The sequence below is a fragment of the Bos indicus genome, chromosome 13, assembly GCF_029378745.1.
Source record: "Bos indicus isolate NIAB-ARS_2022 breed Sahiwal x Tharparkar chromosome 13, NIAB-ARS_B.indTharparkar_mat_pri_1.0, whole genome shotgun sequence".
Lineage (NCBI taxonomy): Eukaryota > Metazoa > Chordata > Mammalia > Artiodactyla > Bovidae > Bos > Bos indicus.
The window spans coordinates 67,289,825-67,353,171 of record NC_091772.1 but is presented as its reverse complement, the minus strand read 5'-3'; the positions used below and the strand labels follow the sequence as shown (position 1 = coordinate 67,353,171).

The 63,347-nt window shown below is 46.5% G+C and overlaps 1 protein-coding gene and 3 non-coding genes across 8 annotated transcripts; 3 read left to right on the top strand and 1 right to left on the bottom strand.

The window, feature by feature from the left end:
• The first annotated feature begins 9,737 nt into the window (after positions 1 to 9,737).
• Positions 9,738 to 9,871, top strand: LOC139186716 (small nucleolar RNA SNORA71). The gene has a single exon (XR_011570384.1). It is a non-coding gene; the product is annotated as a small nucleolar RNA SNORA71 (small nucleolar RNA).
• A 1,003-nt stretch (positions 9,872 to 10,874) lies between these two features.
• LOC139186713 (small nucleolar RNA SNORA71) lies at positions 10,875 to 11,007 on the top strand. Its single transcript, XR_011570381.1, has one exon. It is a non-coding gene; the product is annotated as a small nucleolar RNA SNORA71 (small nucleolar RNA).
• A 1,568-nt stretch (positions 11,008 to 12,575) lies between these two features.
• On the top strand, positions 12,576 to 12,707 carry LOC139186717 (small nucleolar RNA SNORA71). Its single transcript, XR_011570385.1, has one exon. It is a non-coding gene; the product is annotated as a small nucleolar RNA SNORA71 (small nucleolar RNA).
• Positions 12,708 to 16,424: 3,717 nt separating this feature from the next.
• LOC109567440 (lipopolysaccharide-binding protein-like) lies at positions 16,425 to 44,135 on the bottom strand. 5 transcript variants are annotated; one of them, XM_019972409.2, is made up of 15 exons: positions 43,918 to 44,135; positions 43,105 to 43,219; positions 40,004 to 40,132; positions 39,025 to 39,180; positions 36,142 to 36,205; positions 32,900 to 32,963; positions 31,729 to 31,820; positions 28,741 to 28,917; positions 25,818 to 26,027; positions 24,470 to 24,652; positions 21,555 to 21,622; positions 20,095 to 20,140; positions 19,130 to 19,193; positions 17,853 to 17,929; positions 16,425 to 16,969 (listed from the first exon to the last, which is right to left on the bottom strand). In XM_019972409.2, exons 1-15 carry the CDS (start codon positions 44,039 to 44,041, stop codon positions 16,931 to 16,933), a joined length of 1,608 nt encoding a protein of 535 aa, XP_019827968.2. In that variant the 5' UTR covers positions 44,042 to 44,135; the 3' UTR covers positions 16,425 to 16,930. The 5 variants fall into 5 exon arrangements, with proteins under 5 accessions (XP_019827968.2, XP_070657758.1, XP_070657757.1 ...); XM_070801657.1 differs by lacking the exon at positions 19,130 to 19,193; XM_070801656.1 differs by lacking the exons at positions 16,425 to 16,969; positions 19,130 to 19,193 and having other exon boundaries at positions 17,750 to 17,929.
• Between the last annotated feature and the right edge of the window lie 19,212 nt (positions 44,136 to 63,347).

Genomic DNA, 63,347 nt, shown 5'->3' with positions numbered 1-63,347 from the left:
CAACGAAGACTACCACCTAAACAATTCCCCAAACAACTGTTAAGTTAATGATTTTTTCCCATAAAAGCACTGGAAAAGCCATGCCCCTTTTCAAATGCTGCTTTTTTGCTATTTGTATAATGACTGGGACTTCCCTGGTGGCTCAGACAATAAAGCGTCTGCCTGCAATGCAGGAGACCCAGGTTCAATCCCTGGGTCGGGAAGATCCCCTGGAGAAGGAAATGGCACCCCACTCCAGTCCTCTTGCCTGGAAAATCTCATGGACAGAGGAACCTGGTAGGCTATACAGTCCATGGGGTCACAAAGAGTCGGACACAACTGAGCGACTTCACTTTCACTTCTTTCGCTTAATGACCGGGAGGTATAGGGATGAATGAAAGAAACGCTTTGTGTCTGCCTCGTTCCAAGCTTATGGTCTAATAATCCACCAGTATCAAATTAGCTCTGTCCCACAGATGCAAGCGTGGTTTTCTTTTGGGAAGTCTAGTAATTCATCACAGTGACGTCAAAGTGTGGTCGATATCACAGAGTCAGGAAGAAGGTAAGATATGATGGGTTGAGTTATGACCCCTCAAAAGGTGTTATGTTGAAGTTGTTTAACACCTGGTACCTGGCAGTGTGACCTGCCGTGGAAACAGTCTTTACAGATGTAATTAAGAGGTAAGTTAAAATGAGGTCATGTTGCAAGAGGGAGGACCATTAATCCAATACGACCGGTGTCCTTACAAGTAAGGAGAAAGGTACTCCAGGAGAATGCAGTGTGACTCCCAAGGTTGATGGGCACCACCAGAAGCTAGGGAGAGGCAAGCAAGAGTCTTGCCCAAAGTTCCAGAGGGAACATGGCCCTGCCTTCACGTTGATTCTGGACTTCTAACCTCCAGAATAGTGAGAGAGCACATTTCTGTTTTAAGCCACCCAGTTTGTGGCACTCTCTTATGGCAGCCCTGGGGAATAAATTTAATACACATAAAAATTTTTTTCTCTTCTACATCTTACCTGTGTTAGCAAGCTACTTAATCTTTCTGAGTCTCAGTTTCTCAACTCTAAAATAGATCGAATATGCAAAATGGAGCAGCTACTGTGTGAAAAAAAATTTTTTTTGGCTGCACCATGCAGCCTGCAGATTGTTAGTTCCTTGACCAGGGATTGAACTCAGACCACAGCAGTGAAAGCGCTGAATCCTAATCACTAGGCTACCAGGGAACTCTCTGGTACAGCCGCTAGGGCAAAGAGTATGGTGGTTGCTCAAAATATTAAAAATGGAATTGCTGTAGGATCCAACGATTTCACTTACGGATATATCCTCGAAACAACTGAAAGCAGGCTCTTTAAGGGATGTTTGTCCACCCACGTGCATGGCAATATATTCACTCTAGCCAGAAAGTAGAAGCCACTCAGATGTCCATTGATGGATGAATGGATAAATATGATGTGGTCTATCACACAATGGAATATTATTCAGCCCTCAAAAGGAAGGAAATTCTAACAAATGCTACAACATATATGAACCTTAATGATATTATGCTAAGTGAAATAAACCAGTTATAAAAGGACAAATACTGAATGATTCCAGGCTTCCCTGGTGGCTCAGTGGTAAAGAATCCATCTGCCAATGGCGGAGACGCAAGAGATGTGGGTTTGATACCTGGTCTGGGAAGATCCCCTGCAGAAGGAAATGGCAACCCACTCCAGTATTCTTGCCTCGGAAATCCCATGGACAGAGGAACCTGATGGGGTACAGTCCATGGGGTCCCAAAGAGTTGGCCATGACTTAGCAACTAAAGAACAACAACTGGATGATTCTACTTATGCAAGTCTCCTTGATTAGTCAAATTCCGAATCAGAAAGCAGGATGGTGGTTGCCAGGGGCTGGGGAAAGTGGAGTTACTATTGGATGGCTGTAAGTTTCAGTTTGAAAGATGAGAAGAGTTCTGGGGATTGACTGCATAATGATGTGAATGTACTGGACACTACTGAGCTGAATACTTAAAAATGGCTAAGATAAATTTTGTGTTATGCTTATTTTACAATTCAAAAATTTAAGAGACTTCCCTGGTGGTCCAGAGGTTAAGAATCTGCTTTACAAGGCAGGGGACACAGGTTCGATTCCTGGTCAGGGAACTAAGATCCCACATGCCTTGGAGCAACTAAGCCATCGACCCACAGCTGGAGTCAGTGCCCCGCAAAGAAAGATCCCACATGATGCAATGAGGATCCCGTGTGCCGCAGCTGAGACTCAACGCAGCCAGATAAATATATAAATATTTTTTAAAAATTAAAATAGGTAAAATAATGCATTGAAATATGTTAGTACCATAAGTGCTTTTTTCAGTAGTTGATATCTTACATTAAATAGTAAACTAGTAATACATTTTAGCTATTACCATGGTTATCATAATTTGATTAAAAATTAACATTCATTCATAACTATAAACATTCTTAGAATTCTAAAAATAGAATATACATCATAAAACATTGTGCTTAGTCACTTCAGTCATATCTGACTCTTTTCGACACAGTGGAGTGTAACCCGCCAGGCTCCTCTGTCCGTGGGATTCTCCAGGCAAGAATACTGGAATGGGTAGCCATACCCTCCTCCAGAGGATTTTCCTGACCCACAGATCAAACTCTCATCTCTTATGTCTCCTGCATTGGTAGGCGGATTCTTTACCACAGAGCCACCAGGGAAACCGTCAGTCAATATCATACATAATGGTGAAATCATAGAAGAATTATTCTATTTTTATCCTAGAAGTTCCAGAAAAATAGTCAGGGATGTCTGCTGCCCTTGGCCAGGACGACCCAAGGTCATAAAAGTAAAGAATTGGGGACTTCCTTTGTGATCCAGAGGCTAAGATTCTGCGCTCCCAGTGCAGGGGGCCCAGGTTCCATCCCTGGTCAGGAAACTAGATGCCCCACACCACAACTAAGAGTTCACACAACATAGCGAAGACAGAAGGTCCTGTATGCTGCAACTAAGACTCAGCACAGCCAAATAAGCACAGGCATAAATAAATAAATATTTTAAAAGAGTAAAGAATTGATATCGTCAACTAGCATGGTGAGAGAGAATGAGCCAAAGTCAAATATTGTTATCCTGGTTGCTCAAGTATTCAGGCAAGATAGTTGATGATTCTCAAGTCAGGAAGGTTTAAGTTAGTAAGCCACAAACATCTCAGTTATTTAGTTAGCAAAGGAGGCCCAAAACTGTTGTTCAGGGAAACAAGTTAAATAGCTAAGACCATCCAGAGTCATTAGTCAAGAAGGTTGTGTTCAAGGACTGTCCACCGTCAAATGAAGGAAAGTCCAATGTCACCAGCCAAAGTTATCAGTCTTTCTCTTGGACTCTGGTCCCCCAGGGCCCAGCCTGTCAGTTTCTGAAGGGAGAAAGCCATCTCTTCTCCTGTTTGCTCCCATGGCAGAGGCCTGAGCTATATAAACCCTCAGTGAGCTCACACTGACCCCCTCTCCAGCATCAGTGGCCTTCAGCCCAGGACAAAAATGAACCAGAAGCAAGTCTAGTAACAGAGAGGTTTGGGAGTCAGAGAACCCACCTAGGGGACCCAGGGAAGTGGGGGTACTGAGACCTCGGTGGGAACTGACCCTGGTGGAGAGACCCTCTGTCTCATCTCAGTCTGTCCGAGCATCCAGTGAGGGTTTGGGGCTGCTGGAGACCCCCAAACAGGCCCAGCCCTGGGCCACAGGACAGCAGAGGCCCTGGGCGGCTGGACTGGCCAAGGCTACCACTGGGCCTCAGTCCCAGCCTGCAGAAGCCCAAGCCTATTCCTCCTGAAAGACGTAGTAACAGAGCATCAGTAAGATGATGATGAGGAAGAGGAACAGAAAAATAAAAACTTCCAGTATGTTGTTCATTCTTAGTGTGGGGTTGGAGCCTGGAGCTCCTGCAGGGCTCACCAGGCCAGCTGCTGACTTCCGGCCTAGACCCTGGGCATCACTTCCTTGGTACAATCTGTTTAGTCAGCTGAGACCTCATCTCCCCACCCCAGTGCCCCCCCAAGTCCAGGCAGCAGGAATCTCTCAGCCACTGTGAGGTCACAAACTCCAAGATGGCAGAATGTTGGCCTCCCAGTCACAGCCCTATCCTTTATAAATGCGATCAGTATTTTGAAAGTGAGACTTTTCGTATGTCATCGTAAAACATATATATTATATATATATTTTGCCTCTCTCTTTAAACTTCCTAAATGGAAATATCTTTTCCCTATCCTTGGAAAAATATCAGGCAGTCCTCATAACTTCTCTGATCCTTCTTAGGTAATAAGTATTGTGTTACTAAAAATAGCAAACATGATTTCTATTCCATTAATTTAAATGTTCATCTCATATATTCATCATGCCTTCAGTGACTGTTGATAGTTAAGACTTCTCTGCTCTCCACCGTCTGGGACCAAGCATAGGGTGGGCTGCTGTCTGCTAGGAGGGAATGGGAACCTTCTCCCTTTACTTGCCCAGATGTGTTTCTAGTCACCAGTTTCTGCTCAGTCCCCCTACCCCCCCACTCCCAGTACCTCCAGGATCAGGTGAAATGAAGAGTGAGATGGGGGAACATCTCTCCCCAGGCTGGACCTGAAATTGAGGCTGTGCATTCTCCCTCAGCCCCTGTTTCAGGGGTTCTTCAGCGAGCCCCCTCCTGGTGCCCTTTGAGTGAACCCCACGTGATGTGAACAGGCCCTCTTCTTGGGGGCCCCCTCCCCCTAGCAGGCTCTGTCTAAAGTAGAACGTCTTGGGCAGCAGGTAGCCAGTCCTAGTCCAGATCCTACACCTGCTAAAGGAGACAATGTACCCTTGACTGAGGAAGGGGTTGGGCACGGGTCACCTGGGCTTTCCAACGCTAGGTGACATTAATCAAGCTCCGGGGTGTTCTTGCTGGAGCTCCCAGGTATGAAGTTCACCAGAGCAAAAGGAACTTCCTCCTACTCTTCCTCTTGGGGGCAAAGGAGGAGGGAGTGTTTTAAGACATAGAGCCCATAATTCCCTCTTTTTCATGCCTAACATTGTACTTTAAAACATACATATATATATTTGTTTATGGCTGTGCTGGGCCTTCACTGCTTTGCACAGGCTTTCTCTCGTTGCAGAGAGCGGGGGCTACTCTCCAGTTGCGGTGCGTGGGCCTCTCCTTGTGGTGGTTTCCCTTGTCGCAGAGCACGGCTCTAGGGCATGTGGCTTCAGTAGTTGCTGTGCGCAGGATCAGTAGTTCTGATGCATGGGCTTAGTGGCTCGGCAGCACGTGGGATCTTCCCAGACCAGGGATCGAACCGGTCGCCCCTGCATTGCAAGGCAGATTCTTAACCACTGGACCACCAGGGAAGCCCCACTATACTGTTAATACCCTCGGATTAGAAGAGAGGCATGAGTCACAAGCAACCATTTTCCAGTTATTTCTTCCTAAATTCGACATCTAATCCAATACCCTCTTTGGAAGGCAGCTGCCATTTTATCAGGTGGAACCTTCAAAAATTACAACTGTGACTTGTTGTTGTTCAGCTATTCTTTTCTGTATTTTGGTGCCTCCTTGGTACCTCGGCTGAAATATCTATTTTAATATCTTGTTACACTAACAACAAGCATCAACCACACCTTTTAGATGGCCAGCCTCCTCTAGAGACTGGGGATGCAGAAATGAACCCGCCCAGATTCCCTCCCTGGCATCACGGGCACAAAGATGCAGATTATCTAGGCTGGAATCATGGCTCTGACCTTTCCCAGCCTTCTGAAAGCAGCTTTCCTTTACTCTCCAGTTTAGAACTATGAGGCTCCTCATCTGAGTGGTGCAGGAGACCCAGCCCCTCTCAGGCGGTCCCAGGCTCGTGGGTGGGGCCTGCAGAAGGGACTTGCTGTCAGTCTCCCACTTGCTGTTTCTCTCCTCTGGCTCCAAAGGGCTGATCCAAGCCAGATGGCCTGAGACCTGGGCTGATGGACACAGCAGCCACCAGGCACATGTGGCCACAGAGCACTGAAAATATCGCCAGTCCCAGTTGCAATGTGCTGTCAGCATAAAACATGCACTGATTCCGAAGACTATGTACAAAGGAAAAGAAATAGTAAATATTCTATTAATAATTTAAAAATATTGATTACATATTGAAATAATATTTTGATTATCTTGTATTAACTAAAATATATTATTAAAATTAATTTCACCTTTTAGGTACTTTAGAATTTTTTATTTATTTTTATTGAAGTATAGTTGAGTTACAATGTTGTGTTAGTTTTTGGTGTACAGCAAAGTGACTCTCTCTGTATATATATTCTTTTTAAATTATTTATTTATTTATTTATTTATTCGGGCTTTCTCTAGTTTTGGTGAGCAGGGGCTACTCTCTAGCGGTGGTGCACCGGCTTCTCATTGCGGTGACCTCTCTCCTTGTGAAGCATGACTCTTAGAGCACTTGGGCTTCAGCAGTTCCAGCACATGGGCTCAGTAGTTGTGGCACACGGGCTTAGTTGCCCCACCGTATGTGGTATCTTCCTGGACCAGGAATCAAACCTGTGTCCTCTGCATTGGCAAGTGGATTCTTAACCACTGGGCCACCAGAGAAGGGCCCTATATTCTTTTTCATACTCTTTTCCACGATGGTTTATCACTGGACATTGAATATAGTTCCCTGTGCTGTACAGCAGGACCTTGTAGTTTGTCCATTCTACACGTTTGGTACCTTTTTTTTTTTTAACCTTGGTGCTGGTTTAATCGCTAAGTCGTGTCCAACTCTTGCAACCCCATGGACTGTAGCCTGCCAGGCTCCTCTGTCCATGGGATTCTCCAGGCAAGGATACTGGAGTGGGTTGCCATTTCCTTCTCCAGGGGATCCTCCGGACCCAGGAATCGAACCCAGGTTTCCTGCATTGTAGTCGGATTCTTTACCAACTGAGCTATGAGAGAAGCACCTCCCCCTTTTTAATCTTTTCTTTTTTTTATTAAGTTTTATTGGAGTATATAGTTGCTTAACCTTTTTAATGTGGCTCCTGGGAAATTTAAAATTACACATTCAGCCAGCATTGTATTTCTACTGGATAGCGCTGCCTTTAGACCCTTCAAATATGGTGCACTCTCTCTGCCTCATAAATAATCCCATGGTGTCCTAAATAATCCATGGTGTCCTCACAGTGACAGAAACTCTGGACTTTTTCAAAAATACTTACGTAGAGCAACTACCACGCTTGGCCATCTGCTCTGCGCTGTGTCCTCGACGTGCACTGTTTCATTTAATCCTCACAGCAACGCTATGAGGAGGGGAGCTCTGATTCTGCACATTTTCCAGAAAGGAAAACGAAGGCTGGACAAAGTTAGGTCATGGCCACACGGAGAGTAAGGGCAAGAGCAGGAGGCAGGAGGACACCAGCGCTGTGTTCTCACCCGGCTCCTTTGACTCATGTCCTACCAGCCACAGCATCCCCCTCCCCCTCCCCCTCAGGAGACCCCCAGGGTTCTCATGTCTTAGAACTGCACCAGCTCCTCCCAGCTACAGAAGATGGAGTGTTTTCACCCTCAGAGACCACCCCCAGCCATCTCCCTCTTTGTTGTATCAGTCAATGCAAACATGATTAAGTCCTTCTTGATCAAAAGCAGCTTCAAGGCTAGTTTTACTTTTAGGATGACCTTTTAGCAAAGCACCTGCCTACCATGCTAGGCTTATCTCCTTGTCATTCTCACGTTCCAGTTGTAGGTCATCGGAACAGTATTTTAGTCTGGCGAGGTCCAAATGAATACACAGTCAGAATTCATTCATTTGTTCAACTGAGCCAGCCACAAAACTAGGCACTCTGAATACAATGGTAAATCAGATTAAGACCCCTATTGTCCAAACTCAACACAATCCACACAAGCTCTTGCTAATAACAACAGTTCCTGTCTTAGGCTCCCTGGTAAAGAATCTGCCTGCCAAGCAGGAGACGGAAGAGATGCAGGTTAAATCCCTGGGTCGGGAAGATCCCCTGGAGGAGGAAATGGCAACCCAGTCCAGGATTCCAGCCCGGATAATCCCAGGAACAGAGGAGCCTGGCAGACTACCAGTCCATAGGCTTGCAAGAGTTGGACACGATTTAGCGACTAAACAACAACTGGTAGAAGAGTAACCATTCCTACAGATTAATGACAAATCAGTGACAACAAACAGAACACAAAGAAAAGCAGAGCAGGTGAGGAAACGTTACTGCCAAAATTCCGGGCTGCTTCTGGAAATTACCCAGTCATGCAGACGCAGAACTTGGACTCCGCTCCACAAGAGGGCGCTACAAAACTGGTTGCGCGGGATCCAGTCCGGGCAACGCCGCTCTAGGCCGCAAGCCCCGCTTCAACTGCATTTCCGCCGTCGCTGTGCGTGTGGAGGTGGTTCTTGCCTCTTTGTCCACGGTTCGTCGTGGATCCCGCGCCATCTGCACGTATCCGGGGACATCCGCGGACACCGGTATCTTCCCGCACTGTCGGCTTTGTCTCCGCCGCTCTCCCGCGCCGTCTGGTCGTGGGGCACCCCGGGTAAGTCCTCTGCGGGGAGCGCCGGGCACGTGGTCCGCTCCCTTCCCAGCCCAAGGGGAAACAGACCCAAGCGGGGAGCACAGGCCGCAGGTCGCCTCGGAGCCCAGGGCCACTCCCGGTTCCGAGCCCGTCCCCTGAGCCTGTGGGTCTCTCGGGACTCGTCTTCTCGACAGAGGGGCCTCTGGTCGTCTGGCCTCCGGCCGGCGCCGCTTCGGAATATGGGGGTTTCCTGGCCTCACCCATCTGTGGGGAGACTTGGGCTGGCCGACGGTGAGAAGCGGGTCCGGGGATGCGTTGGCCCGAGGTCTTGCAGGGAGGTTCGTGCGGAGCCGGTGTGAACCGCACACGTGCTGCGCCAGAGCCCCCGGATCACATCCCATCACCTCCGACTCCAGCGTTTCATCCCTTGCAGCTGCTCGTCGGTGCCGGGCAGATAACCTTCGTGACCATTAGCCCATTTCCCTCGGTAACCTCTAAGGGAAAAGTGTTCAAACCTCCACTTTGAGAGCCTCCCCAGGGCCCCAGAAGGGCAGTGTCTGGCTTCCTGGGCCCCTGTTTCGCGTTGAAGGCCTTCCCTTCTCTTTGCCGGGCCAGGCCCTGCGCAGCTGAAGACGCTGCCTCGGGCGGCGCCCCCTCCCCTCCTGCAGGACCCTGACCCGCACTGCCTGCCGCGCTCCCGCCGTGTCCAGGAACTGAGCTGCCCCCTGGGGCAGTGCTGGAGCTGTGGCCTTCCTGCCCTACTGCAGAGGCGGTGGTTCCTGGGCTTGGGGGTTCTGGGACCTGCCTTGCAAAGCCCTTGTGCAAGAGGATGGGGGTGGGTTTGGGGGCCAGAAAGGCCTGAGTTCGGATCCTGAGTCAGCCCCTCATTAGCCGGGGAACCTGGGGTGAGTTCCTTTATTCTCCTGAGCTTTCCTTTCCTTCAAGGGGGAAAATGGCAATCACTCCGGAAGGGCAGAGGCCTGGTCTGTGTTCTTTTTATTTGAACTCACAGTTCTTGGTATGGAGTAGGTCCTCAGTTGATGTTTGTGGGGTGGATGAGTAATTGAGGCTTTTTTTTTTTTAACCAGAAGTTGGTCTTCCCCTGGCTTCTTCCCCTCCCTGAGGGGAGGTGGAACCTTTTCAGGAAGTGAGGCTAGTGCCTGGGGTCCTGGGCCTGGCTGTGCAGCTTTCCCCTGCCTGGGTGGAGAGCCAGCTGCTAACCCGGGCTCCTCTGCCTGATTCCCCATCTGCCCTTCTCTGCCCCTGCATTCGAAAGTGATCGTGGGCTGCCGGTGCCTTGGTCATTGATAGTGCAGGGAGAGGAATTGCTGAGGGCGTTTTCCCCGTGTTTGGAGGGTCCATCCTGTCCCTTCTGAACTCTGGAGCTGTCACACACCGTCTCCCTCCTACTGCCTCTTAGACACTTGCTGGCGGCTGATGTCAGTTGACTGCCCTCTGCCTGGCTCAGTGCTGGTTTCTGTGAGGCTTTGGGAAAGCATGTGGGTGGGTTCTGCCCCTGCAGTGGTCTTGTGACTCTGGTCTCCGGTCTCAGCAGCCCTGAGACCTTGTTTGCCACTGGATTTGAAGTGGTTACAGGCTGCCTGTGTCCTAGTTGTTGGAAATACGGGCCGAGGAAAAGTTGCAAGAATTTTCCTCCTAATTCAGGCGATCCTTGCTTGTCCCTTCCAAACCGGACAGCCCTTCAGTTGCTGTGACAGTGGCCAAGCCCGAGGTGCACTGAGGGTGGGGGAGTCGGGCTGTAGTGGGTTCATTGCCTCAGACCCAGATTCCCCAGCAGTCACACCCCGGGTTTTCCTGCTGCTGAGCATGATGGTTTCCTGTCTGGTGGGCTGATCACCTGCTGGCCTCTTGTCTCCTGCAGGAGTGTCACGTGGCTGCTTTGGGTGAGAGGTGTCCTCGGGGAGAGCCGAGACTGAGACCCAGGTAGGTGGTGTCCTGCTCATTCTGTCCTGCTCATCTTCCCAGTTCTGTGCAGACTGGGAAGCCAGAGGTGTGGGGAGTGAGCGTGCAGTTGGAGGCCCGGCCCCCCTTCTGCTGCTGAGAGCCCCCTGTGGAGGCTGCAGTAATGTTGAGAGGATGGAGGTTCACACCCAGTGACCAGCTGAGGGCTCTTCTGTGAGCCTGAGCGAGAATTCTGTATGGTGTTCAGTCCTGGTGGTGTGTACACTCACTCCTTCGGAACCCAGGGGTTCTCCGCGTTTCTGCCATCAGTCTTCCCTTCGGCTCTTGGCAGGGACTGGGAAATGATCCAGGGTAGATCTGCCATCTTAGACTGTGAGTCTGGTCAGTGCTTCATCTGCTGGTCTGCTCCTCGTCCAGGCTTCTCAGGGTCCTGGCAGTAGCCTCTCTGCTCGGCTCCCTCACTGCCCTTCTCTGCCCCTGCATTCGAAAGTGACCGTGGGCTGCCTGTGCCCTGGTCATTGATAGTGCAGGGAGAGGAATTGCCGAAAGCCTTTCCCCGTGTTTGGAGGGTCCATCCTGTCCCTTGCAAACCCTGGCGCTTTCGCACATGCCTGTCTTTCCCCTGACTTGTGTTGCTTCCTGGCACCCAGTGCGTGTGTGCACTGAGTGCCCCTCTTCCGGAGCAGCCCCTGCCTCGGGTCTATGGGCTGGCGGGGGAGGGCTCCCCTCCTGGAAGCTTTCTCTGCTTCCTCCCCGCACCCCTTCCCACATCCTCAGCCCCACCCCCCAGCACTAACCCCGCCTGGGAAACTTGATTTGCTGGTTGTGCCTGTTATGCTGTGATCTTGAGGGCAGTGCCTCTTTGCGTTGTGTCTGATGCCCGACTATAGCAGCTGGTCATAAAGGTTGGGGCGGGGAGCGGACAAAGAGGTAGAGATGCCCTATCTGTTGCGAGGAGATCAGACTCCTCCCATTGCGGAGGGTCAGGGCACCATGCCCTCCGGCAAGCCAGTCTGCTAGGTCAGCCTCCTTTCCTTCTCCCCTGGGTGTGTTGTTTCTCTAATGAAAGGTAGACTTACTGTTACCTGTCTTTAATCCTGCTGGGGGTGATTTTCTAGTAATTGACTGGACAGAGCACAGTGTCGTTGAGGATACATATGTACTTATCCCGTATACCAGATGGTGGCCCCACGGCCCTCCCTCTACAGCTATTGGCCCTCCCAGTCCATTCTAGTCGCTGCCAGTTGGCCACAGGCTGCTCTGCAAACCCTGACCTCAGCATGTTGTTTTTAACAAGACGGATGCGCAGCAGATCGATCACAGTTGCCCCGTAGGATGACATGGGGGTTAGTCCTGTCCCAGATGACCTGCCCACCCCTTCCAGAGTCACCTTGTCCTTGTTCCTGTGACAGTGTGGCCGTTCGGGGACTACAGTGACAGCCCCACTGTGAGGGTGCTGGAGTCCGCCAGCTGCTGTGCCAGGTGGTTCGCTGTGAGCCCCAGGCCCTGCTCTGCGTGCCCGCTCACGGCTTTTCTCTTGCAGATGGGTCTGTGTGCACAGAGGTTCCATGGGAGGCGTCTTCATGCCAGCCAGCCGCTAGGCCCTGGGGCCCCAGGTAAGGTGTTTGGACCTTTCTGTGGAATTCTGTGTTTTGTAAAGTCTTCTTCATGTTTCCTGGGGCTTGGGTGATCATGTAAGGGGAAGTGGGGTGACGGTGGCCTCCTGGTGTGAGGCAGTCTCTCCCATTTACACAGGGGAGGGCCCTGAAGAAACCTGCTCGCCGGGCGCCTCCCTTCCAAGTCTTGTGATGGAGAGCATGTGGGTTTACGCACCAGAGACTCTGGTTCCACCTCTGAACCCGTTTAGCCCTATGACCTCCATCTCAGACTCCGCTTACCTGAAAAGGGAAGCTAGGATAGCAGTGATGGTTTTAAAACAGGTTTCATGGCTGTGTCCTGACCAACATCCTGATCGTTTTCAGCCAGAAAGCTGTTTTTTATGCTGGAAGTGTGTTGACTCCCCCTGGCAGGGAGGTCTTGTGGGGTCTTGGCAGGGTGCTACAAAGCTGCCGGGACTCGATGTGGCTGGGCTGGGCTGCTCCCCCGACTTGGGCATCCCCCATGCCCCTGGCGCCAGTCTCCTGTCCTCTCTGGCTCCCCTTCTGCCCTTTTCTGCTCCTGCATCGAAAGTGATTGTGGGCTGCCCGTGCCCTGGTCATCGATACTGCAGGGAGAGGAGTCTCTGAAAGACCTTTCCCCGTGTTTGAAGGGCCCAGCCGTCCCTTCCAAACCCTGGAGCTTTCACACACTAGTTTTTTTCTCCTGCCATTCCCTTCAGAGCTTAGACCTCGGCTGGTCCCTGGATTTGCAGGGGTTCACTTTGTCTTTGAAGTTCAGGGACCTCTTGGCAAAAACCAGTCAACACATTTATACCTGGTCTTCACACTGCAATAAGTTCATGCAGTGCGAAAGAGCATGGGGTGGGGAGGAAGGGCTGTAAACCGTGGCTTCTGCTCTGTGGACTTAACAGGAGTGGAGGACAACCTGCGATGTGTTATTCAAGACAGACCGTGACTGACTCGCTTGTTGTTGACAGAATCCCCAGCCCTGCCATCAGCAGAGGGCTGACATCTACCTTTTGTCCTGTGCTGCAGATGTGTTCGGTGGAGGCAGAAACCCTCTACCAGTGCCCTCGCTTAATACACTCCGAAGATGCAACATGGCACCCCAGGAGGTGTGTCTAGCTCCCAGATCAAGGTGAGGTGGGGTCCCATTCACCATTGCCCCCCGCCTTTCCCCACATTTGGTCTGAGGGCTCATGTCTAGTTCTCTCCCGTCTACATTTGTGTTTGATTCTGTTTTGCTAGAAGTTTCTATTCGCATCTCATAATGTGAAGGTAGTGAGACTGTTAGATGTGAGCCACGGGGTACTCGGTAGGCATCCAACAGCCTGAGTGTTCCCTTGGCTTTCAAACCTGCCCTCTGCCCCTGACGTGCATCAGAGGCTTGTCCTGTCCAGTCCCTGGTCCTGGGGCCCCTCAGCCAGCCTTTCCATTTTTCTTGGCTGGCCAAATTAAGTGGGTCTTTGCAGAATAGGGGCTTCCCTGGTGGCTCAGGCGCTAAAAACATCTGCCTACAATGTGGGAGACCCGGATTCGATCCCTGGGTGGGGAAGATCCCTGGAGCAGGAAATGGCAACCCATTCCAGTACTCTTGCCTGGAAAATCGCATGGACAGAGGAGCCTGATAGGCTACAGTCCATGGGGTCGCAAAGAGTCAGACACGACTGAGCCACTTAACGAATTTTAACTTTTGCAGAATAGGATGACGGTGGGAGAGCTCCTGAGGGTGGTGGTCCATCCTTTGATGTGAAGATACAGTGGGAGTTTGGTTCACAGCCCCTGATAGCACTAAAGTCTAGTCTGTCTGCCCAGATCTGGAAATGCTTGAAAGAAAATCCTTTGTTCTAAAAACCAAACCTTTGATGTGTTTTTCTTTGTTACTGCATTTATTCTGGTGATTTCTAGTTGAGCTTGGATAAATTGGAAGCTTGGGCCTAGTCGATTGGAACCCTCTCAGTGATGCTGCCTTGGGAGAAGATGGTGCTGGAGACTAAATGCTTGTATGGTTCTTCCCTCCTAGGTCAGCCTTAGATCTGGAGGTGGCTGAGGAGGTCCCAAGTTCCTGAGTCAGTGACCTTGGGGTCACCTGGGATCTGGAATGGCTGGTATTTCTCCCTGAGGTGGGAACCGAGCCAGCTGGGAACCCACCAACCCCCTGCGGGTTGGCTGGCGAGTTAATGCCTCTGGCTGGGAACCGCCCCCTGGAGGGTTGGCTGGTTTAAGTCTACGCAGATGGGAACTCCCAACCATTGGTCTTGCCTGTCCTTTCCTGAAGGTCCCTATTGTTTGTGGGCACCAATGGAGCAGAGCGTGGAGAGTGCCCTTCCCACGTGAAGAGCTGCCCGCCATCTGCCCACAGTGTCACGGGAGCCGTGTTCACTCAGCACTAGAGATCCGGGGCAAAGCTGTGGGACTGGCGGCCTGGATCCCCTTCAGCCGCTCTGACTCCTGACAGCGGTGCCCTCGGAGGGCGTAGACCGAGAAGGCTGGCCCAGTCCCTCGGTGACTTCAGTGAACAAGAGTTTTTCTGTTGAGTTGGCAGCTGTTTATGATTTTTCTCTCCACTTGCCCATTCAATAAACTGTATACACCCACCTCACCTGTGTTTTAAATCCGCAACAAGCCACATGCCAGCGAGGCGGGGCAGCGTGAATGTGGGTCATGGGCCAGATCCTGTTTTCACCCTTTAAGTCCTTCCATCCTGCTTCTGAGGCTAGGCATGCGGGCTGTTGTTTCAGGTGTTGTGTTAGAACAGAGGTGAACCACCTCTTGCTGGTGGTTGGCTCAGGTTAGGACCCGTAAGAGTAGAGGGCTGTGACAGGAAGCAGAGTGTCAGAGGGAGACAGGCGCTGATATCACTGGAAAAGCTGCGGGGGTAGGCTCAGCATGCACCTGCTTGTGTGGCCAGCTGGCCTAGCTTGCATGGAATTGAGGGGTTTCCCAGGACATGGGACTTTGGTTGCCAAAACTAGGAAAGTCCTGGGCAAGCTGGAACAAGTTGGTCAGCTTGTCTGGGGTGTAAAGTACACAGTATTGGGACTTCCCTTGTAGTCCAGCAGTTAAGAATCTGCCATCCAACAGGGGACTAGTTGGACCCCTGGCGGGGAACTAAGATCCCACATGCCTTGAGGCAATAAGCCCATATGCCAGTCAAACTGGGTGTCTGTCACTACAAACCAAAGTATCGCTGACTTTTCCTAAACTTGTGAGGTATGATGCTTCTTATTAGGGTATCCTATGATGGGCCTGCCCCTGGCATGAAGCCCAGCAGGTGGTGTACTTCATTAGGAAGACGCCCACTTGTGCTGGCCTGGATAACCCAGGAGGCCAGAAGCAAGGGGACCCACTGAACTCCAGTCAGTGTGTCTCATCCTTCACTCAGCTTCCAGACAACGGTCCCTTCTCAGAGGTATTTGTCAGTCTGCGTGTCTGCTGACATTAAAAATAAAGCAGCAGCCCCTGCGCACTGCAGCCAAGAAAGCCTGCATGTTGCAACAAAGACCTAGAGCAGCCAAAACTAAAAATTTAAAGCAATAGGCATGCCTCCTGCCAGCAGGAGAGGTTGTGTGTGTGAAGTGGGCCTTTTTGGTGGGATTTTCCCTGAAAATATGGGAAAGTAGGTTTGTCCAATGACCTTGGCCAGGAAAACCCATGAATGGGAATCCTTTGCTGCCAAAAGATGCAGAAGCAGAGAATGAGGTTTTCGTAATCAAAAACAGCCTATGATTAGAACAATAAACAGTAACCTGCAGGAAAAATGGTAACTTTCTTTGCTAACTAACCAAGCATTTCAGGATAACACTTGGCTTTGGTTCATTACCACTTTCTGGGGAAGTCTTCTCGTGCTATTTTAAAATTGAGGAATCTGGGGTTTGGAGAGATTTAATAGATTTTTGCTAAGAGACCAAAGAGGTGATGGAACCACAGTCATAAAGCAGGTCACACTTGCCCCAAGTCTATGCTCTTTATTGTAACTGAGTATATATTAGTAAATTTCCTAATTGTATTATAGATCAGGGTTGCATTCATAGTGTAAATCCCTTTTATTCTTGGTGGATTATTTTAGACCGGGGGTTTGTACATTATGGCCCATTGCTCAGATCTGGCCTGCTGCCTGTTTTGTGTGTTGTTTTTTTTTTTTTTAATAAAGTTTTACTGGAACACAGCCACACGCACTCTAGCAGGCTGTTCTCTATTAACAACAGAAGTGTTGAGTAGTTACAACAGAGACAATATATTCAGCCAAGACTAAAAGATGTGCTTTCTGGCCCTTTACAGAAAAAAATCTGTTGGTTCCTGTTTTTGGCTCTAAGCTTGATGTAGGCAGAGACTGCTGTGTTTTTCTTATTCTGATCCCACCTCTTCTAGCACTCAGCCCAGGGACAGAAGCCAGTGCAGGCAACTCAAAATTGAAATCATTTATTGGATAGATTTGTAGTCCATGTAGGAGCTGGGTGGTCTGTGGTCTCAGTGAGTCTTCTCCACCAATAAAGTAGTAGCTGCTACCGTTAGAACAAGGCTTTAAGCCCATTTCTGTCTGACTTGCTCCTTTAACCATGACATCAAATAACATCTACAAAGTTGCACATGTATGTTTAATGTTGAGCAGGATGCTTTGGGCTACATGGTGGTTGAACACTGCTCATATTTTTTTGCGTCATTGAAGTTTTCTCTAGGGGACCACAGGCAAGGAGTTGGAGTTGGCTCCCCAGAGAGTCTGAGGACAGCTGAAAGAACGTGTAGGGATACGGGAAGGGGTGGAGGAAGTCAGGTGTGTCTTCAGGCGGCAGACTGAAGACATGAGGACAGGACACCCACGGGAGAAGAGGCAGCTTCGACCCCGCAAGGTCAAGGGCAGTCCTCTTGTGTCATCCACTCCTCCAGCCACAGTTACTTTTCCGTCGTCAGGCTAATCAACATCAACATTGGCCCCTAAGAACACGAAGTTCTGGAGAGAAGGCAAAAAAGACGAGAAAGATCATTTTCTGAGCCGCACTGCGTCAGCTTCCTGAAAGGGAAGCCTTTACAGGAAAATACAAGTTGTCACTTGAATCAAAAACCATCAGTCTACAAGCCAAGCCCTTGGAGGCCTTAAACACCGTGCCCCGCAGCTGCCTGCCCCTAGGAATTTGTTTGCAATTTCCTGATCTGACTTCTGGAAGACATCCATGAATGCCCCTTTCCTGCTTCATTATTTTACCCCCCTGGGAGAACCATGTACACACGAGTGCTGGTCGAGTTTACTCCCCTCACATAATTAATTTCTAAGGCTGCAGCCCTTAACTTGGAGGGCATATTACACAGTGATGACACAGGTAAACTAGTACTTCTGGGTTCACGTCAGGAAGTGTCCTAGGCCTGTCCCTGGCTCTGCCCCTGGTGTGTTTCTTCCACCAGAAGGCATAGTCAGGTTTTCTCCAGGCCCACCCGTCCAGGGTGGGAGGCCTGGTCAGGGGCCTAGTCGGGGCTCACAGCCGTGGACATTCTGGGCTTTTCAGGTGGCCCCTTATCAGCTCAAGTGGTCCATCTAATCTGACCCCTTTACACCCTCATCCTGCCTTCAATGGCTAACAGGCCTTGTACATTGAAGATGCTCCATTATCATGTTTGAACTGAGTTATTGGGAACTGAGCTATTTGACTGAAGCCAAGATTCCAGATCATCAAAACGTGTCATTTATACTCCAAAATTTAAAACAAAAATTCTTTTCCTATGAGGATTCGGTTCAGGATCTACGTGAGGGTCAGGGACTCCCCCAAGTATCCATCAGCCTTAAAGAAAATATCCTGGAAGGTCTAGAGCTCCCAATTCAGACACCACTTCTCACTGACCTCGTGGATTTGGAACTCCAAGCTGTTGAGGTAGGTGTCCCTTGGCAGAGGGAGTGGGATGCCCTCCTCAAGCTTTGCTGAAAGATAAAGAGCAGAGAGCAGTGGGCTGGTCAGAGGAGACGAGGGAGATGTGAAGATGCAGAACATTGCATTTGCAGCTGGCTAAGGAGAGAGCGGGCTGCTTTGACATGTGGCAGGCTACTGGATGCAGGGCACATCTGTCCACTCTTCAGCCTCTGGAGCTTCTACTGGCCCCTTCAAGAGCCCCCTTTCATGCGCTATCTAAAGTGGCCTGGGCTGGGACATGCAGTGAGAGGTGTTTACATGCAAGGACTCAACCCTGAGGACCAGCATCTCCTCCACTTTATCTTCTCCAGGCCAGTTTTGCTGCTCTTATCTCTTGGTCATAAAAGCCAGATGGTGAGGCCAGTTGGAGAAGGCTCTGGCATCAGAGGAGGTGCGCTGGGTTCACAGGCTGCCACTATCCCAAGAAATACTTCCATCACAGTCATCCAGCAAGTCTGCGACCTCGCCTCACCCTAGGACCCAAATGTGCTAACTCCAGGACTTGCCTGGTGGTCCAGTTGTTAAGAATCTGCCTGCCAACGTAGGGGGCAAGGGTTCAATCCCTGGTCCAGGAAGATTCCCCATGCCATGAGGCAACTAATCCTATGCACCGTTGCAACTGAGCCCATGCTCTGGAGCCCACGAGCCGCAACTACTGAGCCCATGCACTACAATTACTGAAGCCCATGTGCCTACAGCCTGTGCTCTGCAGCAAGAGAAGCCACTGCAATGAGAAGCCTGAGCACCATAACTGGAGAGTAGCCCCTGATCGCCACAACTAGAGGAAGCCCGTTCACAACAATGAAGATCCAGCACAGCCGAAAATAAAAATGAAAATGTGCTAACTCCAGGTGCTCTCCACAGCGCTACCTGGAATGTTCAGCCTCCCTTGGGCTAACTCCTTGTGCTTTGGGACTCAACCCAGCCCTCTAGACTGACCTCCAAGTCATGTTCAGCGCCTCCTCATAGCTCCCGCAGTCCTCTAGTTGCCACAGCTTTCTTCTGTGGTGTCATTTATCTAACCATTGTCATTTACATGTCTGCCTTCCCAACAACGTGTGAACTCCATGAGGGCAAAGATCGTGCATCGCTAATCCCCCAGCCACCACAGAAGAGAGGCTCACCTTGTTGAATGAAAGAATGAACCATGAATCCTACAGAAAGGGTAGAATTCAGCTTTTGCATGGGCAGGCTGTAGCAGCTATTCTTACCATTGAGAGAGGGGTACACAATGTGGAGTGCATAGTAATTGAAGATGGATTCCATCAAATTCACCTGGAGCAGAGAAGCGGCCAGAGCAAAGGAATCAAGTAAGACAAGAATAAAAACAGAAATCCATGGGAAGAACATCTGACTCCCCACTCTGAAAACATCAGCCTGTTATCCCATTTACAAAATAGAGGTTGACAATGACCATCACCATGACACATAAACAGTTCCTCGCTCACAACTCCCAAATGCCAAATCTCTGAACTTCATTCTCCACGGGTGTACACAGGCACATTTTGTGACAAAACATGACTTGAACTGTCCTGGTGCTATTTAGTGGATGGTTGTTTGTTTTTATTCTACCTTATTTTAATGTTTTAAAATTTTATTGCAAAACTATGAGTGTGTTTGATTATAGAATGCTGCCCCAGATCCAGGGGGGGCATGCTCCACAGTACCTCCTAAAAATTCCCAGTTCTGAAACTCATCAGTCTCAAGGGCTTTTGAGAAGAGATTGTGTCCCTGGCATTTGTTATAGTGACATATCCTGAGTGTAATATCTGTGAGACATTTGGTCAAGGTGTCTTACTGAATTCATTGCCCCATTTCAAATTGCAGTCCCCATTAGAGCTAGATGCTATTATCATTCCCATTTTATAGTCAAAGAAACAGGCTCAGAAAGGTTAAGTGATTTGCCCAAGGTCACACAGGTAGCAAGTGGCAGAGCTGATGGGCGAGCCCAGACCCACCGTCCTCCAAAGCTCACACTCTGAACGTTCATGTCCTGCCACTCCTTTTGCCCTTCTTGGATGATTAACTTTCGGATGTGATATCCTGATTCCTGCAAGACTACAGTGCATCTTTTCTGGGATCTCGTTGCTTCTCCTGGAGCCCTCCCATGAAGCTTCTTCCCATGAAGCCCTGGTTGGAGAGGACATTCAAGAAATGCTGAAGGACAACAACTCACATTGAAGAAACCGATGTTGGAGTGCTTCAGTTCCAATTTCAGCTCACTGTGCAGAAAGAGAAGCACAGGTCACCCCACGCTGTGGCTGGTACTTTCTCCCAGGTTCCCCCACCAGTGGGGCGTGTGGTACTTGTGGGCAAGGGCATTTCTGGGGGCTGGACACCCAAGGGTTCCTCTGCAGTGGGCTTGTGGACTTAAGCCTTTAAGCATGCACTGTGTGGGACTTCCCTGGTGATCCCGTGGTTGAGAGTCCACTTTGCAATCCAGGATTGATCCCTGGTCAGGGAACTAAGATCCCAGATGCCACAGGACGAGTAAGTCCTTGCACCACAACTACCGAGTGATGAAGATCCCACGGGCTCCACCTAAGACCTGACGCAGTCAGAGAAATAAATATGAAGCATCCATTGTGACTTAAGAAGTGACATCGTTAAAATAATGTTCGCTGAGGCTCTTTGATAACTTTAAGAAATTACGATAATGTAAATATTAACCGGAAAAAGTGGAATACAAAAAAAAAAAGTAATGTATGCCTCCAATGATATAAAAATGTATAAAAAATCTGGAAGGAACCATGAAACTATTAATGGTGATGATCTCTGTGTGGCAAAATGATGGGGGATTTTGTCTGTTTTCTTTTAATACTTTGGTAATTTCCAATTTTTCCTTGCCATGAGCATGTGTTACTTTTACAGCATGGCAATAGACAATAAAAATGGGAAAGAGAGGCATCATAAATGATGCTGGCACGTTGACTCCGTCACTATAAAAGCCAAATCTCAACCCCCTCCACCTGCCATATTGAACTCCCTCCTCACAGGCTTTCCCTTGGCTGCTGACCTGGTCCCCTTGTTCAGAAATTCTAATTACCCTGGATCAATCTCTGTTTTCTGCTCACAGGGCAGGGGAGTTTTGATAATTCCTCAGTAAAATTATGTGAGGTCCTCATGAATCCTCCTTACTTTGCTGTCTCATACTCTAAGCCCTTGGCTGTCTTCTCTGACACTGCAGAGACCCCCAAGCCATATGCACAAACTTGAATTCCAGGACCTCCAAAAGCCCCAAATACTCATTGTTAACTTTTTATTTCTGTAGTTATTTATTTTAATTTGGCCACTTGGCATATGGGATCTTAGTTCCCCAACCAGGGATCAAACCAGTGCCCCCTGCATTGGAAGCACAGCCTTAACCACTGGACTGCCAGGGAAGCCCAGCTTCTCTTTTTAAAGATCTCTTAAGGAGATGTTCATTTTAACAGGGTCAGGGCGTTCTATGAGCCAACAGCATCTAACCCTGAGACCAGGAATTCCTTCTAGGGAACCCATTGCACGTGTACCTCAGCAGGGAGCAGAGCATAGAGTGGATGAAATGTGGGGCACAGGTGAAGGCTCTGAACAGAGGACACTGCTAGGACAAGTGCCTATTCATCCCCTTCTCTTCCCCAACCCATGGCCTCTTACCTCCCTGTGGTCAATGAACCAGTGATCCTGCTGGAGTTCACATTGATGGTGATGGAGATGTTGGTACTCTAGAGAAGCAAAAGAGGATGATCCAGATTCTCGGCCCATGAAGACATGCTACTGGGTCCAAGAGCGAGAGACAAATCTCCAGAAATAGATACCACAACTAGATGTGGGACATATGAGTGAAAAGCAGCTGCCTAAGGATTATGAGGAGGCAGGAGGCTGGTGGCTCCACAGATGACTTTAAAGAGAGGTGAGCTGAGGTTTCAGACATCTCCATCTTCATGGAAGCATCAGGAAGGGGGAAATAAGCCCAGACTAAAGACACAGAGCATGTGAATGGGGAGACTGTCCATCTGTAAGCAGGCCACCAAAAGTTCAGAGTCCCCAAGCCCTAGGGACATTTAAAGACACCAGTAATTAACATCTATGTTTAATGATTAAGGTTGACCTGTTACAGATGTGGGGTTGAACCAGGTGACCGTATCTGGAGGCTCCATCAAGCCTGTCCTATCTATGATGGTTAGCTGTTCTACCTGAGTCCATTTCCTCTTTCCAGGAGGTAAGATCTTACCTGCAACACCTGAATGAATGTTTGTGGCAACATCACCGAACATCTCCACTTTGAAACCTGATTGATATCCCAGAGGCTTGTGGTAGGAAAAACGGAGCACTGTTTGTGTCCCTACCAAAGGACAGAAGGCTGGCTGCTGCTTAGGCATGCTACTGCTACTGCTAAGTCACTTCAGTTGTGTCCGACTCTGTGCGACCCCATAGACGGCAGCCCACCAGGCTCCGCCGTCCCTGGGATTCTCCAGGCAAGAATAGTGGAGTGGGTTGCCATTTCCTTCTCCAATGCATGAAAGTGAAAAGTGAAAGTGAAGTTGCTCAGTCGTGTCCGACTCTTAGCGACCCCATGGACTGCAGCCTACCAGGCTCCTCTGTCCATGGGATTTACCAGGCAAGAGTACTGGAGTGGGGTGCCAATGCTGCTTAGGCATAGACAAGGTAATTATCAGTTTGAACAGTGGCCAAGAACTATTGAAGATGAACAGGGAAGGGTCTGTGGCAGAGTCGGCTTCAAGTTTCGTAAGACAACCCACTGGACTACATTTCCTAGCTTCCTTTGCAGTTAGGAATGGCCCTGTGACTGAGTTCTGGCCAAAGCAATGTGTGTCACTTCCCGACCTTATCTTGGATTTCCCAGTCTCCAGAACTATGAGAAATAAATTTCTATTTTTTAAGTCAGCTAGTCTATGATACTTTGTCGTGGGAGCCCCAGCTAAGACAGCACTTGACATATATCATATCTGGAACTCCCCTGGCAGTCCAGTGGTTAGGATTCTGCACCTCCACTGCAGGTGTGATCCCTGGTTGGTAACTAACATCCTGCATGCTGAGTGACTCGGCCGAGAAAATGAAGGAAAAAAAAAAGGCGTCATTTTCTTTTGACCCCCATGTTTTCTGGTGAAAAACATGCTGCCATTGGAAAAGTTTTTCCCTTAGGGATAAGGTGGTTTTTTTCTCTTGCTGCTTTCAAGACTTTTTCTTTACCTCTAATTTTTGGAAATTTAATTAATACATGTCTTGGCATAGATTTCTTTGGGTTTATCTAGTTTGGAATGTGCTCAGCATCTTGAATCTGCAGCTTTATCTGTTTCTTGCTGAATCTGGGAAGTTTTCAGCCATTATTTCTTTGAGTACTTTTCAGCCCCTCCCACTTTCTCCTCTCCTGAGATTGATGGCCTGAATGTTAGATCTTTTGTTCCTGAGGCACTTTTCATTTTTTTTCTTCGGTCTGTTTTTTCTCTGTAGTTCAGATTGGGTGATTTCTACTGTTCTATTCTCTAGTTCCCTTATTCTTTTCTCTCTGGAGCTTAGCAATAAGTTAAATGTTAGTCACTCAGCCATGTCGACTCTGGGACCCCATGGACTGTAGCCCGCCAGGCTTCTCTGCCCATGGAATTCTACAGGCAAGGATTCTGGGTGGGTAGCCATTCCCTTCTCCAGGAGATCTTCCTGACCCAGGGATTGAACCCAGGTCTCCCTCTGTGCAGGCAGATTCTTCATCATCTGAGCCACCAGGAAGCTATGGTAAAACAATTATTGTCTGAAAGTTTTCTATTTTACTAGACTTCGTTTTTCTGGTTCTTTGGGTGAAGAAAGGAGGGTTTTATTTTTTGTTTATTTGTTTTTTGGGGCCCCACATACTGCCACACAGTTCTCAGATCTCAGTTCCCTGATCAGGGATTGAAACTGCAATCCCTTCATTGGAAGCAAAAAAACTAGAGGGGATTTTGATAGGGATCGTGTTGAGTCTGTGAATGAATTTGGACAATATTGCTATTTTAAAAGTTCTTTAAATTTTATACTTTCTTTAAAAAGGTAATTTGATGATTTTTATTTATAACATTTTAAATAGGTTTATGCAGGAGACACAAGAGACGAATATTTGATCCCTGGGTTGGGCAGATCCTCTGGAGTAGGAAATGGCAACCTACTCCAGTACTCTTGCCTAGAAAATTCCATGGACAAGGGAACCTGAGGGCTATAGTCCACGCGGTTGCAGAGGGTCTGACATGACTTAGCAACTAAACAGCAACAACAACGCTTTAAATTAAATAAATTTTTAATTTAAGTAAATGTAACAATGAGGAAGCTAAAAATTTCCACCTCAGCTGGAGTGAATGACTTTTAAGGTTTCTTGCAACTCTGACAATGTTATGATTTGATTAGCTGTATCAGGAAGCTTGGCTGTTCAGACCAAGTGTGCAAGACCCACTCACAACACACCAGAAATAAATAACCTTCAGCTACTTTAGCTGTGTAGTCTCCCAGTCCTTTAGCCAAGGGAGGGGCTTCTACCCATAGCAAACATGACCTTTTATTGCCCTGGACAGATTCAGACTTACCGCCCTGATTTGGAAGAGGGGCTTGCGGCCAGCAGACTTGGGCCACAAGTCTTCATCCAGAACGAAGGCCTGGATGTCCATCACTGGCATGAACGTCACATTTCCGGGAGTAAATGTCAGGAATGGAGCTGATTCAGGTGATGTCTCAAGCTCTAGTTCCATATTAGGATACAACCTGGCCAGCTGGAAAAATAGGGCAGATACTAGGGGAGGGTACGAGACAAACAGAGGGACCCTGAGCTGTATTAGGGAAGGCCAGATGGGCAGAACCCCCAAGACTCAAGTCTTCAAAGGCCCTAAACTGGCAGTGGAAAATCATAGGATGGTGGGAATTTTATATAATTTTACATGTATATATATAAATATATTAAGTTAAAAAATATATATAGTACATCAAATGGTTAATGTAGCAATTTAGTTGATAAGAAATACAAATGGCTATAAATAAATGCATACATGTTAAAATTCAATAGTAATGGGGATATGCACACAAAATGTAGTTTCACATTATTCCATGAAAATGGCCAAAAATTTCATACATGTGACAATATCCAATTTAGGAGAAAAGACACTCAAAATAATGAGAGAAAAAATTAGCGAATATTCTCAAAATATTTGTTAGTAGGCAATTATATTTTCAGAACTCTTTTTCAGTGGATGGCTTTATGGTTGGAAAGAGCACTTTGATAATGTATCAGAATGGGTAGAAATACACAATGGGCAAGCTCCAGTAACAGTGGATGGTCACTGTACTGCCTCCTACACTGTGTTGACTAGCATGCAAGTTTGGGGCCAGAGCTGAATTGCCTGGCTCAAGAGAGGGGAGGCTGAGAACTCTTCTCCACTCTGCTCCTGCTACTTTTCAGCTCTGCTCTACATAAACAGCAAACAAATAGTGATTGTTGGTCTAGACCCCAGTTATTAGCCTGCCCAATATGTCCCATTTGCACCCTGGAAGGATCCTGAATATTTGTCCTGGCTGAGTGTTATCTCCCATTTGATGATGACCAACCCAGCAGCAACTTAGTGGGGGCAGGTACTAGAGTTGTTCCATTTGATAGATGAAGAAACTGAGGCCCAACAAGATTGAGTTCCCAAGACAGGAAGCAGCAGATCCCAGATTCAAACACAGGCAATCTGAATCTGGATCCTGTGTCTTTATGCCTCCAGAAGTCAGAGAATGATGGAAATTTTGAAGCAAAAAAAATCTTAATAACTTACTTAATAGCTTACTTTTATCCACTATGTTAATAAGCTGTTTGTTTGGAGAAAGTTTATGCACAGCTCGTAGATGTCCACACAATCTCAACATTTGGCCCATGTCAATGGGCTTGTCCTAAGGTCTTACCTGAGGAATAATGGCCCAGAATGAGCTGGTATGCAGCTGGATTGGGAAGTCCAAGGGAATCTGCAGCACACCAAGCAGGAAGCCACTTGAGAAGCAGGACGCCAGAGTAGTTAGAGGCGTGGACTTGGAGGTCAGGCAGCGGGGCCTCAGATGCTGCTTCCGCCAGTTTTTGGCTGACTTATGGTTGATAAACTTCGTTAGGTTCTGTATCTGGAAAAGCAGGATGATCATAATAGCACTTGTACAGGGTGTGCGAGGACTGAACGAGATATTTCTAAAGGTAAAGAGCTAAGTGCAGGGCCTGGAACATAGGAAGGGCTTAATAAATGTCTGTGATTGTTATTCATCACTTCTCAGGATTCTCCCCTAAAGGGCCAACAAGAGCTGGTAACCACCACAGTCTGGATTTAACGTGCTTTCAGATATGGCTTTCTCCTACCCCAAACTCTTTTTCTGGCCAGAAGTCTCTCATGGTGCTATTCTCTACCCATGCCTTGGACTTGTTCATCTTTCCGCTTGGCGAGCCCTGCCTATACCTGTCGACAGCACACCTTCCTCCATCTCTTCCCCCTTCAAGATCCTCACCCTTGGGACTTCCATGGTGGTCCAGAGGCTAAGACTCTATGCTCCCAATGCAGGAGGCTCAAGTACGATTCCTGATCAGGGAACTAGATCCCAAATGCCACAACTAAAAATCCCGCATGCTGCAACTGATATCTGGGGCAGCTAAGTAATCAAATATTAAAAAGAAAGATTCCCACTGTTCATTTGGACTGCTGGGAGTTGGTGATGGACAGGGAGGCCTGGCGTGCTGTGGTTCATGGGGTCACAAAGAATCGGACATGACTGAGCGGCTGAACTGATACTGATTGTTGTTGTTCAGTCACTAAATTGTCCGATTCTTTGGGACTCCATGGACTACAGCACTTCAGGCTTCCTTGTCCTTCACTATCTCCTGGAGTTTGCTCAAACTCATGTCCATTAAGCTGCTGATGCCATCCAACCATCTCATCCTCTGTTGCCCTCTTCTCCTGCCCTCAATCTTTCCCAGCATCAGGGTCTTTTCCAGTGAGTCAGCTCTTCGCATCAGGTGGCCAAACTATTGGAGCTTCAGCTTCAGCATCAGTCCTTCCAGTGAATATTCAGGGTTGATTTCCTTTAGGGTTGACTGGTTTGATCTCCTTGCTGTCCAAGGGACTCTCGAGAGTCTTCGCTAGCATCAGTTCTTTGGCGCTCAGCCTTCTTTACAGTCCAACTCCATTTAGCACTTATCACACTGGTGATAAGTGCACTGCTCGACTGGGAGCTATGAGGGTGCCCTGCTCAGACCTCCCTTCACAGGCATAAGCTGTGAGCAAAGTAGCTGGTTGACAGGCCCCCACATTCCCTGCCTCACACTCAGGCCTCACACCATTCATGCTGGGACCACCCTCTCCCAGACAGCTCCCAGCCCCTGACTGGGCACAGCCCACGTGGTAGAACTGGAGAATTTTCTCAGATTTCAGGATTCGAGGGGATTGCTTAAGACGTGTCAAACTGAAAGTCACAATCAAGGCTTCATTTGCTTACTGCGAGAGAGGAAGCAAGAGAGTAAACAGGAAAGGGCACTGGCCCCGCTGTGTCCCCCTTTTCCCTGTGGCAGGACATAGGATACCATCATGGACCCAGTGGGAGCTGGTGGAGGAGACAGGGAAGGACCAGGAGGCCAAAAAGAAAAAGTACTGACTATTGAGTCAAACTGGAGAAAGCTGTCTTCAAGGCCCCCAGGAAGGGATCTCAGCTGAAGTTACCCACCGCCCCCCCCCCCCCCCATCCACAAATAGGCCTCTGAACGGGATGTATCAAGGCTAGGAATGCAGATTGACAGGCGAGGCACGGGCTTGAGTCCTTAAGGGTACCTCCCTCTGGAAACTAGCAAACACTGGCCATGAACCAAGTCTGGACTGGGTGAGACCTGCCAGGTAAAGCTTAATGTAATTGCCACAGGCAGACCTGAAAGATCACACATAGGATTTCACCTTGGAGCCAGACTCCTCTGACGCCCGCCTGATACACACGCCTCTAATAAGCAAGCTTGGTGCTGTGGCTCCCCTTCGGCTTAGCTGAGACTTAGAGACACAGCAGCGCTTCTGCTGCATCTGCCTGCCTTCCCTTTGCTTCACAGCTATCTCAGGTGGCTCAGATGGTAAAGTGTCTGCCTACAATGTGGGAGACCCAGGTTCGATCCCCGGATTGGGAAGATCCTCTGGAGAAGGAAATGGCAACCCACTCCAGTACTCTTGCCTGGAAAATCCCATGGACGGAGGAGCCTGGTAGGCTACAGTCCATGGGGTCGCAAAGAGTCGGACACGACTGAGTGACTTCACTTCAAGGGCTCGTCCCACCTGCTCCATCCTCCAATGCCCATTATCTCCCCAGGTGTTTTCCTAATAAATCTCTTATAAGTCTGAGGTTGTCTTGGCATCTGCTGCTTGGAGTACCTGATACAACACACAAGAGCCTGTGTTATTTTTTGAAAATACTATCGAGACTTCACTGGTGGTCCAGTGGTTAAAACTTCAAGTTCGAAATCCAGGGGGTGCCGGTTCGATTCCTGGTCGGGGAACTAAGATCCTGCATGTCGCACGGTGCAGCCAAAAATAAAAATTGAAAAAAAAATCATACCGCTACTATAGCTAACATACATACATGCATCAGACTCCAAGTTCTTACAGGCTGTCTCATATAATCCCTGGGGAATAGGCACACTTGGGATTCACACGCACAAAGAGGGAAACTGAGGCACAGCCTGGATTCAGACCCCTATTTGGGAGGCTCCAAATGCCACATTCTTCTCCTGGCTCCCCAGAGCACTCACAGTGGATCTACTGTCCCATCTGATTTTCTCTCCGGGGACCCCCAGCCTCTTCCCTCCCCTACTCACATGCTTATTTTGGATGGTGAATTTCATCTGCCCGGCCTGATGGTAAACCCTGCTGGCCGTGTTGAAGACATATTCAGAGACGGCAAAGTAGATCATGTGGTCGTGTTTCTGGGGCAGCGTGATGGGTGGAGCATCGAAGGGGACTGAGGAGTTCCAGTTTCTGCCGAAGAATTCACCCTGCAGACAGAAGGACACATTGGCCACCAGGGTTCCTACCAGAGAAAATGTCAGGCCCGGGAGGCGGCTGGGCTGGCGATTCCTCTCTAGACTGTAGGGCTGGTGTCTTGGAAGATTCATCTGGCCCCACAGTATGAAGGCCCTAGCAGCTACCTGAAATTCACATGTTGTAAACTGTTTTCTTTGGGTGGGAGCTGTGTCCTGTGTTCTTCCAGGCCCAGGATGCAGGAGAGGGAGCACTGCCCAGGGAAAAGTATGGACTCTGGAGCTTAACTGTTTGGTTTTGGATCCTGGCCTGCCACTTACTTGCTCTGGGATCTTGGGTAAGTCTCCGACTTCTTTGTGCCTCAACTCCCTCACCTGAAAAATGGAGATAATGTGGGACTTCCCTGGTGGTCCAGTGGTGAGGAATCTGCCTTGCAATGCAAGGGATGAGGGTTCGATCCCTGGTTGGAGAACGAACACCCCACATGCCATGGGGGCAACTAAGCCCATTCGCCATAACTACAGAGCCTGCGCTCTGGAGTGCTCATGCTCTGACTAGAGAGCCTGTGTGCCGCAGGGATAGACCCCGCACGCTGCAGCAAAGATCCCATGTCCTGAAACGAAGACCAACACCGCCAAAAACATTAATTAAAAAAATTTAAAAAGTGGGGATGCTAATGGTTTCTACTTCATAGAGGCGGTATGAAATTTATGTGCATTAACATTTGTACGGGCTTCCCTGGTGGCTCAGAGGTTAAAGTGTCTGCCTGGAATGCGGGAGACCTGGGTTCGATCCTTGGGTCAGTAAGATCCCCTGGAGAAGGAAATGGCAACCCACTCCAGTACTCTTGCCTGGAGAATCCCATGGAGGGAGGAGCCTGGTGGGCTACAGTCCATGGGGTCGCAAAGAGTCAGACACGACTGAGCGACTTCACTTTCACTTTTCACTTTCACTTTCACTAACATTTGTACAAATACTTAAAATAGCACTTGGCTCATAGTGAGAGGAGCTTCCCGAGGTGGCGCTAGTGGTAAAGAATCTGCCTGCCGAGGCAGGAGACATAGGTTTGCTCCGGAAGATCCTCCGGAGGTGGGCATGGGAACTCATTCCAGTATTCTTGCCTGGAAAATCCCATGGACAGAGGAACCTGGCGGACTATAGTCCATAGCGTTGTGAAGAGTCGGACATGACTGAAGCGACTTAGCATGCACACTCAGAGTAAAAAGCATGTAAAGAAAGTGTGAAGTTGCTCAGTCGTGTCCGACTCTTTGCCCCATGGACTGTAGCCTACCAGGCTCCTCTGTCCGTGGGATTCTCCAGGCAAAAATACTGGACTGGGTTGCCATTTCCTTCTCCAGGGGATCTTCCCAACCTAGGGATCGAATTCAGGTCTCCCAAATTGCAGGCAGACACTTTACCGTCTGAGCCACCAGGGAAGCCCTGTAAGTGTTAGGTGTTAGTTAAATAAATAAAACTGGAGAGGGGTGACACTCCAGGACCTGTCTCAACAAGGGTTGTGGGAAAGACCAGAATGAAGACAGAGTGTATTCTTTTCCTACTGCTGCTGTAACAAATGACCATAATCTTAGTGGTTTAAAACAGCAGAGACTGTAGTCCTTCACGTTTCTGGAGGTTAGAAGTTAAAACTCAAGATGTTGGCAAGTCTGCCTTCTTGAGGCTTCTGGGGTGTATCTGCTTCCTTTTCTACCCTGTAGAGGCCACCTGCATTCCTTAGCTTCTGGACCCTCCCTTTCATCACTCTGACCTTTAGTTCCAAGCTCTTGTTTCTGTTGTCACATTGCCTCCTGTCCTTTATCACCTACCCCCTTATAAGGGGCTTCCCTGGTGGCTCGGATGGTAAAGCATCTGCCTGCAATGCAGGAGACGCAGGTTCGATCCCTGGGTCTGGAAGATCCCCTGGAGAAGGAAATGGCAACCCACTCCGGCACTCTTGCCTGGAAATCCCCACAGTCAGAGGAGCCTGGGGGCACAAAGAGTCGAACTCGACTGAGTGACTAAGCACAGCACATGATGACAGCAACGTGAAAGTGAAGTGAAGTCACTCAGTCGTGTCCGACTCTTTGTGACCCGGTGGACTGTAGCTCACCAGGATCCTCCGTCCATGGGATTCTCCAGGCAAGAATACTGGAGTGGGGTGCCATTTCCTTCTCCAGGGGATCTTCCTGACCCACAGATCAAACCCAGGTCTCCTGTATTGCAGGCAGACGCTTTAACCTCTGAGCCACAGCTAGCCTACTAATCCAGGATAATCTTGTCATTTCAAGATCCTTCATTTAATTAAACATTTTACCGTATATTTCAAAATCCCATTTGCCATACACAGTAAAATGTTCAGATTCTGAGGACTGGGACACGGACATCTAAGGGAGACATTTTTCAGTCTACTAAGGGAGTAAGGCAGGTAGTAATAATACTGTACCCATACACATACTACATGCCAGGCACTTGGCTATGCACATTATACACATCTCACGTAATCCCTGTAGTCACTTTATGATATAGGCTATTATTATTCAAATTCCATGGAGGCTCAGAAAAGTTAAGTCATTCTCCCAAGATTCTTCAGCACATAAGTGCTAGGGTCTTCTGGATTCCAGACAGATTTACTATGCTGGTTCAGAGACCTCATCTTGGGTTTTGTTCTGCCGTGTGTGCTGTGTATCACATCTTCCCACTGTGGGCACTGGTCAGGGACATGGACTGACAAGCAGATGGTCTGGAGGACAGGAGAAGCCAACTCTGAGAGGGAGAACTGGATTTCTGCCAGTCCCCGGCTCCAAGGCCCTTTCTCTACAGCCCCTTACCTTGAAGGGTGTATCCAGGCCTTGGAAGGTCACCTGGGGAGCTCCTACTAAACGGTAGTCAATGCCGGCAATTTGGTCAATCATTGAGGTGACTATGAGCAGGAAAGAGACAGTATTATGAACAAGGGAGCCAAACACAGTTGTTCAAGTTGTGCATTGTGCAAATCTACGGAGCTCTTTTCCCATATAGTCTTTGGAGAGTGAAAATGGGGTTGGTGCTGATCAATGGTAACTTCAGTCACAGAGTGAGTGCTTCATAACCTCATTCATTCAGTATTTATTGAGTACTTGCTATATACCAGGCACAATGAATGCAAGAGGCTGATGAAACAGGTTAGTAGGAGAGTCAAAGTCTCTGTTCTTCTGGAGCTGGCAATCCAGAAGGGAAAAAAAGAGAAGTATTTGAGCAAATAGATATAAAGTCACAACTCTTCTAGGTAGCATAAAGTCACAGGATGATGCTAGCCATATAAAGGGGGTGAAACGGGGGATATAGAGTCAGAGGAGGTTTTGCTTGGGCCGAGATCTGAAGGAGGAATAGGTGTCAATTGGTTGGCAGGGCAGGCAGAAGGGGGGACTCGGGGAAGGATGTTCCTGGCAAAGGGAACGACACATGCAAAGATCTTGTAGAAGTATGGGACATGGTGTATTAGTGGAATCACAGGGACCCATGTGGCAGCCAAGTTGCCCAGAGCAAGATGAAGCTGGCAGTCAGGCCTGCCCATGGGATGCTGTATCACCCACTGCGGGGTTGATATTCTGATAGTCAGGGGAGTCTTTGATGGCTTTAAGAAGAAGGGAGGATCTGACCTGATGTATGATTGTACAAGGTCCTTTGGATGCCGGATGGGCAAGGCTCAGGGGTGCATGGGAATCTCAGAGCACTCCTGTTTTGTTCAAGCAGCCAGTACAGAGTCAGCATGTGATTCTCCCATGTATTTGTAATCCTTTGCTCACTGGTGCACCCAGCAGGTTGCTGAGTCCCCACCCTCGATCACCTTATGCCCCCGTCTCCAGACAGCAGACCCTCATATGTCCAACCATGTAGGATGGAGAAATACTTGATGGGGAAAATTCTCCCAGGGTTCTTGGGAGATGATGGTGATGGTTCCAGGGGTACTGTGTGCCATGGCACCTGACAGCACCCAGAGAAGAGAAGAAGGCTGCAAACCTGGCAGAGTGCGGAGATAGGGCTCCAGGCGGGAGGCTGCTGACTCCTTGACCATTTTGCAGATCTGCCGAAGTGGACGAGACAGCCACGTGAGTCCTTCCACATCTCTCTCCCAGACCATGTCCCTGCCCACTTCCTCACTGCCACTTCAGGAACCGTGGGTCATATGCCCGCCCTGTAGGCAGGTGAGTGGAGGGGAGGGAGAATATGGTGAAAATGGAGACAAGACCTCCATCAACCACAACACTTGGTCACTGCCCATTTGTGTTTGCCCAGCTTAAGTTCCTAGACTTTTCTGGAACCCTCATTAAAAGCAGATGGTGGTCAAGTCAGCACTTCCCTGAAGTCTGCTCTTGCCATGGTCTTCAATTCAATGTCTTGGTTGCTAAGTGCCCAGAAGTACAGTATGCATTTATTAGACAGCAGAGGTTGGTGGGGGGAACTTCCCTGGCGGTCTAGTGGTTAAGACTTCGCCTTCCAATGTATAGGGTGTGGTTGGGGAGCTAGGATCCCACATGCCTCCTGGTCAAAAAGCCAAAGTATAAAACAAAAAGCAATATTGTAACACATTCAATAAAGATTTTAAAAGTGGTCCACATCAAAAAATATTTTAGAAAAAAGAAAAGAGACAGAGGGATCAGAGGGACAAAACAGAAAAGCTTCTAGGTGCAGGAGGCAGCTCTTATATCAGAGGCTCCACCGCCCCATCTTCCTGCTCCTTTGCCATCTCTTCCTACTGGGATTCCTTGCCATCTGGGATTAGCGGATCTGTGAAGGGGCTCCGTGCCTGGTCTGCAGGCAGTACTCAGTAGGGCCACCAGAGGGCGCCCCAAAGCACAGCCAGGAGAACTCCGTTCCTCAGCCAGCCACCCAGCTTCCTCCTCCGTGTCAAGAATGGGAGAGACCAGAAGTTAGAAGCTTGTCACTTCCTAACGTTAGCCATATCTATACTATTTCTATGAATTTTCCCTTCTTACCTGTTAAAGTAATTAATATTTCTTTTATACTGAAAGTGAAAGTGAAGTCGCTCAGTCGTGTCCGACTCTTTGCGACCCGCTGGACTGTAGCCCAATAAGCTTCTCCATCCATGGGATTCTCCAGGCAAGAATACTGGAGTGGATTGCCATTTCCTTCTCCAAGTGGCCTTTTAAAAACTATATAGTCACTTAGTCATGTTAGACTCGTGACCCCATGGACTGTAGCCCGCCAGGCTCCCCTGTCCATGGAATTCTCCAGGCAAGAATACTGGAGTGGGTTGCCATTTCCTTTTCTGGGGGATCTTCCTGATCTAGGGATCAAACCCTGGTCTCCTGCACTGCAGACAGATTCTTTACTGTCTGAACCACCAGGGAAGCCCCTAAAAACTATAGACGTTTAATAAAAAATACAGAAAACTACCACTGTTTTCAAAGGGAAACTGTTACCCTTGGCATAAACAGGATATACCTGGGGAAAAAAGTGGGAAAAGCCACTCTGCAAGGTGGGCTAGATATAGCTGCCCACAAGATAATGCCCCTTCTTTGTTAAAGGAAAGTGTTCAGCACATATTAGCCCTAAATGGAGACTTCCCCTTTGACATGAAAGAGAAAAGGGACCGCATAGGGAATCCCTTGTTCATTTTATCATTCTGCATAATTTAAATGATTATGGGGGAGCTGTCCCCACTTTGGGAACCACTGTTTGATGCAAACTCCAAGTCAGCCTGTGTCCGGTGCACCTGGCCTGGCTTCTCCTGAAGCAGAGGGTACGGGCAGCGCTCCCGGGCAGCCAGCCCTTCCAGGCCTGCATCCATCCACCCCCAGCCCCTCTCTCTGCAGAGCCACCTGGGGCTTTGCACTCACAGCCCCATGGAGGCCGGTCAGTGACCGCATCCTTGGAAACTGTTCTTGTGCTTAGCCTCTCTGACACCTGCCCCGCTTCCCACTGGACACATGGCTCCCGGATTTTTCTGGCCCATGTTTCCTGTGTTGGTAGGGCAGAGACCACCCTTGCCTCTGGCCTCAACATGCTGCACAGGGCTACAGGAGCATACATGTCTATGAAAATAAGCTTGCCCTCCCCCTTTTTTAAGCTTGCCCCCTTTACCTAGCTGCTCTTCTGTACTAGGCACTGGTCAGTGCCTGTAGCTATGATGTCGTATGGTCCTCACAATAGCCCTCCAAGGTAGGTGCTACGATTCTTTCTATTATTTTTTTGGCTGCACCTCACGGCATGCAGAACTTCCCCAATTAGGGAAGGAACCTGCAGCCCCACCCCCTGCAGTGGAAGTGGGGAATCTTAATCACCGGCCCACCAGGGAAGCCCTATTTCTATTTTATAGATAAAAATCCTAAGGTCCAGAGAAGTTAGGCCAGTTAACCAAGGCATCACAGCCAGCAAAGTGGCAGAGCTGGGATTTAAACCCAAAGTATCTGCTTACAGAGTTCATGCGCTCAACAGTCCTCACTGATGAAGGAGGTGAAACCCAGTTGGGAAATGACTCTGGAACAGTAATAACGTGAGTCCTCTGAACACACCCAGTGTACCTCTATCTAATCAAATCCTCAGAGCTCCCTTCAAAATAGGGGTTATTGTCTCCATTTAACCAATGAGGAAACTGAGACTCCAGGGGGGTCCCTCAATTTGCCCGAAGATACACAGAGGGGAAATGGAAGAGGTACCTCTTTGCCTCTAAGACCAAGGCTTTTTGTAGAGGTGAGAGATACCAAGGGCTGACCTCACTGCTGTTTTCAATGTGGTGCATTTTATCGGATCAGGATAGGGAACATTATTTGAGAAATATTTTCCTCTATTTGAGATAAGAAAGATATCCTAGGTTTTCTCCCTGAAACTCTTAGATTTATTTTGGCATTTAAATCCTTAGACCAAAAATAAATAAATAAATAAATAAATAAATCCTTAGACCAAAAAATAAAAATAAAAAATAAAAAAATAAATCCTTAGACCACCTGGAGTTGATTTTTGTATATGGTGTGAGGAAAGGATTTAAAGTCACTTCTCCATATCTAACATTATTTATAACAAAGATATCACTCTATCAGTTCCAAATGCCAATTTAGCATGTGTGGTTATACAAATCTGGGAAAGCCTTGACATTTTCCTTTACATCATGAATGAAGAAGCTTTTGCTAAGCAAATTCCAATGACAACATATTTAAGAGCCAAGACTGTGTCTACACACCAAACGTGTACATGCCGATGATCTGCGTGTTAACTACAAATCTGCTCATCCTTTTGTTTACCTTTTGTTCCAAGATGTTTTTGACATTGTTTTCAATTCTTTCATGGAAGAGGTTCAGGATCCAGCTGGAGAAAAGAGGAAATCAGGTCAGAGCCCTTAGCTGAGACTCCTAAGAGAGGGCTAGTGCTGGCACTAGTGGTAAAGAAACTGCCTGCCAAGGCGGGAGACACAGATGTGGGTTGGATTCTTGGGTCGGGAAGATCCCCTGGAGGAGGGCACCGGCAATCCACTCCAGTATTGTTGCCTGGCGAATTCCATGGACAGAGGAGCCTGACCAACGACAAGTCCAGGGAGCCCTAAGGAGCTGGACACAACTGAGTGACTAACACTTTCACTTTCACTTCCCAAGAGAAGGGTTACCCATGGATCTGAGCTTTCCCATGTGCTATTCCAAGAAGGGGCCTGGCCAGATGAATTTGATCCTAGGGATGGTGACCATAGCATGCTGCTAAATCAGAAATATAGGTGAGAGTAGGCTAGTTAGGGGTGTGGTATTAACTATACACATCAACATCGCCAATATTCTTTTCCTTCCACAAAATCCACTCATTTCCTATTTCCAGTCCTGGTGGTTCAGTGGGACTAACCCTACTCCTAACCCCTAGGTCTAGAGGTGGGCCCTAGACCCTGGCTCAGCCAGTAAGAGTCCAAAATGATTGATCCAAGGAATGGTCTTGTCACCACACATTGACCAACAAGAACTTGGTCAAAGTTCTTATTGGCCAATGCTCTACCTGGAGCCCTATGGAAAAGGTTGCTCCTGCTTGCTGAGATGGTGGGCTCTAACTGACAAGGAAACCTGGCTTCCTGAGACCATCTCTGCCACTCTAAGAGTGGAGGACCCTGTCTGAGACTGAGCAGACCTAGACCCAGGAGACAGAGAGATTCCTGGCAATATCAAACACCTAAGCCAATCGCAGCTTTGGCTTCCTCCGTGGACTTTTGGGGCTTCCCTGGTGGTTCAGTGGTAAAGAACCTGCCTGCCAATGCAGGAGATGTGCGTTCAATCCCTGGGTGGGGAAGATCCCCTGGAGGAGGAAATGGCAACCCACTCCAGTATTCTTGCCTGGGAAACCCCATGGCCAAAGGAGCTTGGCGGGCTACGGTCTATGGGGTTGCAAAATCCTCTGACATGACTTAGTGACTGAGCATGCACAGACTTTTTAGGTATATGTGAGCCAGTCAAGTCCATTCTCAATGCTTAAACACCTGAGTTGAATTTCTGTAACTTGCAACTTAAAGGAGGCTGGCGAATTTGTATGTCAAAAATTTTAAAGATTTCTTGGGGAGAAGGAACGGTGGACCGAGAAGAATAAGAATGGATATGAATAATCTTCTTAGAAAACATGAAATACGTGGCTCTTAAGGATGCACAACATTATTCACAATATAGCACTCACTAAAACTGAGACACTGTTACCTTTCAGATTGGCAAAAAGCTTAATCTCTGATGATCTGCCCGTGATGGCGATTGTACTTTCTTACCTTGCTAATGGATGTGAAAACTAGCAAGTCCCTTGGAGGGCAGTTTGTTGGTAAATATTAAAATTAAAAAATGCACATACCAATTTAAGAATAAATCCTAGAGTTTATTTGACCAGGTATAAAATGATATTATTCCCCAAGGTTATTCTTCTAGCATTATTTATAGTAACAAATGACAGGAAGAAACCCTCACTCCCAAACTAAAAATGTATTTATAGAGGACTAACTATATATGTTTTGAAAAGTTAAAGTGTTAGTTGCTCAGTCGTGTCTGACTCTTTGCAACCTCATGGGCTGTAGCCTACTAGGCTCCTCTGTCCATGGAATTCTCCAGGCAAGAAGCTCCCCTGCCAACTCCATTCTGCTCTTCTCTGTGTCCTGGAGGGCTGATGTCTAGAGATTCATCTCCCAAACTCTCTTGCTCTCTGGCTGCTGGTTGTTTTGGCTAATCGGAGGCACAGGCAGGAAGGAGAGAGGAGATGGGGTGCTTATACCAGGCGCCTCCCTGTTGGACACTACAGTCCGGTCCCCTGTCCCCTCCTCTGAGATTTCAGTTCTTTCCGGCTCTGGTAACTCCCTTGCCCCCTTGCCTCCCTTGCTGAACACTCCTTCATCCTGCCCACACTCGAGTTAATATTCCCCTCTTGTTTGCCACTGACTCTTGTCAGTTAAGCCTTTCGAGTTGCCCTCTGTGTCCTGTTGGGATCAGTGATGAAGTGCCAACCCAAACACAGTGAGAGGCTGTCACCCCACAGACCACCACCGTTCATTCCATATTCACTGAGCGGACCCTCCAGGGAAATCACTTTGAAATGCGGGCTTACCTTGAAAGACAGTCTTGCCCAGGCATTGGCAAACTGTTTCTTAAAGGGCCAGATTGTCAATACTTTTGGCACTGCATGCCAAATGGTCTCTGCCAACTACTCAACACTGCTGTTGTCAGACTAAAGCAGTCCTGGACGAATGGGCATGGCTGTGTTCCAGTGAAACTTTGCTTACTGGTGGCTGTGACTTCCCTAGTAGTCTAGGGGCTAAGACCCCATGTTCCCAATGCAGGGGGCCCAGGTTCAATCCCTGGTCAGGGAACTAGATCCCATGAATCGCAACTAAGAAGTTGCTTGCCACAACTAAAGATCCCACGTGCAACAAAGATCAGTGATCCCACATGCAGAACTAAGACCTGGTGCAGCTAAATATACAAATGAATATTTAAAAATAGATAAATTTAAGCAATGGTTGGCAGGTGGATTTGGCCCCTAGGCCTTACTTAGTTCATTGACCTCTGATCTTGATGGATCCTCAGTATTGCTCTCATGTCCCATCGGAGGCATCCCTTGGGTGAGCTGGATGCTGAGGCAGCTCTGACAATCTCCAGCAGGTGTGTTTGGGGGTCACTTACCTTATGTGTCCAGAAATTTCAATGCTGACATGGCCGATGGAGTTGTGGCAGTGGGTCACGGAGACAGTGGGTCGCCCAGACTGGTCCTTGTCCAAGTTCAGAGAAACCAAGACGGACATGCCATCCACACTCAGATCAAATGTGCCATGTAAGGTGCTGGGTGGGAGAAATGAGAAGCAAAGGGTATAGAGTCAGTCACCTCCCAGAAGATGAGCCAAGCTTATGCAGAACCAGGTTTGTCTCTCAATCCCCACCAACTAGTTGTGGGTCCTGAGTCTCAATTTTTAAACTTCCCAGGTGGGGTAGTAGTAAAGGATCTGCTTGTCAATGCAGGAGACATAAGAGTCTCGGGTTCCATCTCTGGGTCAGGAAGATCCTCTGGAGAAAGAAATGGCAACCCATTCCAATATTCTTGCCTGGAGAATCCCCATGGACAGAGGAGCCTGGTGGGCTGCAGTCCATAGGGTTGCAGAGTTCGGACACGAGCGGTTTAGCATGCACACATAGCTGGTGTCGAGTATTTGCTGTGTGCCGGGCACACTGCTAAATGCCTTATAACTGTTATTTTATATAAGCTGCAACTGCACCTATGAGGTGGATTATTATTGACCCCATTTTACAGATAATGAAACTAAGGCTTAGGGATGATCAGATCTGTGTCATTTATTGACTGGAGAGGTTTCAGCCCAGAAAGGGAATTCCACTGGGGGAGGACATTTTGTTTTGTGTTATGCAGTCTCTAAGTCGTGTCCACCTCTTTTGCAACCGCATGGAGCCCGGCAAGGCTCTTCTGTCCCTGGGACAAGAATACTGGAGTGGGTTGCCGTTTGTTTCTCCAGGGGATCTTCCCAACCCAGGGATCAAACCTATGTCTCCTACTTGGCAAGCGGATTCTTTCCCACTGAGCCACCAGGGAAGCCCAGGAGAGGATATGACCTTGCCCAAAGTTGAGACACAGTCTAACGCCAGTACTACTCACATGAAAGACTTTTTCACCTTCCAGTTCCCACTGACAGATACATGGTTATTGGACAAGGAGGCTTTGATATCCTGTCTTGGGTGTAGACTCAGCTGGGAGTTCCGGAGTAAGAAGTGATGGATCCTTATTCTAGGGAAGGAAGACAGATCATGAGACTCAGAAAAACCAGGGGCACTTCAGTCCTCTAAATGAATCTTGAGAGTCCCCTTCAGCCTCTCACACTCTTTCAAGTTTACCAACTTAAACCAAAAAGGACAAATCATTTCATTCACATCCTTCATGGTCTGCTCAGGTGTTACCTCCTCCAGGAAGCCTTTCTTCCCCAAGCTTCCAAGACCAAAGACCTTCCTCTTGCCTCTGACACCCACCCTCACGAGCTGCCCTTGTCTATCTTACTGGATTCTCACCACCTTGAGGACCTTGTGGATGGTCTGCCCCTGCCCCCATGCCGTCTGCCTGCCTTTCTGTAGAAAAACTTTAGTCAAAGAATACATTTAATTGGAGAAGTGAGAAAACATAGAAACAAAGGAAAATAGTCAAACCAGAACAAACAAGAATACTTTAGTCATTAAAGAAAAAACCTTTAGTTCCTGCTCAAGGGCTTTAGATAATATTCTGAGCCATGTCCTTTGAGCCATTTTGTATATAGTGAAACCCCCACTATGTGGAAGAAGTTAACCACATGACGGCCAGAAGGTAGCTATGATGTAATTCCAAGAATCAGCCTCCAAGAAATGGGAACAAACCAACTCTGTAACTATAGACTAATTTTGCTTAAAAAGAGTCAAGATGATGCTGATCAGACCACTGAATGGCCAATTCCAGGATGACTGGCGGAGCTGACTGTGCCGCTTCTGCATGCAGCCCGGTCCCTCCACCTACACACCCCTGAAACTCTTGCCCACTGATTGGCAGCGGGGAGTTGGCCTTTGGAACTGACTCCACCCTCTCCTTTGTTTGCGGCCTCTGAAATAGCACAAACTTTCCTTTCCACCAAACTTTCCCCTTTCAAATGGCAAGCATCTGGATCTCACTTGTGTAACACTGCGAGCTGGCTTTGTATCGTGTATCCTTCAGCTTCCCTTTTGTATTCCCACCCTAACCCACTTGGAATACAAATAAGAGCTCACTATTTAGATCCTGGGACCTGTGGGGCATACATATGAGAAATATGCTGTAGACACACTTTTCTTTTCCTATAGAGTTAAAAAAAAAAAAAAAAACAAACATTGTTCACTTTCCCTTACAGCCTCAATCAACTGCAGGTGAGTAGCAGTGACCCCTCTAAACAGGGCAGGTGCCTTCCAGGTAAACATTGCTCTGGTCATTTGTTGTTGTTTTTTTGTTCACAGATCCATTGCTTCTTCGTCCCTTCTTCTAAACATATGTTAGCTGGGAATGATGTGTGCAAACTACATTTCCCAGAATTCTTTGCACCTGGTGTCTGGTTAGGACTGGCCAATGGGATGCTTTGGGAAGAGATGAGTGGATAGGCAAAGAGAAGCCAGGATATTTTTTCTCCTCTCTGCCTCAGATTGTGTCTTGGTAGTGTTGGTTATATTTCCACATTGGGGCAGCTCCTGCAGACAGCCCGTTCCTTCATGATCTTAGCTCCTTTCTAGAGACCCTGGATCTTGTACTCTGTTGATTTTGTCTTTTGTCTTGTCTTTTTCTCTCTAGCTTTTAGGGATGTTAGTAGCTTTTCATTGCTGCTAATTTTAGGTTGTGTCATCATTCTCAAAGTGGCTTTTCAACTCTTCCAACACCTTTGTAGCAAATTCCTTATATGCAGTTCCCTCCACTGAAGTTCCTGGCGTGGGTTTTCTACTTTCCCAGCTAGTGCCTGATGGATACATTCACCCTGCCTGGGACACTCATCTTCATTACTCACTGTGGTCATTTAAGTTGGTGGTTTTTGTCAGATCAACACTTATTTGTCCACTCAACAAAAATTCATTGAGATTCTCCTGCTCTGTCAGACCTGGCTCCAGACACAAAAGCCATAGAGATTCAAAACTCAGTCCTTGCCCTTGGAGAGCTTACAGTTGGTGGTAAATCCGGATGTTAATAGACCACAGTAACTCACTGTGAACATCAACTGCAAGGGGGTGCTCTAGGGCTGCGGTAAGGAGCGTCACTCTGTAAGTGGCACGTCCTGGATATTTTCTGTCTGTGCATAAATTTAAAATGACTTCTTTTTGCCGACTGTCTCAGGGAAATTGTCTTGAGAGACTTGAGAAGGATTCCAAGAAGCAGCCTTTTCTGTCAGTGGTGGACAAACGATCCCCAAGAACCTATTCTGGACACTGAGGAAGCTGGGGAAGGAGAATTCATATAATCAAAGAATGAATGAAAAAAGAGTAAGGGGTGAGGACTCTAGGGCTGAATATGAGAAAGCTGGAGGGAGTGTAAGATTAGTTACATCTCACAGGGAGGGAGAAGGGGAACCAGGGCTGTTAACCAGAGACCAGGAGGCTCCTGCTTCATTTCTTACTGGGGATATGTGTGGATGCTATCTTCAAGGGGTAGTATGCAAATAAAATGTGGACAGGGTCCAGAAAGGCTTAAAGTCCTTGACTGCAACCCCTAACAGGCTCTGAGGGGTTGATGGTACATCTCAAACAAGTCCTTGATCTGGAGAGTAGCCAGGGTTCCCTGTGTATTAGTCCCTCAGTCGTGTCCAACTCTTTGTGATCCCAGGGACTGTAGCCTCTCCCCACGGAATTCTCCAGGCAAGAATACTGGAGTGGGTTGCCATTCCCTTCTCCAGGGGATATTTCTGACCCAGGGATCAAACCCAGGTCTATCGCATTGCAGGCAGATTCTTTACCATCTGAGCCACCAGGGAAGCACCCAGGGTTCCCTGGCAGAGGAAGAATCCAGAGCTGATCTTTGTAGGGCTGACATAGGAACTGATGAATGGTTTCTAATTCAGATGATTCAAAAAACACATAGCACCTTCCAAAAGTCCCACAAGAGCTGGCCACAATCCCTTTACCTTTAGTCCAAGTGATGGCTCAATGTTTATCCCCCTTCCCCATGACCCTAGGTCCCCATTCTTCCCTTTCTGCTGCCCCCGTGGAGGAGAACAGAGACCTCACCCACTAAACACATAGTTCACACTTCCAAGCCAACCAATTCCGTAGCTTCCTGACAAATCAGGCAACTTGATGGTGGACAGGTCATTCTTCAGGGTGGCTACTCCATATTGATGGGCTGGAGGGACATAGAGTTAACACATTCAGTGGGAGGTAGCTAAGTATAACAGTTGAATGGCTGGGCTTTGGAGTCATGTGGACTGGGATGAAATGCAGGATTTACCACATACTATTGTAATCCCAAGCAATTTCCTTATACTCCCTGAGCCTCAGTTCCCCCATCTGTAAAATGGTAACAACAACAACGATGATGATGATACTAACCTGAGTCTGAGAATTAAATTAGATCATGAATGCAAAGTGCCAGGTTAGTGGCAATCATTGTTATTTATTCATCCAGATCAAGGTCGTGGAAGCAGTAGTGGGATACAGTGGGGCTTTTGAGGAATACCTAACTGCAGTTTGGTCAAACCTTAGAGTTTTTGACTATTGCCTGGGTCATGTGAACAATGCAGATGTCCGTATCCAACTTCATCCAGTCTCAGGTGGGTCTCTGGGATCTGTATTTTAATATGTATCCCAGCAACTCTAATATGGGTGGTCCATGGACCACCCTGGGAAGAAATACTGATCTAGTCCTATCCTTGGCTTCTGTCATTCAAGATGAGGAATCTGAAGCCCCAAGGTTTCTAAGGCTGATATCCAAGGTTTCTAAGCCAGGCAGTGGCAGAACCCCAGCCTGTGACTCCTCAACCTGATGACCACACCACTTTGGTGGGCAGAAACGAGCCCCAGAGGAATCACACCCCCTCTTACCATATTCCAGGCCTTTTCCGGTGATTCTGACCATGAACCCGGGATTAGGTGTTCCTTCTCCAAACCTGGTGAACTCTGCCAGCAACAGTAGGGCGACTACCATATAGTATGGTCTGGCCATCATCCTGTCCTCAGCTCCTTCCTGGGCAGGGATGGGTCACAGTCTCTTTGTAGGAGCCTCCCTTAGTGAAGGTGATAGCAGAATCTTAGGTGCTTATAAAGCCAGCGGCCGGATGAGGAACTGAGCCAGCTAGGAGGGGCTGAGAAAGTTCAAGGCTTTGGGGCAGCCCAAGTTTCAGCAGCTTGAGATGCGGGGCAAAGGTTGCTTATGAAACTTTTTGAGGTTTCTTTCTGGCTTGAGAGCAGAAGTAGTAGAACAAACTCAAGCCGCTTCCTCTTCCAATAGCTGCTGCCCAGGGCTGCCAGTGGAGCCAGCCTCCCCACACCTCTCTCCCTAGCTGAACACCCTCCATTCATTCCCTGTTATCTACAGACTGAAATCTAAACACCCAGCCTGGCAGCGAAGGCCCCCACTACTTGGCTGCGATCCGTTTTTCCAACTGGTCCTTCTACCAGCCCAGCTTGCTAAGACCACACTCTGGCTCTGCTGGAATCCACTGTTTTCCACTTGCATCGTATAATACCATCTCAAGTCAGGTCATGAAAACAACGAATGGCTTCCACAAATCTAGACCCCAGACACTTTTGGATTTTTCTTGCCCATGTTGTTTTTATTATTTTTAAAGACTATTTTTTATGTGAATTTGTTACAATATTGTTTCTGTTTTATGGTTTGGTTTCTTGGCTGCGAGGCACGTGGGATCTTAGCTCTGACCAGGGATCGAACCTGCACCCTCTGCACTGGAAGTGAAAGGCGGTCATCCGTGTCCGACTCTTTGCGGCCCATGGACTATACAGTCCATGGAATTCTCCATGCCAGAACACTGGAGTGGGTAGTCTTTCCCTTCTCCAGGGGATCCTCCCAACCCAGGGATCGAACCAGGGTCTCCCGCATTGCAAACGGATTCTTTACCAGCTGAGCCGCAAGGGAAGGCAATGTCTTAACCACTGGACCACCAGGGAAGTTGCACCTATGTTGTTTTCAAAACAACCTTCTTAAGGTATAATTCATATGCAATAAAACACACACATTTGAAGCGGACATTTCAGTGAGCTTTGACACACGTGTATATCCATGTGATCATGTCGTAATCTAGTTAAAAAATTCCCATCACTCCAAGAAGTTCTCTTGGCTCTTCTCAATCTTGTCCCACCTTCTCTGATTCCAGAGAACCACTGATCTGTTTCCTGTTGCCACTGATTCCTTCTGCCTCTTCTAAAGCTTCATAGAAATCGATTCATACAATATGTGTTCCTTTTTGACTGACTTCTTCCATATAGCATTATGTTTTTGAGATTAAGCCATATTATTTTGTGTATCAATAATTCATTCCTTTTTCTTTATTGTGGAGGAGTCCTCTGCATAGCAGCTAGAATAATCCTTTTATTGTATTTTTAATTTCTTGTAAATAAGAAATACATTCGCATGGTTCAAACATCAATCAATATAAAAAGATGTACAGGGGAAAATCTTACTCTCATGCCTCTTTTGTGTCTTTCCAGTTCCTGTCTCCTCCCCATCAAATCAACAGATGTTTCTACGGTGATAAGTGCTAGGAAATATGGAGGATGCTTTGACATCTTACCCTCTAGGGCCCAGGGGAGCACAGAAAGGAAATGAGAGATTATGTGCTCAAGCTTGATTTTAAAGTACGCGTAGGAGTTTGGTAAACAGGCACAGAGAGGGAAGTTACCCCAGGCAGGGGGCACAGCACAAGCCAAAGCATTGAATCCTGAAAAACCACTGCACATTCTGGAAGGCACAAAGAATTTTTGGAGAGTAAAGCGTGGGGGTGGGGATGGAGGAGAGTGCCAGACGAGGAGGCATGAGCATTGGTGGGGAATATCCTCTTAAAGGGCCATGTTATCCAGTCCTTGTATGAACATGGAATAGTTTTATTTTCCAGTAATTGATAATCCCTATGCTGTGTTAACAGCTTCCCAGATGGCGCAAGTGGTAAAAAAAAAAAAAAAAACCACTTGCCAATGCAGGAGACATTAGAGTTGCCGGTTCAATCCCTGGGTCAGAAAGATCCCCTGGAGGAGGGTATGGCAACCCATTCCAGTATTCTTGCCTGTAGAATCCCATGGATAGAGAAGCCTGGCAGACTACCATCCATAGGGTCAAAAAGAGTCAGACATGATGGAAGCAACTTAGCATGTACAAATGCATGCTTTGTTAAATTCTCTATTTTCCCTGGAGAGGCAGCTGACTTCATGACATCTCAGTCCTGATTCTATCACTTTTAAATCATGTTTGGTTTAATAAGGCTTGGTCTGGGACTTTGCTGGCAGTCCAGTGGTTGAGACTTACCTTCCAGTGCAGGGAGTGTGGGTTCGATCCCTGGAGGGGGATCTAAGATCCCACACGCCTCACAGCCAAAACTGTGAGGCATAAAACAGAAGCAAAACATAAAACAGAAGCAATACTGTAACAAATTCATTAAGACTTTAAAAATGGTCCACATCAAAAAAATCTTAAAAAAAAAAAGAGATGTGGTCCTGTCCTTGTAAAATCTCAATCTCATCGTCCACTTAATGTTTTCCCTCTACTTCTGTGCAGGCTTCCGTGGCTCTCATGGCTTGGAGCAAGCAAGTATGTATATGTGTGTGTATACATGTTTGTACACAAGCGTGTGCCTGCATATATGTCTAAGTGAGGGGTGGTCTTCTCTTTCACATACCCCTCCCTCTTCTCTGCTCTGTTTCTGTAAGGAAGAGGGAGGGGAGGCTAACTGGAGGCGTTGGGGCTCCTCTTTGCTTCTCTCAGTGGTGATGAAGGTGACCCTTCCTGAGGGTCACCACCACTGACCAAGCTCAATATCTGTCAGCTCCAGTGGAGGAACAGAGGCTCCGTAAGCTCAATCCATGTGGAACTCAATTCCAAAGAGCTGTCTAGGTAAGAACCAGTCTGTGAGAGACTCATTCTCTACCTGCAGCCCCCAAATTCATGCCTTCAACCTTATGCTTGTGGCCAGTGTTGCAAGAATTTTGCATCCCTTTGGAAGACGGGATCATCTCAGAGAGGTGGTCCATGCCTCTTCTTTGTCTGCCCAGAGCATCTTTGCCTCCCTCACCAATGTTCTAGGTCACTAAATAGGGTCCCTCAGCAAGCCCTGGACTCAGCAGATAACCAATTAGGGAAGGAGATGTCAGTCTCTGCTAGTTTCCCTCTGCTTGGACTTTAATGGACCAGTCGAGAATCCTTTCTCCTCTTTCACAGGAAGAGGTGTGGGGAGGGCATAGCTGAGAGTGGACAGGTCGTGTTTGGCTTCCGGATGGAGGTCCAGCAGCCCTTCGAGGATGGAGAAGATCTGCGTGAAGGATGCACAATGGGGTTGGACTCCAGAGTGATTTAGGGGACAGAACCTGCTGCCTGTACTAGTTTGCTAGGGCTGGCATAGCAGGGTACCAAAAGCTAATAGCTTAAACAGAGATTTATTTTCTCAGAGTCATGGAGGTCAGACATCTGAGATTGAGGTCTTGGCGGCATTACCTGCCAGAGCTGGGAGGGGTAATCAGGTACAGCCAGCCATTTCCCCCTCTTTCAGTGGTTTGCAGACAAGCTTTGGTATTTCTCGGCTTTGCAAACATATCACCCCAAATTCTGCCTTCATCTTCACATGGCATTCTCCTTGTGTGTATGTCTGTTTCCAAATATCCTTTTTTTTAAAAAAAGTAAGGACACCAACATATTGCATAAGAGGTCCACCCTAATGACATGTCTTAACTAATTACCTCTGAAATGACCCTATTTCCAAATAAGGTCACATTCTGAGGTCCTGGGGGCTCAGACTTCAATATATGCATTTGCAGGTGATACTGTTCAATCCATAACAATGTCCCAACTGCTATAAGGAGTAAGGATGGCAAAGTCGTGGCGATGCTAAAAGTTGAGTCCGGGTCCTGTATGAATTGTGCCTGTGCCCATCCCCCACACAGGCACAATCCTACAAACCTTTCAGGATCGTTGTGCGGATCAAATAAGACTACATTTGGGAATGTGCAGAGTGCCCAGACCTGTTGAGTCTGGGCAGTGAGGTCATCTGCCTTGAGGCCCATCCTCTGAGATACCTTGTCTTGCTGGAAATGTGGAACCAGCAATAGAGGAAATCTTCTAATCATAGTTTTCACTTTTCCTTTGACTTGAAACTTGGGGCAGAGCCAGGAAATTGGAAGTTCACGTTTCTGAACTCAAGAGTTAAAGCTCCTCAAAAGCTGCGGGCTGAACACATGCCTTCGAGACATTTTTAAGGCTCTTTTTCCTCCAGCCCTTCCGGGCACCTGGATATGTTTCCTTTGCCATCTCATCCTGGAATTGATCTGCCCACTGCTCTCCACACAAGTTCCTCTTCTCCCCAGAACTGGGAGCTCACTATAATCCATGAGCACCCATGGGTGGCCTGGTCTTGGCATTTTTTCCTTCCCCTCAACAATGCGACAACTTGTCCTCTATTTGGGTTCATTCCTGGCCCAAATAGACCTCAATCTGCAGCAAGGACATTGTGTCTGTCTTTGGTCCTTTATCTAGGCTAAATTGCATTCACCTGTTTCTTCTAGGATGGGGGTAAATCTCTAGCTAACTTGATTAAAAACTATCTTCATAGGCAGTATCTGTACATGATAAAAAGTGGTACAAAAGGTTGAAAATAACCCTTCCTTCCCTGTTCCCAGTCCTCCATCTCCTTTCTCTAGGGGAGGGTCTTTCTTACCCTTCCAGAAGCCCTTCGTGACCACAGAAGTATACACGATAACACAAATTCTCTACACCTTGTTTTTAGCACTGACCAGTAAAGTTTAGAAGATGGTTTCATATCAGCAGATACTAATCCAGCTCTTCCATTTTAATAACTGTAGAATATTCTGTTATATCAAAATTCTACAATCTGTTTAACCAGCCTCATTTTGATGGACATCTGAATTAGTTCCATTCTTGCTATGACAAACGGTGTTGTAAATAATATCATTGTGCAAATGAATTCGTGCGCAAGTGTGAAATGTCTGTGGGAATTAATCTTAGAAGCAACAGTTTCCCTGTTTTGCTTAGGTTTAACTGAGCTTCTTGAAACTGCAATGTTATATCTTGCACCAAATTTGAGAAAAATTTGGGCTTTTCTTCTTTTTTGACTGTGCCTTGCGGCTGCCAGGATCTTAATTCCCAGCCCAGGGACTGAACCTGTGTCCCCTGAAGTGGAAGCATGGAGTCCTAACTGCTGAACTGCCAGGGATTTGCAAAATTGGAGCATTTCTTAAAAAAGTGTTTTTTTTTCTGGCTTATTCCTTCTTTTTTTTCCTCTTTCTGGGACTACAATTACACGTAAGTTGAGTCTTTTGATGTTGCATAAGTTCCTGAGGTTCAGTTCACTATTTTTTCAATCACCCCCCTCTACCCCCCATTCTTCAGATCAGATGCTTCCTATTGAATTTGCTGACTCTTTTATTTTTTCTACCATATTTAATTTGCTGTTAGGTCCATTCCGTTTATTTATTTTTTTAATTTCAGATATTGTTTTCAGGTCTCGAATTTCCATTTGGTTCTTTTTCAAAGTTTCTATATTTCTGCTGAGGTGTCCTATTTGTTCATGCTTCTTCAGCAGTTTTTCCTTATGTCTTGGAACATAGTTACAACAAAAACTTTAAAATCCTTGTTGGCTAATTCCAGTGGTTGGATCCTGTGGGTGTTGATTTCTTTGGATTGTCTTTGCTTTTGAGCATAGGTTGTGTTTTTCTGTTTTTCACATGTTGACTGTTTTAGCATGTATCCTAGACATTGTGAGAGGTGTGAGAGCAATTGATTCTGTTAGGTTCCTCTGAAGAGTATTATTTTTTTTTTTTAAAGAAGGCAGTCACTTTGATTGATCTAACTGAAAACTTGGCCTCCTCTTTGTTAGACAGCAAAGAAAATCTCAGTTCAGTTATTTTAGCCATAATCGGGCTATTTAGGGGCTTCCCTGATAGCTCAGTTGGTAAAGAATCCACCTGTAATGCAGGAGACCCCGGTTCAATTCCTGGGTCGGGAAGATCCTCTGGAGAAGGGATAGGTTACCCACTCCAGTATTCTTGGGCTTCCTTTGTGGCTCAACTGGTAAAGAATCCACCCGCAATACAGGAGACCTGGGTTTGATCTCTGGGTTGGGAAGATCCACCTGCAATGCAGGAGACCTGGGTTTGATCCCTGGGTTGGGAAGATCCTCTGGAGAAGAGACTGGCTACCCACTCCAGTACTCTGGCCTGGAGAATTCCATGGATTGTATAGTCCATGGGGTCGCAGAGTCAGACACAACTGAGTGACTTTCATTTTGAGCTGTTTAGAGTCTGTGTTGTTCATGCACAATTGAGGAGTTGGCTAGAGATTTAGACAGTTTATACACAGAATTTGAGGATCCTTTTGCTTTGAGAGGTTTCTTTCCTCACTTTCAACCACTATGGTTTCCCTAAACTCTTTCTTTGGGTTCTTCACACAAGCTAGAGCATGGCCTTCCCTCATATTAAAAGCCATAAAAATGGGAAGCATCAAGTGCTGAGCCCTTATTTCAAGTTTTAACTTCCCTCTAGTATCTCCCCACTGTGGTTTTCTTTCCAGGGCCTTTAGAGGGTTGTTTTTCAGATTGATCCGATGTTTAGAGTTGTTATGTAAGGGAGGGTGGTCTAGGGGACTTCCACGGTGGTCTAGTGGTTAAGAACCCACCTTCCAATCAGGAGATACAGGTTTGATCTCTGGTCAGGGAACTAAGATCCCACATGCTATGGGGCAACCAAGCCCATGAGCTGCAGCTACTGAGCCTGTGTGCTTTGGAGCCAGAAAACCACAGTGAAGACCCAGCACAGCCAAACATAAGTAAATAAATAAAATTTAAAAAAATAAAGAAAGAGAAAGTGGTCTGGTAGGAGATACTTGACCAGTTTTAGTGATGAAGAATCTCCATTCCCTTCCTTGCACTTAATATTTAAAACTTGTTCTTGATGTTTTATTTATTTAGGCCACATGGCATGCAGGATCTTAGTTCCCTGACCAGGAATTGAACCTGTGCCCCCTGCAGTGGAAGAGCAGGGAATTCCCATATTTTTAAAAATTATTTGTAATTGTCTGCCTTCCCATCCCTCTGTAAATGTCTTGCAGGGAGGTGGGGATGGAGGCCAATTTTGTTCATCATTGTATCCACAACTCATCGTACAGAGCACATGATATAGACTCAATATATGTTTGTTGAATGTATTAATGAAAGTAGACACAGTCCTTATCCTCATGGGACAGTCTGTTGGAGAAGATAGATAATAAACAAAATAAATACGAGGTTAGAAAAGGGAAGCACAGAGTCAAATAATGTAAATAAGGATGACCAACGTTACTGTGCCCAAGCATTATGCCAAGTGTTTGACAAGCATCATTTCATTTAATCCTCACCATTGCTTATAAGGTAGGTGCATTAGTTTTCTAGAGATGCAAAAATTACTGCAAACCGGATGTCACACAACAGCAGAAATTTATTCTCTTACAGTTCTGAAGACCAGAAGTCCAAAATCAAGGCGTCAATAGGAACACGTTCCCTGAAGACTCTAGGGAAGGAATCCTTCCTTGCCTTTCGTAGCTTCTGGTAGTTTCTGGCAATCCTCAATGCTCTTTGGTTGCAGCTGCATCATGATAACTTTCTGTTTATAAGATATATTTATTTTTGCTTATTTCATTCTCTATATATTCTATCTATATATGGTTGTATATATAGAGATTATATACAGAGATAAAATATAGACGGACTTCTCCTTGGATTTCCTTTTATTCCTTCCAAACTTAAAACAAGATGGGACAGTGCCCACTGAAATGCTCTTTCACCCAGCCCTGACTGTCTCCATCTTGGTCACAAGACAGATGACCACGTGCTTAGCTAAAATCATCTCTGGATATGTCAGTCCGAGAGGAAAGTGAAGGTGGTCTTAAACCTGTGTCAACTCCATCAATCCCACAAAGACAGAGAGGGGAGCAGGGGAAAGGAGCTGCTTAGTAGTGAAGACGGTCATATGATATGCAGGGGACACCGGCTCTGCCACAACTCAGTGTGGGATCTGGGGAAACTATATCCCTTTAAGTGTTTGTAGTCCTTTTATAAAACCTGGATGATCGTGGTGACCTCCCAGGCTTGTGAAAGATGAAGGAGGTGGAAGTTTTAAACCCCAAAGAAAGAAACACTGGAAATCACACATTCTTATGAATATGAAGAAGAGGGATGGCATGGGATCTTAAGGGCTGCCGGACTGTGCTTTCTTGGGTTGGGTTTCCCCTGAGGACTGTCATGGTTGCCAGAAAGTTATTGCTTGTATGTGTCAGCAAGGTTTGTTGTAATTCCTCCTCAAGAGGAGGGATGGAACTTTGTCCTCTCACTGACTTGCAGAACAAGGCGGTGTGGAGGTTTCGGGGACAAGTACTTCCTCTTCCTCTCAGGAGATCTGGAGGTCATCCAGGGCAGATGTGGGAACCACTGGGCCTGAGGCAGCTGCAGGACGGGAGGGCTGGAGCAGGAGTTCCCGGATGTGATTGGGCACCTGCTTTTCCAGAGAACTTCTTAGGAATTTCTGGGTCCCCTCATGGGATAGTTCACTGGGGGTAATCTTGTTTTTTTTAATTTATTAATTCATTTTTGGCTGCACTGGGTCTTCATGGTTACACAAGGGCTTTCTCTAGTTGCAGTGAGTGGGGGCTACTCTTCACTGTGGTGTGTGGGCATCTCACTGTGACGGCTTCCCTAGTTGGGCAGCACGGGCTCTTGGCATGTGAACTCAGTAGTCATGGCACACAGGCTTAGTTGCTTCATGGTGTGTGGGATCCTCCCGGACCAGGGATTGAATCCGTGTCCCCTGCATTGGCAGGCGGATTCTTAAACACTGGACCATCAGGGAAGCCACTGAGGCTGATCTTAAACAACAACAATTTTTTTTTAAGCTTAGCAATGTGGGGCCAAACGCACAGACGTTCCTGGGGTAATTTTGTTGCTGTTTAGTCGCTACTTGTGTCTGACTCTTTGTGACCCCATGGACTGCAGCATGCCAGGTTTCCCTGTCTTTCACCATCTCCCGGAGTTTGCTCAAACTCATGTCCCTTGAGTTAGTGATGCCACCCAACCACCTCATCCCTTCTCCCACCTTCAATCTTTCCCAGCATCAGAGTCTTTTCCAGTGAGTCGATTCTTTGCATCAGGTGGCCAAAGTTTTGGAGCATCAGCTTCAGCATGAGTCCCTCCCATGAATATTCAGGATTAATTTCCTTCAGGATTGACTGGTTTGATCTCCTTGTTGTCTAAGGGACTCCCAAGAGTCTTCTTCAGTACCATATTTCAAAAGTGTAAATTCACATATTTCAGAGGGGTATAGTGGGTTAAATAGTATGGACCCCAAATTCCTACTGAAACCTCAGACTGTGACGTTATTTGGAAATGAGGTCTTTGCAGATATGATTAAGATAAGGATTGAGATGGGGCCATACTGGACTTGGTGGGCCCTAAATCCAATGAGAATGTCCTTATAAGAAGACAGGATACACAGAGAGACACATAGGGAAGAGGGCCTTGAGAAGATGGAGGCAGAGATCTAAATGATGCTGTCAGAAGCTAAGGAACACCAGGAGTACTTCTGGTGAGTGTTTCTCACCAGAAGCTGAGAAAGGTAAGGAAAGATCCTCCCTGGAGTCTTTGGAGGGATTGTAGCCCTGTTTTCAACTTGATTTTGGACTCTGGCTTCCAGAACTGTGAGAGAATAAATTTCTGTTGTTGTAAGCCACCATATTTGTAGTAATTTGTTACAGCAGCTCTAGGAAGCTATTATAAAGGGCAACTGGATAATATTTGAGTTGAGGGCACTTAACCCATTAATTCCACTGCCAAAAAATTATTGTAAGGATATGCTTTCATATCTATGCCAACATACATGTATAAGGAGATGGTTGGGAAATGAGGGTGGAAATTTGCATACTGTAATTCAACTATGCAAGACTTTGTTTTGGTAGTTAAATATAGTGAAACAGCAATTGGGGAATTTTGGTGAAATGTATATAGAAGATCTTTGTTCTGTTTTTGTAACGTTCTATTAATTTTAAATTATTTCATAATAAATCCCTACCAAATATGAAGTTGCATATTAATTGACATTGTACTTTGAAGGAAAAGCGTTTCCTTCTTATTTACTTATATAGTTATGTTTATATTAGTGCAGACTCATGGATCTTTATTTTATTCCTTGGGTTATAATTCTTTAATATCATCATTTATTTTGATATTGAGTTATACCAGATTTGTCCACTGGGAGTCCATTTAAGCTGGATTGCATGTCCTTCTGACATGTCTCCATCTTTCTTAGAGCACTTTCTTACCTTCTGGGGGAAGAAGGTATTTCACACTCACCTTATACTTTGTCTGCCTCAGCCTCGAGATCCATCATTTCTCTAAGGATCTTGGTTTATTTTTATGGAAGAATAGTATTTAGAAATCAAGATCTGGACAATAAGTGTGCTTATTGCACTCAAACGATATTATATAACTCCTGATTTGATGCTAACAGAAGCACACAGACACCTATAAGTATTTTTGACACAAACTCAGATCTGAATCTGGCCAGCCTCTAAATTTTATTTTTTTAAGATTTTTTGATGATGTGAACCATTTTTAAAGTCTTTATTGAATTTGTTACAATATTGCTGCTGTTTTATGTTTTGTTCTTTTTTCTTTGGCCGTGAGGCATGTGAGATCTTAGCTGATGGAACCTGCACCCACTTCATTGGAAGGTGAAGTCTTAACCATTGGACCACCAGGGAAGTCCCTGGGCTAAAGATATAAATATGAGAGGCTTCTGTATTTGGATGCATTGAAAACCTGCCAGGGTAAAGTGGCTAGATAGCCTCCACTGGCCTCTATAAATCTACCCTTCATCCTTCTCCACTCTGTTTGTGCCCTGGGATGTTGACCTCTGTGGATACAGAACCCATTGTTGAGGACTTTGCTTACAGGTTTCTTCTTTCTAAAGAAATGTGAGATGAAATAAAAGACCATTGGTCTTCCCAGGTGGCGCCAGTGGTAATAAATCTGCCTCCCAATGCAGGAGATGCAAGAGATGTGGCTTTAGTCCCTGGGTGGGATGATCCCCTGGAGCAGGGCATGGCAACCCACTGCAGTATTCTTGTCTGGAGAATCCCATGGACAGAGGAGTCTAGAGGGCTATGGTCCATAGGGTCACAAAGAGCTGGCCACGACTGAAGCAAGTTAGCATGCACGCAATGAACCTTTGGGCTGGTAGGAGTTGAGGAAAACTTATTTTTGTTTTTTAGTTTATCAGACATTTGAACTCCAATGCTTGAACCTAACATTCTCTTGACACATAGAGCCACTGGGAGGACAGAATTGAGAAGGGTGATTATCAATAAAACAGAATCTCGAAGAGAGTAAGCATTCCAGTGGAGGGGTTTGCCTTGGAAAGGCAGAATAATCTATGTGGTTCTTGTAGGCTGTTTGATTTGGAGCAGGTCTTTATGTTAATAGGTTGACCATCCCCTTACCTGTACTATTCAGGTGGTGAAGTGAGTTAACCTTTTGTTTAGCCACTTATATCCTTGAACCCTTCCTTTCAAGTTCAACCTGACCTGGTCCCCAGAAATAACGGTACATACAATCGCATCAGCCTTCCAAAGGAGGCGGCTTCCATTCAGTGGAAGGCACTGAATGCAAGTTTGTATATTGCAGACAAGTGAACTTACTTACATCGTAAATGAGGGGGGAAATGGAAATTTCAGAACAGACTGAGTTGAAATGCAGAGGAGGGGAGGGACCAGAGAGGAACCAAAATGAAGAGGGAGTTGAGTATGGTGAAAATGTAAAAGAAAACTCAGGCTTCAAAGTGGCCACAAGGGACCTTTCAGAGTGGCAATGCTGAATGTAGGTTGGAGAATATTTTTCTGGGTGGTGCATTATATAATCTCCTCTAAACATCCCTTAACTCTTTGGTAAGGTCTGAGATGTTTAGGAATCTTTGTTTTAGTGGATTCCCTTTGGTTAAAACTGGCAGAGGAGCGGCACTAAACATTAAAAAAATTTTTTATTGGAGAATAGTTGGTTTACAATATTGTGTTAGTTTCAGGCATACAGCAAAGTGAGTCAGGTGTACATATGTTGTAGTCACGTGTTCCAGGAAGCAAACTCACTCAGAAGGACAATGCAGATAGTGGAGTGCAGTTTAGGCCCAAAGCAGAGTCTCCTTTTAGCCAAGGACTCCGACCAGTTTTTGTGAAAACCTTATGTACCTTAAGTGTAGGTGCCCAAACCCACCTCCCCAAATTCCCTGAAACTAGTCTGAACAAAGGAAAAAGAAAGATAAAATCAAAGTTAACCTAAGCCTCACAGTGGACAATTGTCAATAGGTCTGTGGTCACTCCCCAGTAAGCATAATAGAATGTATGATTCTATTCGGTTACACAGATAATTAGGGTATTCTTTTAGGGATGGAGAGCCCTGGGGCTCTTCCTTCCTGGGGCCTGGTTTTCCAGTTGGTCTGTCGTTTCCATAGATCCTGGGCATATAGCCAAAGTCCACAGTCCGGCCCAAGATGGAGTCCTGCTTTCAAGACAGAGCCTGTTCTGTTTCCTCCTTCACATATACATACATCCCCTCTTTTTAAAGATTCTTTTCCCATCTAGGTCATTACAGAGCGCTGAGTAGAGCTCCTTGTGCTACACAGCAGGTACTTACTAGTTATCTGTTATATGCATATGTTGGTGTGCTATGTGTCAAGCCAATCTCCCAATTTATCCCTCCTCTCATTGCCCCTTGGTAACCATGAGATTGTTTCCTACATCTGTGACTCTATTTCTGTTTTATAGACAAGTTCATTTTTACCATTTTTTAGATTCCACATGTAAGTGATATCATAAAATGTTTGTCTTACTTTAAACATTATAAAGGATTGTGGGAAAATATGTTTTATATAACATGAAAATTACCACGTTAACCATTTTCAAGTGTACAGGTCTGTGGCAGTTCTGTGCGCATTCCTGTTGTAGTGCAATCGTCACTGCCATCCATCTCCAGACGTTTTCACCTTCCCAAACTGAAATTCACTACCCATCAAACACCTCCTTCCCATCCTCTGCTCCTCCCAGCCCCAGTAACCACTATTCTACTCTCTGTCTTATGAGTGTGACTTACTCTAAGTACTTCATGCAGGTGGAATTATGCAATATTTATCCTTTTGAGAATGGATTCTTTCACTTGTCATTACCGTATTCAAGTTTCATCCTTTTATAGCATATGTCAGTGGTAATCTTTTTTTAAAAAAAAAAATTTTTGGATGAGGACTGTTTTTAATGGTCTTTATTGAATTTGTCACAGTACTGCTGCTGTTTATGTTTTAGATTTTAGGCTGCAAGGCATGTGGGATCTTAGCTCCTCAACTAGGGATGGAACCCACATCCCTTGCTTTGGAAGGTAAAGTCTTAACCACCAGGGAATTCCCTTTTAGGGTATTCCTTTTTAGAGCTGATTAATATTCCATTGTTTGTATATACCATATTGTGTTTATGTGGCATTCATCTGTTGATGGACATTTGATGGATTCTACCTTTTGGCTATTTTGAATAACGCTGCTACAAGCATCGGTGTACAAATATCTGTGTTCCCACTTTCAATTCTTTTGATTGTACACCCATAAGCGGAATGGCTGAATGACATGGCACTTTTAATAAACCAAGAACTTATTTTATTTTTGGTTGCGCTGGGTCTTCATTGCTGAGCGAGGGTTTCCTCTAGCTGCAGCAAGTGGGGTCTTCTCCTCGCTGCATTGCGTGGGCTTCTCATTGCCGTGGGGCTTCTCTTCTTGTGGAGCACAGGGTTCAGGTGGGCGGGCTCAGTAGTTGTGGCACACGAGCTTTTTGCCCCAAGGCATTTGGAATCTTCCTGGACTAGGAAGCAAACCCATGTCCCATGCATTGGCAGGCGAATTCTTATCCACAAGACGTGACAATTCTACGTTTAAAAATCATTTCTGTTTTTTTAGGAACCAAGGAGCTGCACTTTACGTTTTGGGTTGAGGTGTGGCACCCCCAGACCCAGAGGGAGCAGGTTACACACTCAATGAAATGCAAGTTGGTTGAGTAAGTGAGAATTATCCAAAATCTTAGGGAGGAGATTTTGCTTTCAAACACATTGGCCTTTGGGCTCAGATGTATTCAAGCTAATTTTTCCAGGTGCTCAAGATGAACTCTGGTCAGTAATGCAAACCAGGCTCAAAGTGCTTTTATGTGTATAACCAATTCACTTAAATAGGTTTTAAAGCAACTTACAAAAGGGATAACATGATAGTAAGCTGAAAATAAAGAAATCAAGGATGATAGAAAATACGGTGAGAAGAGTGAGGTGAAGTTGGAAGAAAAGTCTGTGTGTAGGAGGCAGTTTCAAATCCTGAAAAATGATGCTGTGAAAGTGCTGCACTCAATATGCCAGCAAATTTGGAAAACTCAGCAGTGGCCACAGGACTGGAAAAGGTCAGTTTTCATTCCAATCCCAAAGAAAGGCAATGCCAAAGAATGCTCAAACCACCGCACAATTGCACTCATCTCACACACTAGTAAAGTAATGCTTAAAATTCTCCAAGCCAGGCTTCAGCAATACATGAACCGTGAACTTCCAGATGTTCAACCTGGTTTTTAAAAAGGCAAAGGAACCAGAGATCAAATTGCCAACATCCGATGGATCATTGAAAAAGCAAGGGAGTTCCAGAAAAACGTCTATTTCTGCTTTATCGACTATGCCTTTGACTGTGTGGATCACAACAAACTGTGGAAAATTTTGAAAGAGATGTGAATACCAGACCACCTGACCTGCCTCCTGAGAAATCTGTATGCAGGTCAGGAAGCAACAGTTAGAACTGGATATGGAACAATAGACTGGTTCCAAATAGGAAAAGGAGTACATCAAGGCTGTATACTGTCACCCTATTTATGTAATTTATATGCAGAGTACATCATGAGAAACGCTGGGCTGGAAGAAGCACAAGCTGGAATCAAGATTGCTGGGAGAAATATCAATAACCTCAGATATGCAGATGACACCACCCTTATGGCAAAAAGTGAAGAAGAACTAAAGAGCCTCTTGGTGAAAGTGAAAGAGGAGAGTGAAAATTTTGGCTTAAAGCTCAACATTCAGAAAACTAAGATCATGGCATCCGGTCCCATCACTTCATGGGAAATAGATGGGGAAACAGTGGAAACAGTGGCTGACTTTATTTTTCTGGGCTCCAAAATCACTGCAGATGGTGATTGCAGCCATGAAATTAAAAGATGCTTACTCCTTGGAAGGAAAGTTATGACCAACTTAGACAGCATATTGAAAAGCAGAGACATTACTTTGCCAACAAATGTCCGTCTAGTCAAGGCTATGGTTTTTCCAGTAGTCATGTATGGATGTGAGAGTTGGTCTATAAAGAAAGCTGAGTGCCAAAGAATTGATGCTTTTGAACTGTGGTGTTGGAGAAGACTCTTGAGAGTCCCTTGGATTTCGAGGAGATCCAACTAGTCCATCCTAAACGAGATCAGTCCTGAGTGTTCATTGCAGGGACTGTAAGCTGAAACTCCAATACTTTGGCCACCTGATGCAAAGAGCTGATTCACTGGAAAAGACCCTGATGCAGGGAAAGATTGAGGGCAGGAGGAGAAGGGGACGACAGAGGATGAGATGGTTGGATGGCATCACCGACTCAATGGGCATGAGTTTGAGTAAACTCTGGGGGTTGGTGATGGACAGGGAGGCCTGGTGTGCTGCAATTCATGGGGTTACAGAGTCGGACACAACTGAGTGACTGAACTGAACTGAGGAGGTTATTAGAGGTAGACTCTGAGTTTCCCTGCAGCCAAAGCAAAGTGGCAAAACAAGACTTACATATGGCATAGAAAAAGTACCAATTGCTCATAAGAAGCAAAGCATTTATTTCCTGGCTGCAGACTTGAGGGACTTTTCCCCCTGGCACTTACACAGGGGACACAGTTGGCACAGAGCTAGTGTCTTTCATTGCATCACTACTAGACTGAAGATTTTTCCATATGTTTCTTTAAAAAAAATTATTTATTTTTAATTGAAGGATAATTGCTTTACAGTATTGTGTTGGTTTCTGCCAAACGTCAACATGAATCAGCCACACATAGCATCAGTTCAGTTCAGTTCAGTCGCTCAGTCGTGTCTGACTCTTTGCGACACCATGAATCGCAGCACACCAGGCCTCCCTGTCCATCACCAACTCCCGGAGTTCACCCACACTCACGTCCACTGAGTCAGTGATGCCATCCAGCCATCTCATCCTCTGTCGTCCTCTTTTCCTCCTGCCCCCAATCCCTCCCAGAATCAGTCTTTTCCAATGAGTCAACTCTTCGCATGAGGTGGCCAAAGTACTTGAGTTTCAGCTTTAGCATCATTCCTTCCAAAGAAGTCCCAGGGCTGATCTCCTTCAGAATGGACTGGTTGGTTCTCCTTGCAGTCCAAGGGACTCTCAAGAGTCTTCTCCAACACCGCAGTTCAAAAGCATCAATTCTTTGGCACTCAGCCTTCTTCACAGTCCAACTCTCACATCCATACATGACCACAGGAAAAACCATAGCCTTGACTAGACGGACCTTTGTTGGCAAAGTAATGTCTCTGCTTTTGAATATGCTATCTAGGTTGGTTGGTCATAACTTTCCTTCCAAGGACTAAGCGTCTTTTAATTTCATGGCTTCCAGAGAGCTTCTTTGTATTAATTATTGTGTCCAATTCTGGCAACCATCTTCATTTCACAGATGGATCCACTTAGTCTTAGAAAATATGTATCTGCCTGTGATCACACAGCTAGTAAATGGCAGAGATTTGAAATCAAATTCCCTGATCCCTGAATTGACCTTTTTTCCAACTCTATTCTTGCTATCCAAATCTGACTTGCAATCTTGGTGGTACTGAAGATGGCTTTAGACCTGGGGTTGCCAGTTCATAGGGTCATAAAGAGTTGGACATGACTGAAGTGACTTAGCATGCATGCATGCTTTCGCATGACAGCAGTAGAATTGAATAGTTGTGAAGATATGGTCCACAGTACTGAAAATATACATTATCTGCCCTTTCCAGAAAAAAGGTTGTCAACCTCCACTTCAGATGATTCTTAAATGCATATTTTAAGTTTTGACAGGTAGAGAATTATTTTAATCCTGTTTAGAAAAAATATAACCAGCATGCAAAAACTGTGGATTCATGAATATTATTGTTTAGGAGGAAACTGAGTTTAGAGAGCATACTAATGTAAAGGACTTCCCTTGTGCTGCAGTGGATAGGAATCTGCCTGCCAATGCAGGAGACGTGGGTTCAATTCCTGGTCTGGGGTTCAATTCCTGGTCTGGGAAGATTCTGCAGAGCAACGAAACCCATGTACCTCAAACTATTGAAGCCCATGCGTCTAGAGCCAGTGCTCCACAATAAGAGAAACCACCCCAATGAGAAGTCTTCACACTGCAGTGAAGAGTGGCCCCTCTCGCTGCCACTAGAGAAAGCCTTGCAGCAATGAAGACCTAGAGCCACCAAAAGTAAAATAATAATAATAGTAAAGTGGAACTAATGAACTAGTACATAATGGTATAAATGATCTTTGGCTCAGTAAAAAGTGTGAAGGTGGGGAAGGAGGGGCTGATATTTGAGGACCACCAGGCTATGCAGGTGCTGAGCAATAACGGTGGATGCTGAGCACTAGCAGAAAGCTTCGGGCCAACCCCTCTGCCTGGAATGGTGGCTGCTGCTCTTCTCAGACAACTGTGATAGTTAATAATGGGCTGTTATGCCTGGTGCTTTCCATTTCTCAAAGGATTTTCACATCAATTATCTCAAATGGATATCATTATTTCCACTTAGTGAATTCATCCATTAATTCCTTAACAAGGATTTATTGAGCATCTATCATGTACCAGGTGGTATTTTAGAGGCTGGGGATATAGTCAGGAACAAAATGGGCAGAGTTGCTACCCTATGGGCCTTAAATTTTAGTAGGGGTGAGTATCAGGATTTTGGCAGCAAGGAATCAAAATCCATCATGCCCTCTGGCTTGGGTAATAAGAAAATTTATCACCCGTTATAACAAGAGGGGCAGTGTTCAGTTGGGCTGCAGGTGCAGTGTGTTCATGGTTCTGCTCTGCTTCCCTGTGATTCTCTTGAACTTGCTCATCTCCATGTGTTAACCATCTTCTGGTTGGTCTCAAGTTTGCTTTGGTGTATCCAGACAGGACAGCACCCACGGGAAAAACAGAAACACCGTTTCTTTCTCTTATCTTTTTCTTAGGAATGAAAAACTACCAGAAGGCCCCTCAAGAGACTTCCTCATGTGTCTCACTGTCATCATATTATTTAAATTTAGATTGGACTGCATATTACAAACACTGATTTAAAGAAATGTTAAAATTAAAATGGAGACTGGACTTAAGAATTCCCTGAGTAGGCAAAACCATTTAAGCATGCAAGCAAAAAAATAAATCTAGCTTATTTCGTGAACGCAAGTGAAACTTAAGTTAGATTATTTCTTGCAAATGCCTCTGACAATCATCATAACAGAAACTTAAGTCATCTTCCTGAAAATGGTATGAGGTAATTGCTTTCTAAAAGTTCAGATCAGGAGACTTCCCTGGTGGTTCAGTGGTTAAGAATCCATCTTCCAAAAAAAAAAAAAAGAATCCATCTTCCAATGCAGGGGATGCAGGTTTGATCTCTGGTCGAGGAATATAAGATCCCACATGCCACAGGGCAACGAAGCCCGCGTGTTGCAACTACTGAGCTTGCAGACTCTAAACCTGTGCTCCATAACAAGAGAGACCCACACACCGCAACAGAGACCCAATGCAGCGAAAATACATTCTAAAAAGGTAAATAAATGAAAATGCAGAAAAAGAATGCGATGCAGTATTATTAATTATAGTTACTGTGCTGTACATCATATCCCCCTGACTTACCTACTTTATAACTGGAATTTTGTACATTCGACTCTCCTCACCCGTTTTGCCCACTCCTCGCCCCCCTCTCTGGCAATCACCAAATCGGTTCTCTGTATCTGTAAGCTTATTTTGTTTCTTCTTTCTTTAGATTCCACAAATAAGCAAGATCATACAGTATTTGTCTTTCTCTGTCTTACTTACTTCACTTACCAGAATGCCCTCAAGGTCCATCCGTGTTGTCACAGCTGGCAAGGTGTCCTTTTTTATAGCTGAATGTCACGCCACACTTCCTTTATCCATACATCCACTGACGGACATTCAGATTGTTTTCATACCTTGTAAATAACGT

Bases quoted from the DNA above. Each gene is read 5' to 3' on its own strand.
- LOC109567440 (XM_070801655.1), bottom strand. From the start codon at position 44,041: ATGATGGCCAGACCATACTATATGGTAGTCGCCCTACTGTTGCTGGCA. The intron at 28,918-31,728 runs GTAAGGGGCTGT...TTCTGTCTGCAG, and splicing joins GCCTGGATACACCCTTCAAG to GGTGAATTCTTCGGCAGAAA. The intron at 21,623-24,469 runs GTAAGTCTGAAT...TTGCTTCTCTAG, and splicing joins CCCTCTTCCAAATCAGGGCG to AGTACCAACATCTCCATCAC.